Source organism: Sinohyriopsis cumingii, chromosome 14 (genome assembly GCF_028554795.1).
Source record: "Sinohyriopsis cumingii isolate HCF-2022 chromosome 14, ASM2855479v2, whole genome shotgun sequence".
NCBI lineage: Eukaryota > Metazoa > Mollusca > Bivalvia > Unionida > Unionidae > Sinohyriopsis > Sinohyriopsis cumingii.
This window is the reverse complement of record NC_142974.1, coordinates 102193935-102266023: the sequence shown is the minus strand read 5'-3', so window position 1 is coordinate 102266023 and position 72089 is coordinate 102193935. Positions and strand designations below refer to the sequence as shown.

At 35.7% G+C, this 72089-nt stretch overlaps 1 protein-coding gene across 1 annotated transcript; it reads left to right on the top strand.

Moving 5' to 3' along the window:
* The first annotated feature begins 49562 nt into the window (after nucleotides 1–49562).
* On the top strand, nucleotides 49563–66463 carry LOC149784505 (uncharacterized). The gene is made up of 8 exons (XM_089933280.1): nucleotides 49563–49605; nucleotides 54390–54607; nucleotides 60591–60707; nucleotides 61440–61484; nucleotides 62757–62870; nucleotides 63768–63884; nucleotides 64964–65013; nucleotides 66290–66463. Exons 2-7 carry the CDS (start codon nucleotides 54538–54540, stop codon nucleotides 65011–65013), a joined length of 513 nt encoding a protein of 170 aa, XP_089789406.1. The 5' UTR covers nucleotides 49563–49605; nucleotides 54390–54537; the 3' UTR covers nucleotides 66290–66463.
* The last annotated feature ends 5626 nt before the right edge of the window (nucleotides 66464–72089 follow it).

Sequence of the window (72089 nt, the reverse complement as noted above, 5' to 3'; positions counted from 1 at the left end):
GTATACTCAAATAGTTGATGCTTTAGGTTTTAGTTTTATTAGATTTGTGGATAACTAACGATCCTGTTTCATCTGTTTTCAAGTAGAGATGATAAAGTGAACAATGTGGATGAGTTTATTATGTCACAAATGAAACTTTTACAGAAGCAAACGAATGAATGTGGTATTCACAGTGTCCACAACAAAACGTGAGAGACACAGTATTGTGTGTGTGTGTGTATGATTGGGATTTTTTAGCATAGCTTTAACATTTTTCAGTCATATCGCTACGATTATAACAATGTCTAGCACTGGGGTATCATGCCACAGACATGTAGCATGATGTCCGACCCAGTCACATTATCCTGACACCAGGCCAACCAGTCCTAACACTAACCTCTTAATGCTGAATGCATAGTACCATTTTATAAGTTTTTGGTATGACTCGGCTGGGGATTAAACCCATGACCTCCCTCGTCTGAAGCAGACGCTCTGACCACTAGGCGGTCGAGATGCAGTATTGAAAATGCCATTCAGATCATTTAAACAGTTATTTGGAAGAAATGTCGATAACTTTTCGTAAATGGAATCGTTCAGACTATGACCAGTGCTCTCTGGGCTATACATAAATAGCATAGAAAAGCGTATTGAGGCCAAGGTATATCTCATATAAGTCAACGTTCTAAATTCGAGGGGAAAAAATGCAACAGAAGGCTTTGGTAGAAAAGTGTGTGTGTGTGAGTTGTTTTTTCTTTTTGTAACGTAGCTTTAACCATTTATAAGTCGTATCGCTACAATGTCTGTAGAGTGACAGTTAGTAGCGATGTCTTCCAGTCAGGCATCATGCCGCAGATGTGTGGCATCATGTCTCACCCAGTCACATTAACCTGACACCAGGTCAACCAGTCATAACAATAACCTATTAAAGCTGAGTGCCTAGCTAGGTAGCATCTAGTACCATTTTTATAAGTCGTTGATATGATATGGTTTGAACCTGCGACCTCCCTCATCCGAGGCGGACACTCTAACCACTTAGGCCATTGGAGCGAGTAAAATAATGTCTTTAGAGAGAGTGATGATGAGCTTAATGGTATTATTTAAGGAATCATAGAAAGTGATTGCTCCAAAGGTTGTGCAGTATTCATTCCCAAAACCGTACACATTTTCCTATACTAATGCTGTAACATAGACATCTGATTAAATGCCGTGTGTACAGATCTAATACCATAAGCACCATCAGTGAGAAAAAGACAAAAAAATAAAAAAAAAAAAAAAAAATGAAGATCCTCTAGGGACATCCTTATATCATACAAAAAAATAAACACTGCTGTAATAACCCCAAAAAAAACATCATACATTATTCACTTGTCTCAAAGAAACATAATATGGATTGCCTTAAGCGTTCTCTGAAACTTCTTCCACAAACAATAATAATAAAATTTCCGCATTGTCTATTACCCGAGAAGGGTCCTTTAAGCTTTAAATATTCCAACCTGAAGATTACAATAGACGTTTACTCTCAGAAAACTAAAAAAAAAAAACTCCATTGACTGAGTCCATGATACTTCATTCGGACCAAATTATATATAATTTCAACTTTGAAACATTTAGGTTATACTTCTCTCAGTGCACTAATAAACATTTTCAGTCAAATATGGGAAACCGGCGCCATACCGCCATCGTGACCAGAAGCAACGGCAATATTGGTACCCGTACATGACAAAGACAATACCGACCTTTTCTACTAACACTAACAAGCCGTATTTGAAATACCATTGGTACGAATTGTAAATGACAGACTCCTCTGGTATAATTGGTCCAACAAACTAGTATGATCCATTCAATGTGGATTCAGAAGCAAGACAAGCACAAATGAACATCTAGTTCGACTTAAACATGTACCAGAGAAGCTTTCGTAAAGAAAGAACGTATTATAGCCATCTTTCTTGGAGACAGCATAAGACACCACACGGTAGTACGGGATAATGAATAACCAGTTCGAACTAGCTGTAATGGACCGCCTACCTACTTTTCTACACAACGTTTTGAAAGAAGAAATTTCATTGTGAAGGTAGGTTCCATCCGTTGTGAAGAAGTCGTCAGGTTAAGGATGTACCTCAAGGCAATTTACAATCAGTCACCATTATCAACATTTAATTGAACAGCATAGGAAAACAGCTTAATCCAAGAATTTATACTTGATCTGATACATTTAGGCATACGAAATCTTCCCCATCCATAAGTATTAAAATTCATTTTATAGCAATACTGGAAACTTTTCTTTCCTAAATAGATCCTTGATTAGTAACGACCTCTGACAAAATTATGATTACATAACTTAATCATCATGGATGGGTGTGTTTCAGAGTGTAAATGTTTACCTAGTCACTCACAAGGTAAATAAAGTCAGAAACACCCTATGTTATCTTTAACAATTTACACTTCGATAAATATCCAGTCGGGATCATTTAATCCTTATAATTCTAATTTTCCTCCCTTCTGTGCTCATCAAGAAAGCATTCGATTTTTAGTAGCTTGTAGTTTGTTTCATCAGCCTCTTCTCACCAGAATAACTAGCTTACTTATGGCAAGCAAAGAATTATCGACTCTTATATAATACGCCACCTGAGGTCAAATCAGTCTACGCCTAGTTGAGGAAAGACAACTCACCGAAGTAGGAGCCAGCCACACAGGGTTCGTACTGATTCTGTGAATTTAATGTTGGCGTTGCTGATATTTATTGTTTGAGGTAAAGGATGTGAATGAGAAAGTCTTTGTGTTGTGATCAGAATGGCCTCAGTTTTATCATTTATCTGCAGGTTGTTACATGTAATCCAGGATTTCACATCAGAAATGCACTCTCTACACTTTGGATGGTAGCACCAACTTCAGTTGGGTGGCTAGATTTGTATATTTGGGTGTCATCAGCGTATAATTGGTGAGACACTGGATGATGATCTATGACACTTGAGAGCGGCTGAGAGTATAGAATGAAGAGAACAGGTCCACGAACAGACCCCGGTTGAACACCACAACTTAGATCAGCTGGGCTGGAGTGTCTTCCATTTGCAGACACAATTTGTGTCCTGTTGACCAAGTAGGACTTGAACCACAGTAAGGCTGTGTATCATGAATGCTAAATACGTGCTGGAGACGGTGAAGTAATATATCATCGTATATTGTGTCAAATGCTGCAGACAATTGAAGGAGGGTGAGGACTGTAATCTTTCCGCTATCCAAAGCAGAGACAATGTCATTAACTACTTTTAGAAGAGTAGTTTCATTACTGTGGCAAGGGCGATATGCAGATTGTACATTGCTAAAAATACTGTTTGAATTTAGATGAGATACAAGCTGGGATAGAACAACCTTTTCTAAGATTTTTATAAGAATGGGAGATTATAAACTGGGCGATAGTTCTTTAAATCGTTATGGTCGAGTGTTGGTTTCTTCAGCAGAGGCTTTACAATGGAAGTTTTGAAACATGATGGGAATTCCCCGGACGAGAGAGAGGTATTAATGACATCAGTTAGTGAAGGCAATACTGGATCTAAGCACTCAAGCAGGAGTTATGTTGGAATTGGATCAAGTTCACATGACTTTGGTGCACTCTTCATCAGGATTGTACGTACAAAATCCATAGAGACAGGTTCAAATGCTCCTAATGGTTGCCGCTCAAATTCTGTTTCACAACTGTATGGTGACGACGAGTCAATTGAAATTGTGGTGTAAAGCTTATCTCTAATGGTTTGTACTTTGTCACGAAAGAAATTTGCAAACATGTCTGGAAGGTCGATTGGAAAGAAGGTAGTTGGAAGTGGTGTAGATTTGTTCCTTGACATTAGCTTGTTAGTAATCTCGAAGAGCTGTTTGCAGCTGAAACTTTCCATGATCTTAGTAGTGTAGTGGGCTGATTTCGCTGCATTGACTATATTTGTGACATTCTTCTGAGCGACTTCATAGATTTGCTTATGAATAGTGAATCTGGTGGAAAGCCAGAGCCTCTCAGCTTTACGGCGGTCTCTTTTAGCAGTGCGAAGCTGGTCCCTAACACTGCTACACCATGCAGAACACTTTTGAATTGATACTCTGCACTTGGTAGCTGGGGCATGTTTGTCGAGCAATGAACACAGGCAGTTATCGAGTTGTTCTGCGGTAGGAGGTAAGCAAGTTGTTAGATTTTCTTGGATGTCATGCATTAGTTTGGTTCTATTTATCATACGGAGGTTTCTCTTAGTAGCCGGTAAAGGTGGAGGGTTAGGGACTGATGCGTCAAGATGTCATATAATGCAGAGGTGATCTGATGCAAGTTCTTGGGATACCATGGAGGACCGGATAATGTTATCATCAGGTCTTTCAAGATTCCAGTCTAAAATGTGACCAGGTTTATGGGTGGGTTGGTTAACTGACTGTTTGAGGTTGAAAACATTAATGAAATCTAGGATTTTTGATGTGTTTGGGTTTCCGGGACAGTCAAAGTGAAAGTTGAAATCTGCAAGAATAATCAGGTTGCCACCTATTGAATTTCCATACACCAGGAGATTCGGAAACTGCTCCAAAAAGAGTGATTCAGTCAGCTTGTTTTTTCTACTAGGAGGAAGGCGGTATGGGCAGAAAAAATGGACTGATCTTTGCTCCAGTGTGAGTGTGGTTAGGACTAGTTCAAACGATGTGTGGTCGAAATTGAATGTTGGGGTGTTAAGACGTTTGATCATGGAGTTCTTTGTGATTACAGCAATTCCACCTCCGCGAGAGTTACGAGTGAACGACTTGATGGAGTAACCAGTGGGTGTTAGATCCGCAGACGTTGGCTTATCGCCTGATGTTTTTAGCCATGTTTCTGTCAGGAAAAAGACGTCAATATTCTGGTCGTTGATAAAATTAGCTATTTCTGTGTGCTTTTCCGGTGGTCCTACTGATTGGGCATTGAATAATGCAATACGCAGAGGTATCTCTTGAATAGTTGACACAAAGGTTGACGAATTAATAGGGATTTGAATTAGGTTATCTAAATTAACGGTCGAATTTTTTAAATTGTTGAGCCGGAAAGGGCATAAGTGAGATGACTGGAATTCTTCTTCCTGTTCTACGCCGGCCAGCTTTGAAACAGCGTTTATTTTTTCGCTTCTGTTTAAATTTAGGTAATGATGAATGTAGTCCCAGTTCGTTTAGTCTAGAGCACTATCTAGTGTGGAGAGCCAAGAAGTGGTCATTTAAAGCAATTAATGATGGTCCATTATAGCATAAACGGGTTGACTGGTGAGTATCATGTGATGTCGGTTTGTTCAAAAACAAAGGAAGTTGTAGCAGTGGAGCAAGATTGCTGAGAAAAAGTCTAATTGTTCTCGTTTCCAAAGCAAGGAGATGAAGAAACACATACGAACTGAACAGCCAATGCATAATGAACACAATAACGTAAATGAAGACAGGCAACAAGCACAAGCATCATGAAAATGGCACAAAAAACGGAACAGCTGCTTCAAGCCGGTTAAGCGATAGCGGCCATCTTGAATCCAATATATGCTTGATTCAACGATATTATTATCGTTGGTTGTATATGAAGCAATTTTATCGTATATTTCTCATAAACAAGTTTGGTTATCGCAACAAAAGAAATATTCTGATGATGAAAATCCTGATATGACCGATTTTGAGAATGAAATCGCATAAGATCTTGGCAGAAAAATAATTGGCAAATATACCCAAGTAGGATCATATGATCATAAACGACATCGTGCAAGAATAATTTTAGATGATGCTGAACTAGATTTTATAATTGCTGATATAACGAAGAAAAATACGTTTATAAGTCGAAGTGATGTTAACTTATCGGACGGAACTAAATTAGGTACAACTGTTAGTTATATTTAGTTATATTGATGGTGAGTCACCACAGTTTACTCATTTAAGATCTTCAATGCTCACGTACGTTTCGGTAAATTTATTATGGATGGTGAACAGTTTTTCTAAATTTGCCGTTAGAGTCGCCACAGATTCATTTTATATCAGCAAGAATACAGAATTGCTAAAACAGCTACATATATGCGCTTATGCATCATGGGGCGAAATCAGAATAAAACAAGAAAATATTCTTAGTTATTATGAATACGCTGATGTTTCGATTAAAGATATTTATTATAAAAATAATAAAATATCAAAATTATCATCAGCACCATCGGTATATGATCATGTGGCTAGACACAAAACTGTTTATCTAAACGGACCAGGAAGATCAGGAAAGACAACAAGTGTGATCGAATTATTTCGTCGCAATACTTTGTATTGTGTTGATATAATTGTATCAAAACCTATACATCGACTAGCCAGAGAAATGAGCAAGCGAGGATTGAAATCTTGTACTAATCGCAGCTTTTCTCGATGGAAAGGAGACGGATGGACTACTGAACGAATGGGTGAAAAAATATGCGAAGGATTATTATTTGGGATGAGATATGTACAGTATCCTTGGATATATTAAACATATTTCTTGACTGGCTGTTATTGAAGAATACTGCTGTAATAATGTGTGGCGATCATGGTCAACCACCATCGTTTGTTGGATTGTCTGAAAAAACTTGTTGATTATTATGAAGAAATATCTGATGATCATAGAGCGCTTAATCCATAATTAAGAGAGGTTAAGAAATTCATCAGGCTACAATCAAATGAAATTCAATGTGAAATAATGCATAAAATAATTTTAGAAAATCCTATTAACAACATTTGGAATGTATGGAGACCAGATGATTCGATAGTTGCAAGTAGAAAGATAGTTCGTGATAGACTTCAACAACAATTATTTATGCTACATAAAGAAAAGATTTCAAATCTACCAGTACCGTTGTGTTATCGACCAGCAGATACGCGACTGCAAACTATTGAAGTTGAAATTCCGAGTGAATCAAGAAAACAAAATCTTGTGTTAAATGCTATCGTTTTAGTTCCTGTCAGTGTTGTTGAGAGCGCATTAACTAGTGACGGAGTCATTGACAAATCTCCATGTACACTGGGATATGCTATAACGATTCATTCATGGCAAGGATTATATTTTGAAGATACTAATATTTGGATCATTGATGACCGTATCGAATGGTCATATTTAGTTTATCTTGCAGTATCTAGAGTTAGGAGAATATCTCAGCTACGCAGGGTTATCATACATTTTACAGAAAATCTCGAAGACAACAACGAAGTTTCTGTTGATGATATAATAAGAAACAAAATAGTTATAAGCAGTGCGATGAAATATAAACGCAATTTTAATCGCGATGTTAAATTTATCATGACGTTAAAACAACAACATACTAATCATTATGTGAGCTGTAACACGGTAATGTTATGGCAGTATTTCAATAATAATCCAAGACATTTTACCGTAGATAGAATTAATACTACTCTTGGTCACAGACGCGAAAACGTAATGCTGACCTGTCTTGAATGAAATCGACATACGGGAGCTGTCACCCTAGCGCTTCTTTGCAAAAGTGAATGCGGCGGTAATTGTGTATCTTCAGGAATTACATGTAATTGTTCACGTCCAAATCCACGTTGAGGAGCAGTTGAATCTAATCTGTATATTGCAGGTCTACTCGTAGATCTTATCACGTTAGAACTTTTATGTGCCGTAATACTCCAAAAAGGATAATTCGCTCTTTTTTTACCACCTTCAAGTTCACCAGGTTCATATAAATATCGTACAGTCACATTACCTAATACTGGTTGTTTTGAAAATTCATGTCGCTCTATTGGTATATGTTTTTTTGTAATTGCATTAATAGGTTTCATATCAGTTGTTCGAGTAATTTCGTAATTACATTTGGTAATCTTGCAACCCATTCGCGATATCTTATATCTTTCTGACTTATTTCATTCGCATATTGATAACCAAATAACCGCTCAGCAAGTGTTCGATTAAATTGTTCAACAATTGCCTGATCACGATTTATTGCAGTATGTCCTCGTCTGATTTTGACATTATGTTTTTTCATCAACGACGATACTACACCAAGAAATTCATTGTCAGGATCAACCTGTAACAACTTTGGCCATCATAGACCACCACGTTGATGAATTCGTTCAAACGCAGATGCAACTTCAGTTGCTGTTTTAGTTGATAATGGATCTGCTTCTTTATACCTACCTGCAACGTCAATGACATTTAATGCGTATTTTGAAAGTATTGTGTGGTAAAAACAAAATATCTGATTTATGAACTTCGTTGGGGGTGCTGACATCAAAATGTGTGTACTGAATTCGTTTAGGTGGTGGTAGGTAATATTCCATATTGTCTGTCGTGCTAACCACGCTGCAGCAACAGAACGTATAACATTTGCTGCATCAGCGAGTTTATTAATCGCTGCTCTACCTTTCGAATATCCTGTTGGGCTATAATAAAACGAGATTAATAACGTACACGGACTATAAGGTAGGAAACCTTGATTAATGTGATGCACACGCCGAATCAACAGAATTCTGTCTAAGTTTGCCAGCTATTGACAAGATTGTATGTTGCCTTTCCGTTTATAGAAGTGGATGATGGCTGTATCTTTGCAAGATTTGTGAGCTTGCTAACTAGCTGTGAATCGATAGCAAAGCCAAGACCAGCTTACGTCGCTCTTCTTTAATTCGGCCATTTCAGAAGGTGTGACTGGCTCTTACTTCGGTGACTTGTCTTTCCTCAACTAGGCGTAGCCTGATTTGACCTACAGGTGGCGTATTATATAAGAGTCGATAATCCTTGGCTTGCCATAAGTAAGCTAGTTATTCTGGTGTAGTGTGAAGAGGCTGATGAAACAAACTACAAGATACTAAAAGTCGAATGCTTTCTTGATGAGCACAGAAGGGAGGAAAATTAGAATTATAAGGATTAAATGATCGTGACTGGATATTTATCGAAGTGTAAATTGTTAAAGATAACATAAGGTGTTTCTGACTTTATTTACCTTGTGAGTGATTAGGTGAACATTTACACTCTGAAACGCACCATCCATGATCATTAAATTATGTAATGAAAATTTTGTCAGTGGTCGATACTAATCAAGGACCTATTTAGGAAAGAAAAGTTTCCAGTATTGCTATATAATGAATTTTCATACTTATGGATGGGGAAGAATTCGTATGTCTAAATGTGATGTGACATGATATTTGATTTCGGAGCATACAACGTTTTGGAAGTGGGATGACATCATATGAGAGAGTATTTCTCAAAGGATATTTTAGCAGAATAATAAAGAGCTAAATTTGTTCATCTAAGAAAAAGTAATGGTTCATTTTGCAGAGAGGCCTTCTGAAGTGGAAGGTCTGAGTACTCCCAGCCAAAGTTTAAGTCCCTGATTGTGTATCAGATCAAGTATAAATTTTTGGATTAAGGTGTTTTCCTATGCTGTTCAATTAAATGTTGATAATGGTGACTGATTGTAAATTGCCTTGAAGTACATTCTCAACCTGACGACATCTTCAAAACGGGTGGAACCTACCTTAACAACGAAATTTCTTCGTTCAAAACTTTGTGTAGAAAGGTAGGTAGGCGGTCCATTACACCTAGTTCGAACTGGTTATTCATTATACCGTACTACCGTGTGGTGTCTTATGCTGTCTCCAAGAAAGATGGCTATAATACGTTCTTTCTTTACGAAAGCTTCACTGGTACATGTTTAAAGTCGAACTAGATGGTCATTCGTGCTTGTCTTGCTTCTGAATCCACATTGAAAGTATGATACTAGTTTGTTGGACCCATTATACCAAAGGAGTCTGTCATTTATAATTCGTTCCAATGGTATTTCAAATACGGCTTGTTAGTGTTAGTAGAAAAGGTCGGTATTGTCTTTGCCATGTACGGGTACCAATATTGCCGTTGCTTCTTGGTCACGATGACAGGAAGGCGCCGTTTCCCATATTTGACTGAAAATGTTTATTAGTGCACTGAGAGAAGTATAACCTAAATGTTTCAAAAGTTGAAATTATATATAATTTGGTCCGAATGAAGTATCATGGACTCAGTCAATGGAGTTTTTTTTTCTGAGAGTAAACGTCTCTTGTAATCTTCAATTTGGAATCTTTAAAGCTTAAAGGACCCTTATCAGGTAATAGACAATGAGGAAATTTTATTATTATTCTTTGTGGAAGAATTTTCAGAGAACGCTTAAGCCTATCCATATTATGTTTCTTTGTGACCAGTGATTTATGTACGATATTTTTGGGGTTATTACAGCAGTGTTTATTTTTGTGTATGACTTTTCTGTACTATGTGGCATACTAATTTAATATAAGGACGAGCATGTCCCTAGAGGATCTTCAATTTTTTGTCTTTTTCTCCCTGATGGTGCTTATAGTATTAGATCTGTACACACGGCATTTAATCAGATTTATATGTTACAGCATTAGTATGGGAAAATGTGTCCGTTTTTGGGGGCGGGATGAATACTGCACGACCTTTGGGAACGCAATATTCATCTGAGAAAACGAGTATATTTTTCCTACACAAATGCAGTAACCTTTATGTTATATACTCATTTTTTTATTCTACCTAAGGTTTAACTTTTAAAAATACATTACAAGAAACAAAGTAATCGAGCTTATGCTGTATTCAAAGATAAATACACAACCGTAGATTCATCAATACACATTATTAATGTGCACATAGTACCGCCCAGCGACCTCTGTACTTTATCATAAATGTAAGTATATTTATTACCATTCCTATTACCCGCTAGAAAAGACATATTTGTGCCCTGTCACTTGCATTTCGCTATGGAATGACCCCAGCTATGACCTATAATATCCAGAGCGTATCTTCTATCGCTTAGCTTAACATTGTCTCAAAGTAGCTACACGGGGAAATTGCAAAGCAGCTGTTGTGTGACAGTCTATTTAGCCAATAGAAATAATTCTTTTTCGCCGTCTTGGCTTATTGGCTCTGATGCCTTTAGTTTCCTACCAAAACCTCCAGTTTCATTTTTCTTTTTTTCTCAAAACTAGTAGTTTGACAGACTTGCACAATGGATATGCGATAACCCTTGACCTCAATACTCATTTCTATGCTATATTTTTTATAGACCCTAGAGAGTACTGGTCATAGTCTGAACCATTATATTTGCGAAATGATACGAATATTCTACTAAATAACTGTTATTTTTAATCAGAACGGTATTTTCAATTACTGCGTCTCTCACTTTTGTTGTTGACATTGAGAATATTACGTTCATTCGATTGCTTGTTTGAAAGTTTCGTTTCTGACTCACTGAATTCGTCCACATCGTTAACGTTGTGATCTATACCTTAAAATGGACGAAATAACTTGTTTAGTTCATTCGCAAACAAATCGATTCAACCGAAAACCTAGAGTATACTATATGCGTGTACGTGGTTTGTTTACAAATTAGTTCCTAATACACAATTCTATTTTTTGGCACACGTGTCGCGCACGTATGTGCAATATCAAGGTGACCAGTATCGCAAAATACTGCACTATTCTGATAATGTATAAAGTTATCGGAGATTTAAAAAAAGCATATAATAATTTCAGTTACTGGATTGGCTTTGAATTCTCTGAGAACCTTTCTACCGTCTTGATAGCGCCCTTAAAGACATTATCAAAATATGGTTTCTTTCACACGTTTTAGAACTGCAGACGTTTTAATATTGCATTCTCGGAAACGTCCTGGAGTACGGTAGGAAATCGAGCCTCGAACTGTGAAACGATGACCGGTAGGTTTTGATTCGCAGAGGGATTGATATGTTTTCAAATCTGCCATAATCAGTTTGTATCTGAAACTCTAAAATGTTGAAATGTTTAGCTTAGATTTTTCATTACAAATATACACCAGAACTTTTGTTTCAATAATACTGCATTCGTGAACTGCATGACGAACCAGGTGATGTGCTTTATATAAGTTGGAAAACATATAGACCAGCTCAAAAATGTTTCATACCAAAGTAATAAAATATGTTGAATTTAACTGCGGTGACACTATCCGTCTGGTTATAACGATTTTTATAGGTAATGGACTCTTCTTCAGTCGAATTTTGGTATAGGTAAAAAGCCATTGTGTTTTAAACTGCAAACAACACATTAGATGCAGATATATCGATATACATTCCAACATTTTAAAAACAATTGTTTTTCTCCTTTTAATATAATCTTTGGAATGTTATCTTAAGTCTAACTAAAGTTACGTCGCTATTCGTATTTTCAGTACATATGAGCGCAATGGAGAAGACTTTATATAAACAGACAGAACAAAGCAAAAAAAAACAAAAAAAAACAAAACACAACAACAACAAAAAAAACAAAAACAACAGAAACAATTGGTCAGCAAAATGTTAACTTCTTAAGGGTGTAGTGATTACATTGGGTAGTTAGATTCTGCTTTGTATGTAAAAAAGCCATTTATAGAAGTAATTCACACACGGAACTTTTCTAACCATATATGTCAAAATTTTGAATACGAATCTTTGCATATATAGTGCTTCTCAACGTATAAAAACAGAATAAAACATCTGTAATTAACACTGTTTATTCACGTCTTGCAGGTACTGCGAGAAGAAGCCGTAATGAAATAAAAACCTTGTTTTTCAAAGTTCACCTTGGTGTTTTAATAATGTACATCAAACAACTTTGAACAAAAACAAGGAATTTGTTTTAATGTGGACACGTAGCCGTGATCAAATCCTTTGTAAATTTCATTTACGGAGTGTATTTTACCTATCGTCTGGCGGTCTGTGGTGCCTCCGAAACGTACAGAATTATTCGAATGCAGAACTATTTTACCCGCAACTTATGTCGAATGTGACAGGAATATATCATTCCAATTAATTTTTTTTTCTGTTGACTTTCAGCGACAGCAGTCCTCAGAAATGCATGCATATATTGAGAAAGATTTTTTTAACAAGTATTGTCCGTATTGCAGTCTTGTTCTGAACGTCCATTGCTTAGCCTGTGCACGTTATGTAATTGATATACTTTTGAATGTTGACTTCATTTTTTCGCTTATTTTCAGGTATTTCTGAAAAGCCGCTGTAATGAAGACACTTTTAATGTTCCTGGTTCTAGGTGTTTGGATAGCCCAAACAGTGGCCGATACAAAACGGTAAGTGATTCTGATCAAAATAAACTTCAGCACAGTGATGTGCCATGAATGTCGTAACTCAAAGATGACAACGTCAACGTCATGAACACTTAATTTATTTTACAATATTAAAACAGGATAATTAAAAAACCAAGTACCTGGGGTTGTCAGTATGTTGTAATATGATTTCTTGACTTTGTAACGTCTTTGAGGTACCTGGAAATGGTGCTGCATGCAACTCGAATATAGTTTATAACTATCGATGTCAAACAGCATGTACTAGATCTTGGCGACATTTATTTGCATGCAGACATGACCAAATTAAGGTTATGAGGAATTTAAGGCTAATGAGGTTAAGTATGTAATACATAGAGGTAGAGGTTAAGTATGTAATACATAGAGGTAGAGGTTAAGTATGTAATACATATTGCAAATAAGGTACTAATGTCAATTTGTACAAAGCAATGCTAAAATGAGACACAAAATTTACCGATAGGCGCGTTACCACCACCCAGCTATTACTTCCACATGCAGTTGATGGCCTAAAGTTTGTGCTCTACAGTTTCTTATTTTACATAGGATTAGATTTTAAAAGAAAACTAATTTACCCGGTTTTCCTTAGTGCTTATATCTTAGGTATTGTCAAAGGAACTTTTAATTCCTTTTAATTTGGTGTATGACTGATGGGTGAACTTCGGGTTGTCGAGTATGCAGCTTGGCCTTACTTCAGACGTGCACTTATCAAGAAACTGCCAGCTCCATTTGGTAATTTTCACCTACTGGATTTCAAAGATAAATTGTATTTTTTTTTAAAAAAATACAACGATCCGATAAATATATTAAATTTTTATAACTTTTATAATTCTTTTCAGATGTTGGGTAATATCCTGTCTGATAAAATTCGTTTTCGCTATTTTAATAACTGTAAACATTGTGTACCTTCGACTAATTCAGCTGATAATGGTAGTTTGTGATTCGAAAGGGAATGAAAATTTAAAAGCAGCCCCAAAATATGGCAAATACTTTGACAGGCTTCTTCATTGGGTTTCCAAATATACAGATAGTTTTCACCAGTGATGATAATCTGTATTTCATCGGAACATAGTCCGTGTCTTCCAAGCTCGGTGTTTCTTGCAACTATAATCATTCAGTCGGCGCTGAACTGTCCTCATTTGTTGCTTTTTCAGACGTATATTAGTTGTAATTATCCATAATCTCTCTCAAACTCTGTATATTGCTTCATCAGTTTGTATCCCTCTCATCCGACTGATCTTAAAATGAAAAACATGAATGATATAAACTAAGCACAAAACAAGTCATTTCAGTCATTATTTTATAATTTCGATCCGATCCTTGAACTATGAGTCTGGCGTTCTACCGCGGTTCAGGAAAACTAGATATGCTAAACATGCTAAAAAACAGCCATTGACTTTTATGACTTAAATGATTAAGCAATATGCAGTGTTAATCATCAATCAATCAATCAATCAATATATATATATATATATATATATATATATATATATATATATATATATATATATATATATATATATATATATATATATATATATTCCTAATATCTATCAATTGTGTTCATACGACAATGTCAGATTTTGTTGTTTGCGTTTGTTTTAGGTGTTTTTGCAGAGTTGTTGATGCCGATAACTCCGGTACAGTTATCAAAGATCTTGGCGTCGTAGAAACCCACGATGCCTGGCTTTGGGTTAGTTGTGGGCGGCTACATGGATGTTCCAACACATGCAATACCAGGTTCAATGATTGGCTCTAAAAATAAAGATGAATGCATGGCCAAAACGAATGGTGGACAGGTCCGCCATTATTACGTTGCCAGTGTGTGTGGCGAAGGAACTGGGGGAGTACCAAGAAGTTGCGGATGTATTTAGACGAGTGCTTGTCACAGGCGATAACACAAGCTTTAATTATGTGTTTTAGAAAATACTTATCTGGCTAAATCTACTTGAAATGTTGAAAATGTAATATGCATGTGAACTATACGATTTAAGTTTGAGTATTTCTTTAATTAACGACAAGCAGTAGCAGTTTTATTCATTGCATCTGTAAGATCCGCAGAACAATATCTGTATATAAATGAACAATGTTTTATACCTACTGGTCACACGCTTTTTTTGTCTGTAGAAATGATGTTTCATTGCCATCTGAGTACGTTAGTACATGATATAATCTCATTCAGGTTGTTAATGTTTCAAAGAAAACTTGGAATGGACGTATTTCATTTCCTTTATTTGACCAGATGGAATTTAATGGCAAGCAAGATCTTACCACTCTCTTGTTTCATTAATATACATTACCTACAAATTTCCTTTTTACATATTTAATTATTCTTTATATTTAACTCTTCCATTGCAAAAAGTACACAATCCATTTCGTCTTGTTTAAGCATAGATCATTCTTATTAAATGAAATTCAATAAATTGATGCTACTTCTTGTGTGTTGTATCGTAATGTTAGTTTTGATCCGATTGTGATGAACCCACACCTTAAAAGTCATATTTTGTCTTTTTCTCAGACCAGTACAAAAATCGTGACCAAGGTTTTGTACAGGGATAGCTTCTTTATTTTTAATGGAAGCTTGTATCTCAGTTTTTTTTTATACCAGCACGCAAAAGGTCTGAGTAAGCTAAAACAACTTGTCGTTTTCACTCCACAATGACAAATCTCTCTCTCTCTCTCTCTCTCTCTCTCTCTCTCTCTCTCTGCGTTTAGGACAGTTTGATATTTAGGTACACTAATTACGACTTCTGACTTAATGTATATTATGTAATATTTTCTCCAAAAAGTAATAGCTGAGGCGATACCAGATATCAATATACATGTATGTTCTTTTAGGTCAGTACGAAATAAATCCTATTGGTTTGTTTACAACGTAAATTTGACTTGTAAAACCATGGGGAAAAGGGGGTGGGGGGTGGGAAGGATATTTACTTTTATCCCTTGCTGGCCCTCCATTTTTATATTGACAGGATTAGGCCTACAGACTTTGGGCGATAACATTAGAGCTACGAGTCTCACTTGGAAATTATTTGCATTATAGGAATGCAAACATATACCACATAGATTTGGTTCGTTTTCAGATTTGTATTTATACATTCATGCATACAGCTTCCCTGTTCCATACAAAACATCTCTACGAGTTTATATAATAATATAAGATCAATTTTTAATATATATATATATATATATATATATATATATATATATATATATATATATATATATATATATATATATATATATATATATATATATATATAACAGCTGACAAAAAATCCGATAAATTTCATATGTTGCATTTTATTTAGTAACGGTAGTCTGTGATTCATAAGGGAATGAAGATTCAAAAGAAGCCTACACACCTCATATATACAACTGAGGCCCATAATTGTCACAGAGCCCAGCTAAAGTCATGCACAGTTGAACCCAAAATTATGAGACTAGGACTTTTAAAAAAATGTTTCAAGACTTCACGTCCAAATCCAGCTCATTCACAGAACCGGTATAATCTTTGGAGTGAATGATTTTAAAAAAATACTAAATTTATAATAATTTTGGAAGAAAAGGTACGGTTTCTGAGCCTGAAGAAAATAAAGGAACAATGAAAGGAAGAAAAGAAGAGTTTGTGATAGCTTAAGCAGTTTCTTATTAGATGGACTTAGATGTCTATTTTTCGACAATACATTAGTTATAATAAATCGATTAAATAAAATAAATATTACATTTATGTGATAGTGATCAATAACATAAATTCTTTCCTGGCCAACCTCATAAAATTAGTTAGCTACCTTGTTGAAAAACACCTCAAGTGAATTAGAGCCAAATCATCTCTAATTTGTGGATCATGTGGTATTAATTAGTCAGATCTCACGTACTACTAAGTAAAACACTAGAATGTAATCATACCTTGCGTTATTATGATAGGCATTGCACATCAATTAAAAGGAAACAAGACGAATAACAAAATTTCATTATTTGAATGGCATATATCTTTTTTGCTTTTGTTTTGTGTAAAGTTGAAAAAGTTTCATGTCATGAAATTGTAAAGTTGATAAAGTTTTATTTCATGCAATTGTAAAGTTGATAAAGTTTTATTTCATGCAATTGTAAAGTTGATAAAGTTTTATTTCATGCAATTTTAAAGTTGATAAAGTTTTATTTCATGGAATAATAGGAAATTGTTTTAACATCAGACTATGCTAGTTATTAAACAGATCCAGCAAACGTTTGATGGTGCTGTTTGGTTGGTCGGTTTGGTTTTAACGACATTTTCAACACAGTACCGGCTCTAGCATGCTGAGCAAATGGGGCCCAAGTGCCTATCTATTAGATAGTTCCCGAATGGCGTATTGAGCAGCCATATTTTTGGTATGCTGGCAGACCTTTAAGCTTATATGATGTTTGGAAGTTGAAATAAATTGACTGAATCGCAACATACTGTTAAAAAAATACATACATAAACAGAACGCAAATCAGGCTTTTTGTCAGCATCTATTTTTGTAATTTATAAGCTGATTTTGCTTGAGTGTGTCTTGTTAAAACATTTGTGCATAAAAATCAACTTATTACTATGTATTCATATATCCAATATCTTCAACAAAAGAACAAGAACGATATATGTACATTTAATACAAATCATTTGACGAATAACTGTCAGTTTAAGTGCACTGGATCCAGCAAGGGATCGTGTTTCAGTGAGTGGTGAAGTTAAATACAACAAACTGACAACGAACAGTGCAAAACTATTTTTGTCTTAGCCTCGGCGCTTTCGACTCTCACTGAACCTTTGTCAAAGGCAAATATAAAATAGAGACAAGGCACACAATAAAAACAAAGAAGCGCTAAAATTATGAACATTTGCATTACTATTTCCAATGGAATTAAAGCTTAAAAATATTTTTGTTTCGCTTGTTGGTTTCAATCACTGTAATTTGATTGCTAGAGCACGTTGAGGTGCCAACAGCGCAAAATCAGGATAATTACCAGGATTGATGCGTTAAGAATAATCCATATTTTCTGATGTTGACAACAGAACAGATTTAGCAGCAAAGATCAAATTACTATTATAATTCGAGTTTTGTTATATACCCATGCATTTTCCGATAATTTCATAACATTCCTATACGATAGCAACCCCCCCTCCACATCTTTTTAACATTTCAACATTTTAATAGGAAGTTCATCTTTTTTAATGATTAATAAATCTAACACCATAGACATGCCACAAAGTTCAACAACGATTGTAACAAAACGATATTGTTCATAAATGGATATTATCAAAGCACAGATTTTCAACAAATAAGTACAAGCACTATCGCATGTAAACTAATATGATCAATGTATATCGTTATCAAGTTAATTCATTTTTGTTCCATTAAAGGGATCAATATATACATTAGTGAGGATTAATGCTATGGTGCAATTTATGGTCACTTTTACTGAAAAATGACTTACATCGGTTTACTAAATAAGCGAGAATATAAAGGGTCATATTTGCAAAATGACCATACTGATCAGTTAAGTTGCCGCATATAGTTTAGTTAGTTTTGCCCGTCACCCCTTTGTGGTATAAGCCGCCCACAAAAGATCGCCAGAGGCGTCTGTCCTGTGCCATTCCTTCAAGCTGACTCCAGGTGTTACCCATCTTAGTGATGTCCGCCTCAAGGTCGCGTCGCCAGGTGTTTATTGGTCGTCCCCTATCCGCTTGACTTGGGGGTTCCATTTCAATGCCTGTCTGGTAATGTTGGTTGGCGGCTTACGTAGAGTATATCCTATCCAACCCCGCCTTCTCTCCTTGATCTCGTCCTCTACCGGAAGCTGTGAAGTTCTCTGTCACAGGTTGGTGTTGCTGATGGTGTTTGGCCAGCGGATCTGGAGAATTCTTCTTAGGCAGCTGTTGATGAAGGTCTGAACTCTACGGTCGACTTGATGGTTCTCCAGGTCTCATCTCCATACAGTAGGACTGACTTCATGTTGGAGCTGAACAGTCTGATCTTGGTAGTTAAGGAAATTTCTTTGGAGGTCCAGATGTTCTTGAGCTGTATGAAAGCTCCTCTCGCCTTTCCGATCCTTGTCTTGACATCTGTATCTGTGCCACCCTTCTGGTTGATAATGCTGCCCAGGTACTTGGAGGACTCCACCTCTTCCATGGGACTTTCCTGCAGTGTGACTGGGTTGTTACTGGCATATATATATATATATATATCTATCTATCTATCTATCTATCTATCTATATATATATATATATATATATATATATATATATATATATATATATATATATATATATAATAAGTTATTCTTTCACACACTTGCTGCTAAATGGTGCATGATGATAAACTGAAAAAGGGGACATCACTATTACCATAATCTGTAACTATTTCTTCACAATCAGACTACAAACCCACTGTCACCTGTATTGAATTGTTCATTGCCAATAACCCTTTAACGAAAAGTAATGTGTAAAATAAAAAACAAACAACATATTTATGTCATCTTCGGTGACTCACAACATGTCATTCAACGTAACAAATTTACAGCCACAGGAGGTCAGATAATATTGGTTGTTGTTACGAGTATATGCTCTTAAAACCTAGCAGAGAAAATGTAAATGGCAGCAAAATTTGTAAAATTCAACAAATAAGTTATTTACCTAGAATACAAAGCGAAAATGAGAGAAAGAATTTATGGTATTGCGAATTAAATCCCACAATAATCCAAGAATTACAGACACAAGTCTTATAATTTAAAGTCTTATAATTTAAAGTCCTGACTAAAATTCAGTAAAGGTCCCGAGTATAAACCCCAAAAACTGAAGGCGATGATGTGTCCGTGGTAACTTCTAGAGTGTTGATGTGTCAACATTCCTTTGTTGAATCATAACAATATAATTCCAGGATTGAATTCACTATAAATTCCAATAAATTTCTTAATCCAGTATTTTTATCAGAGCACTTTTGTATTTCCAGAGAAAATAATCACTCAAATTCAATAATTTAAAGAAAATAGATTCAAGCCCCAAATTATTGGTCACAGCATATAATACAACTTGATTGTGCTAAGACGTCAAGCACGAATGCCAAAGATCACCTCAGCTACAATACTATATAATTCTCTACTTGACCTCAGGTCATAATTAGCACTTTCTTTAAAAAAAACTATTACGTAATTTAAAATAACCTTCTTGAATCATCCTGTCTGATGTTTCAAAATAAAAACCATAACCTGGATTACACTAAGAAAATTCCAAAACCTAGACCCAAATAAACATATTTACTTCTTCTATTAATATTGATTCTGATATTAATCCCATACACAGAGAAAATAATTTAGCTATGTATAAGTTGTGTACACATAATAAAATGAAATCAATAAATCAGGTCAATCAGAAATGAAATCTGTTTTGATAAAGGTCAAGTCAAACATACAATGTTACATTATAATGATATGTAATGAAACAAATACTAAAAATATAACTTGCAAACGATGTAAATTAAATATACATAAGTTGTGTAAACAAGTGTTTCTGTGTTATTGTTATTGTTTCTGACCGTTCATTATCGTGTTGTTACGTGTCCGTTATAGTGATGTCCAAAGTCCTTATTAGTGTTGTTTTTGTTGTGCAAGGGTAGAGTGAGTAGGATGTGAGCTGCTTGCGTTGCACTTGTCTAATATGCGCGTGTGATTAACCCGCCGATTCTTATTAATATGTTTCCTTTTATATCGTTCTTGGTCATTTTTCCAACGACTTTACAACAGTCGACCTCGATATTCTGGTTGGTATAATACGATATTCATTACATTGTAAACTGTATAGACGAAAATAAATATTATTATTATACACAAGAATACTATGTGGCTCTGGTATTCTCTTGTACATATTTAATGAATTACTTCCTGTGGTGACCTAGATACTAATTCCACGCGTGTGTTGTTACTTGTAAGTGTATTTGTTATTTGTTTACCTTTAGTAATTTGTATATTTTCTTCTTTTATACTTCATATTAAATCTTAAGACCCCCTCCCCCCGAGGCGTAAGAAGTTCTTCATTTCCTCCCCAAACCTCAAGCATTTTACAATGGCACCCACCAATGACGTGAAAAGATCAGCGGCCACGTACCCCTGAGGAGTATGGATACCAACCGCATGTAGACGGATTCGAGGGATGGCGCGTTTCAAGAAACCTAGGCAGCGAGGGAGAATTTTCTGCAGTGTATCTTTTTATGTGATTGTTGACACTTCATTCACTTTTAAGAGAAACCCGTGTGTTTTGGTTTTGACGAGCGGACCCAGTGACAGTTTCGCGGGAAAAACTCAAGGACAATCAAACTATTTCAGCGGAAGAATTTGTGTTGTGTAGATATGTTTCTGTGTGATATTTTTAATTTTGAAGGATATTAAGGACCTTTTATGATTCTAAGAATTTTTATTTATTATAACTACATTATTTTGGTACTTTTGCATATCGTGTCCTTGGGGCCCCGAGTGGCCGAGTGGTCTAAAGCGCCCTCAGTTACGGATCACTGCCATCCCACCTCTGTCTGCGTGGGTTCGAGTCTCGGATTCTGCCAATGTATGTATGTGGAAAGCTTGCCAGTAGCTTCTCGTGGGTCGGTGGTTCTTTCCGGGGTGTTCCCGGGTTCTTCCTCCACCATTAATACTGGCTGCTATGTATAGCCTATCGTGTGCTGAAAAATGGCTTTAAACCCTACAACAACAACAACAACAACAACAACAATATCGTGTCCGTTGCATAGTTATCTTATCTGCATAGACTATAGTTACTGTATTTTTGGTAAATTGCGTGTTCTTCACACGTGACATATTTCCTATACAGTCATAGTGGCATAGTCTAGCAACTACATAGAGAACTAAAATGATAGCTAAATATTTGGTTTGAGGCATAAACGTTTTTTTAGTGAAATATTGCTTACATTTGAAGTGTTTATTGATTTGGGTATAATCTTATGTCACGTGTCTAGGCTCGAATAAACAGTAACACAAGAAAGAGTGAAAACAACAAGCTTTGAAAAAAATACAATAGTTTATTTCCCTTTAAACATTCTGTAAAAAAAAAATATGATCTTACGGTTTTATAGAATCAAGTCCAAAAATAATCCCAGAATAATCCAAGAATAAAATTTTAGTAGTCCTAATAACAAAATGTTCTTCTGATTTCAAGTTCGAATCCCGACGAAGAATCCAAGATGGAAGACGATAACGTATGCTGTAACATGTAGTGTTTAAGTCTAGAGTTCCTTGTAGAAACAAGAAGCATCACTCCGGTTTTGGAAATCTAAATAAATTTCTTATAAGAACTGTCTTTGATTAAGAATCTCACATGATCACGTGTATTTTCCAGGAAATAAGAATTAATCCTTTTGAATCCAGTAATTTGAAATAACTCCAAGCCAGATAATTTGAAATAACTCCAAACAGCACAACATACAACTTCCAATGTAACATCCCAACTTCTACAGAGAATAATTCTCCAAAACAAAGGTTATATCATCTTCTAAAACGTAAACAGGGGGTCACGTGATCATGTTCTGGAAGCTTGTAGAAATTAGGTACTTGTTAAAGACCACGTACAACCAGTGTGACCCTGACGAAAACCAATCATTTTATTCTAATAAATAAAAATAAACAATTGTTTACATCTCAGACACGTAGTCCCATCATGACCTCGACAACAACCAATCATTTTAAAAGAAAAATAGATCTTGTTTACGTGGTTGCTACAAATTTTGAATCAAGGTCAGGATCACTATTTTCTGAAAAAAGTATCATCTCTAGTGAATCAATTTACATTACAATATCATGTAAAGAAAAATAATATTTTTAAAAACTGACAAACAATTAAAATGAAATAAATATATATTAAATCCGATATAATTAAATCAAATATACATAACAATAATTAGTAGTTGAACATGCAGTTGTCCCAATTATCTGAAGGCTTAACATTTTCTTATGCTATCGTCGTATTCTAATTGATCTAAATTAACATCACTTTGCAAGTGGGAATGAAATATATATATATATATATATATATATATATATATATATATATATATATATATATATATATAAACATAGTAGCGATAGTTTTGTTTATAAATTCTGCTATACGTTTTTTGGACATTTGTAATTTGTGTTATATTTCGCAGGTATTAAATATGGCTGCAAGGTGATACAGCTGATACGTATATCATTTTATTGATATATAAGATAAATTTGTATTTCAGGCCACGAGAGATTGACAATTATATTGCCTTTCCTATATAGTATCAAGATTTGTTTATCAGTACTGACTTTTCAATAGGCCTACAAATAATACGTTAATCTAAAATACCTTCAAAGATAACTTCACGGTGAAGTTCTTGTCATCTGGCGTTTCTTTGAGAGGATGGACTGTAAACAAAGCAATGTGCAACGGAACACAGATTTCACTTCCGGTTCATCACCAAGGCATTATTACTCACTGTGTATTGTCGCAGAAAAACACACATACAATCACAACATAAGCTCATATTCTAAAGAATAAACAATTACTTTTAAATCCATACCAAGAACGCCTAAATCTAACACGTACATCACCACCAAAAGGAGACAGCAAAAAATGCTCTGAAATAAACGGGGATTTCATTCGTGAGTACTGAACTGGAAGTACTAATTGTGATCTGATTTACTTTAGCTAGTTTCGGAAATAGACCATATCATAGGTGTGCACTATTAATGCTGCAGGAACGTACTGGATGTACTGGATGCAGCGAGAAGCAATAGTCGAGTCAGGAATTCTGCGTTTTGTTTGCAGCATATATTCGTTATCCAACAAAATCAAATACACAAGATATTCCCATGGTCAAGCAACATTTTGATAAGTGCAAATAATAATTAGGAAAAGTACAAATAACAAGTTGAATATTCCGCTTCCTTATTAAAAAAACATAATATTGAATGTGTATTGAAAACGTTGCCATTACATTTTTTCAATCTTTGAATCATATTGAAATGTGATCAGCAACTCCTTTATGATCAGTCATCATATCTTAATCTTTAGCAACATAAACAATGCTGGAGCCATGCTTTTATGATTCAGCTGGGTAGGGATGGTCTGTTGTTTACGTAGCGCGATATTTCCTTTGACGTATGATATAAAATGATATTATACTCAAGCGTGTTGAATAAAGGTTCAAATAACCCCAACATTAAAATCAAGGGGCAAAGTTGTCATTAGCAGGCCACCATGCTCGTACCGAGAAACATAGTTTATGTTTTGTTTGGATTAGAAGTTCCTGACTAATCCCGGCTATTACGACCTGGAATTCTAGACATTTTATAATCTATGAACCAACATGATAAGTAAACTACACGTTGATCTCGCTAGGAACAATATTTTCATGACAAAATAAGCGCAGATCGTAAATCTGAGATATATATCTAAAGTTATGCACAAACATCATGCCTTCTCTTAACTTATCATGCAGAATTACACACAATGAGTAACATAATTCCATGATATATTGCAGAGATCATGCGTACGCCAAAAATTGTATCTCTACCTTTTCTTTCATCCCAGTCTCAAATGAAGTGAACCTACCGTGAAGCACAGATGCGTGTGTCTAAACGCACAGTCATGATTCCTTTATGCAGTTACACATAAATAACTGTTGTAAATTACAAATTCTATATTTTTTGTAAAAAAAAACATGTAAAGCCTATATATTCATGAATCCAATACGAGGAAACTTCATTACTGATATCAAACATCTTAAAGAGTTTTCATGTATCGTCCACCGCAGATGGAACCACGAACCCGAGTCCAAAGTTGTGATACTCACACCTTCTCTTATATTTACCAACCTCTTATGACATTTCTTGTGATTAGTTTCGAGATCTTTATATTACAGGTAATGTGCAGAATCTAGCATCTTAATATACAAGTCTTTCCAGCTATTACAACCTTTGTCACAACGTTGCTGTAAGGTTGTGATTTGGCTGTAAGGTTGTGATTTGGCTAAATGCGGAAATAACGTCGAGGCAACGTTGATGTAACATTGCATAAACACACAGTCTAAATTGTTCTCCACGATAGCATAGATGCAAAAAATTATAAGTAACACGTGATGAACACATTAAATGATGTAATTTATCAGTGAATAATGTTACAGTTTTAAAACATTATACTAGTAGTGTGTGGGACGTAAAAGTCTGAGGAAGAACCCTACTTTTTTTCGTACTTTGTTAGTATAATGTGCAAACGAAATGGCTGTTTGAAGCTTACACCTTTTGTTGGAAACTATTTTATTCGTCAAATAAATTGGAGGAGGGGTTTCCACAGAAAAATGCCTTCACTGAATGAGTTTGGTAATGCACGTGCGTTTAGTTCGCGGGCGTAAGATCCACCGTTCTTGACCAGTATGAACGAAAATTTACTGTGATAACATAAAATGAAATAAAATAAAAGAGAAATAGAAAGGAAAATATAATCAGTTATGTTTTAGACATGAATATATGCTGTTAAGTATACGTGTTAAAAAGAAAATGCACATGCTAAACGATATTTTAAATGTCTTAATTACAACTATTAATAATAAAACATGATGTACAAATTTAAAAATGGGTCTAAACAATGAATATGATATCATAAATCAATCATGCTGGATATAATGTTATAATCAGGACTGAAATAAATCAAATTATAACTCAATGATTAGTAAATATTTATAGAATAAAATTAATAAGCTATTTGTATGCATGGTAATTAAAGAAACGGATGCTTTCAATGATAATAGATTAAGTTATTAGCTTAAAGTAAGTCATAAACAGATGATTAAACGAGCCCCTTAAAAAAGGTTTATCAAGCAAGAAGTTACGGAGAAAGACAATAATTATATACTTGAACTAAAATTAGTTTTATCCATCAGATGATGCTACAGTATTTACAATTTCACAAATCTACTTGCATCACGACGTCATTTGCACGCATTATATTTTGCTACAGTATTTACAATTTCACAAATCTGCTTGCATCACGACATCATTTGCACACGCCATATTTTGCTACAGTATTTACAATTTCACAAATCTACTTGAATCACATCATTTGCACACGTCATATTTTGCTACAGTATTTAAAATTTCACAAATCTACTTGCGTCACGACATCATTTGCACAAGTCATATTTTCAGGCATTATGCTAAAAATGTCTTGCGGCAGAAGTGTATTTGATCTTCTTTCCTTTTATTTTCTTTTTCGTTTCTTTGAAATGATAGCAAGAAGAATGCTACATGCATTGTTGCAGGTACCAAAGTATTGCTTATACCATTAATTAATTTAATTATTTACAGATTAACGCTTACCACATCATACAAATGTACATACGATTAGGTAATAGCTTTTTAAATATCGTCATACAGATCGTTAAAAAAATATGCGTGTATCCAAATTAATATTTTTAATTATTGTTTTCTAACAAGCTTTGCAAATGGTTATTACTACAGTCTTATTTTTCATCGTTAGCCCAACATGTACTATTAAAATTGGTATCAAAACTGAAACTTCCATGGCACAGCGAAACATTAAAGGATCTCAGCTAGAGGGAGGAGAATACAGAAAGATAGTAGTTTATACGAAAAGATGGTAATTTATACGAAAAGATGGTAATTTATACGAAACGATGGTAATTTAAGGTCATTATTCAGGATAAGAATAACTCAGCTGTTTGCAAACATTGTTTACGGTTTTGAACTATAATATAACCATACAGGTGCCTTACAATATACTCGGTATAAAATGCATTTTGTCACTCCAGTTAAATATCATGTGAATGCTGTTCATGGCTACACATTTTGTCCAGCCACTTGTCCTGGACAAGGGACTTTGGAAAAGGGCCTTGTCCTTTACTTATGGTGTTTTTTAGTTCCTATTTACTTCACTTTCCAGTGTCTAATATCTATAATATTATCTAAGGGCAACTTAAGTAGTTATATAGGTATAAATGGATTGTATTTTTCAATTAGTAGGCATTTAATTATGAACTGCAATGTAACCGCTGACCATTTGAATATTGGAAGGCGGTAAATCATGGGCTGGAGATTTTCTTTCGAGCCATCAGAGCAAGAATATTATGGTTTTTCAAGCTATTTGAAGGTCGGATATCTTTTAAACCCAGGCCTTTTCCGTGTCTTACCCGCCCCACCCCGAAAATTGCATGGAAGGTCACTAATGTTGCAATGTTTTAATTAGCAACTTGCAGTCGAATATACATGCAGTGTTTTTTTTTTAAGGTGACTAACCAGTCCACTATATTCTTTCAGTTGCCTATTTTTGTAAAAATGAGTTATTTTTTTTACTGTTCAAGTTGTAAAATGTAATATAGTTTTTCATATTTAGTGCTCGTCCCCTATACCCCTCCCCTACACACGAGCGCGTGTGATTCCACGTCACTGAAGCAACCGTTGGTAAGCCAACGGAACAAATGCTACTTATTTGTTAAAAGAGGCCGACAGGAATAAAATTCAGGTTTGGTATGTTCAGGTCTACTGGGATATATCACATTTTGCTAGATCTGATACGATTCAAGAACGAACTGAACAAAATATCTTCGATCGGTATGCCAACGGGAAAAACGAGTACTGACATTATGCCTGCGTCACTAAAATAACAATAAATATGTTCCTGTCGGTATACTGATCGAAGACATTTTGTCTAGTGCATTCTCAAATGTCATCAGATGCTCATAAAGGAAATGTGATATATTTAGTAGATTAGATCCTGTTGAATCAAAGTTATTTTTTACTGTCAGCATGAGTTTGCTGTATTCATTATTGTATGTTTCCCAATGTCTTGAACTTCTTAAAGGATACCTAATTTAGGTTCAGTATATAGGAGAAAATACATATAAAGTTATAAATAATTATCAGTTTTATTATAGCAAATCAAGTTGATTTCGTTTTATTTCATTCTCATGATCTGTCTATAGTGAACTGATTATTGAAGGCCTACGGCTTCTATATCAGTCTAAAATCTAGGTATTTTTGTTAAAAGCACGGTAACATGACTAAGCAAGAACTCACGAACTGTCCGGACTTTAATCTCTTTAGAAAATCCTGCAATTGGTCAGATAAAAGAATCACTGAGATAAAATAATTATTCTTCGATCTGTTGCAAAATTGTATATATAAAAAACCAGAATAGAGGAGACTAAATGTAGAGATTTTTAGGATCGGGTTTCCCGCAAAAGAAACAAACTGATTACCGATTTTGATTTCTTTATTGTATTCCGATCACGATAGCATTATTCGCCTCTGAGCGATTGTGCTTTGCATTTGTTTATTGAAGTGACATTTTGGCGTTCCTTATTGTTGCTTATTCTTACCATCAACAAAAAAGTGTTTGCGCACCATTGTTGGACGAGGTGTATGAATGTGGCCGTAAACATGTATCCGTATCGGATTTCACGCGCCATTGATGACTTTATATGTTGCTATACTTATCCTTTTATTAGGCCGTACCCAAAAATAAAATGACACTGTACTTCCGGGTCACATTTGCATTGACCTTGAGAAGATGTAAACTATTTGCACAGAAGAGATTAATTTTCCGAGTATAAAAATATAAGACATGCTCTCTAGCTCAAACACATAGTATTTTATAATTACGTGTAAAATTTAGAAACTTATTTGCGAAAGAATTTCATATTTGTTCATTCCTATATTTTCACATATGAAAATATAACATTTTACATCATAATAGAAATAATAATAATAATAATAATAATAATAATAATAATAATAATAATAATGAGGAATTTGTATAGGGCCTAATCTTTAAAAGCTCTAAGCGCTTTACAACATTAGACAACAACTATAAGATTAAAAACATATATATAATGATTTTGATTACAAAAACAAACACCATGAAATTAGAAAACATAAAAAACATGCTGAAAATATTTAAGGTAGGAAATATTATTAGGTCTTTAAGTTTGTTCTTGCAGTCGAAATAAGTGAGTTTTAAGAGCACTCTTGAATGGGGTCATTGTGTCTTTGTGTCTAAGTTCAGTGGGCAATTCATTCCACGTTGCTGGGCCCTGGTATGCAAAAGAACGCTGTCCATATGACTTTGTTTTCATAGTGGGAATAATGAGTATACAATGGTCTGAAGAGGACCGTAAGTATCTTACTGGTGTGTACACATGGGTGAGGTCGGATAGGTATGTTGGACTGGAGTCCGTCAGTGAAACGTAGCACAGAGAACAAATTTTGTGTTTGATTCTGGATCGAATGGATAGCCAGTGTAGGATACAGAGCAGTGGGGAGGTGTGTTCTGATCGTGGTACTCTAAGTATGATCCGAGCAGCTGTGTTTTGAAATTTTGAAGTTTGTGGAGTAAACATTGAGATGAACCAGACATAACTGAGTGACAATAGTCCAGTCTTGAAAGTACTAATGAACACACAAGTGTTTTAGTGCCATCAACTGAAATATATTTGCGAATGGAGCTGATGCGTCTCAGCTCAAGATATGCAGCCTTACATATGTTCATGACATGTTGGTGCATTGTGAGAGTACTGTTCAGAGTAACACATAGGTTTCGTACTGATTGCGTGAATTTATTGTTGGTGTTGCTGATATTTATTGTTTGAGGTAAAGGATGTGAATGAGAAAGTCTTTGTGTTGTAATCAGAATGGCCTCAGTTTTATCATCATTCATCTGCGGCTTGTTACATGTCATCCATGATTTCACATCAGAAATGCACCTCTCTACACCTTGGATGGTAGCATCAACTTCAGTTGGGTGGCTAGATTTGTATATTTGGGTGTCGTCAGCGTACAATTGGTGAAACTCTGGATGATGATCTATGACTCTTGAGAGCGGCTGAGTGTATAGAATGAAGAGAACAGGTCCAAGAACAGACCCTTGTGGAACACCACAACAATGATCAACTGGGCTGGAGTGTATTCCATTTGCAGACACAATATGTTTCCTGTTGACCAAGTAGGACTTGAACTACAGTAAGGCTGTATCATGAATGCTAAATACATGCTGGAGTGGGTGAAGTAATATATCATGGTCTATTGTGTCAAATGCTGCAGACATATCAAGGAGGGCGAGGAATAATCTTTCCGCAATCCAAAGCAGATAGAATGTCATTAACTACTTTTAGAAGAGTAGTTTTAGTACTGTGACAAGGGCGATATGCAGATTGTACATTGCTAAAAAGACTGAATTCAGATGAGATACAAGCTGGGATAGAACAACCTTTTCTAAGATTTTTGATATGAATGGGAGATTAGAAACTGGGCGGTAGTTCTTTAAATCGTTATGGTCTAGTGTTGGTTTCTTCAGCAGAGGATTTACAATGGCAGTTTTGAAACATGATGAGAATTCCCCTGATGTGAGAGAGGTATTAATAACATAAGCTAGTGAAGGCAATACTGGATATAAGCACTCAAGCATCAGTGATGTTGGAACTGGATCAAGTTCACATGACTTTGGTGCACTCTTCATCAGGATTGTAAGTACGAAATCCATTTAGACAGGTTCAAATGCTGCTAATGGTTGCCGCTCAAATTCTGTATCACAACTGTATGGTGACGATGAGTCAATTGAAATTGTGGTGTAAAGCTTATCTCTCATGGTTTTTACTTTGTCAAGGAAGAAATTTGCAAACATGTCCGGAAGGTTGACTGGAGAGAAGGTAGTTGGAAGTGGTGTAGATTTGTTCCTTGACATTAGCTTGTTAGTATCTCGAAGAGCTCTTTGCAGCTGGAACTGTCCATGATCTTTGTAGTGTAGTGGGGTGATTTCGCTGCATGGACTATATTTGTGACATTCTTCTTAGCGACTTCATAGATTTGCTTATGAATAGTGAGTCTGGTGGAAAGCCAAAGCCTCTCCGCTTTACGGCGGTCTCTTTTGCCAGTGCGAAGCTGGTCCCTAATACTGCTATACCATGGAGAACACTTTTGAATTGATACTCTGCACTTGGTGGCTGGTGCATGTTTGTCGAGTAATGAACGCAGCAGTTATCGAGTTGTTCTGCTGTAGGAGGTAAGCAGGTTGTTAGGTTTGCTTGGTTGTCATGCATTAGTTTGGTTCTATTTATCATACGGAGGTTTCTCTTAGTAGCAGATAAAGGTGAAGGGTTGGTGACTGATACGTCAAGATGGCATATAATGCATATAATGCAGAGGTGATCTGATGCTAGTTCATGGGATACCAGGGAGGACCGTAGAATTTTATCATCAGGTCTATGCGACGATTGGTCGTGTGTTCCTACTAAAGTTATACATTCAGCAACAAGAAACGAATATTTTGTGAGCCAGAAATATATATATATATATATGTGTGTGTGTGTGTGTGTGTGTGTATATATAACTGCATTAGATTTCAGACATGGAAATTAAAATTTTCTGAAGAATCTGACTCGATGCCGTTTGCGTCTCTCAGACGTTATTTCACCTAACATGTACTTCCTTGACAACAAGGATGCACCCGCTGGGATGCATTGCTGAATCCGACTTTTCAGATAAGTTCCAATAGTTTACAAAATTACAAAAAACTTTAATTTACTGCGACAGGTTAGTTAAACCAAATTGTATCACTCTCTTACATCAATGATATAGATCATCAGCCATTGAAAGTAAGGTGAATTTACGCAAATGGGTGTGTGGTGTTGTGCTGAGGAGTGAGCTTAATTTTCTAAGCTTCGGTTCTGCAGCATAGTAAAAAAAATTCTTTTCCTACGTAAATACTGGATATATTTCATCTTGTACCAAAAAACGATATATTTCAACTCTTGTCTTCGCTTCTCTTAAAAATATCATGTTCTTTGTACCACACTCTGAAATACATAATGTATTTACATTGGAAAAGAAAATATGCTCTATTTATTTATTTAGAGCGATAAAAATAATGACACTCAATGAGGATTTTTCAACACGTCTGCTTCACAGCAAACCGTCTATATTTTCATGTGCGTATGAATCAAAATATGGTTCAAAAATCGAAATAATGTACCTGGCAAGGACCCGGTAAGGAACTCGTAGTTGCTATATTTCTCATAAATGACAACTATTATACTGAACAATTTGCTAAAACCGTTATTTATAAATAGATTTTAGCAGCTGGTTCTTTTGCATGATGCTCATTCGTTTTACATAGCTAACAGGAAGCGCGCTGCTGCCCCAGTAACGGATGAAGTACAACTGGTATACCGGATCGGTGACTTTACTAGGGAAACTTTAAATTGCTTGAGCAAAGGTTAAAGTTGTAGTGCGATTTTGTGTGAGAACGGCAATATTACACCTTTTTCTTTTCTTTCCTTTGGTCAAGGAATGCCGCATCTGGGAAGTGCTGAAATCAACTCCCTTTTGGTTCTGGCTTCAAAGACACCCACCACCACCACCACCATCTCGGGATTAGGCGAGCGTTGATACCAGAAAAAGTAGTATGATCCTTATATTAAATGTTTAATTCCTGACTTCGTTTTATTTATAGCACAATTTAGAACAAAAACAATGATCTGGAAGAGGAAGGTACCGGAAAAGGCGGTGCATAAATTTTGCCAATGAAATTGAGACTTTTCATTTCTGAAAAATTGCACTTGCCCGGGACTAAGCTCTTGCTACTAGGCACTTGTATGAAAACAATGGACTATTGTTGGGCATCGGCTATCTAATTGGTACAGCACTGATATTTATAATGTTTAATGACTATCCGTGTATTTGTTTAATTTATAAGTGTGATTTCTGTATTGAGTAACATACTCAGTGGAAGTATATAGGTCCATTCTACGACTAGTGATTGCAGGAAACATGTGTTTCAAAACTAACTGCACTGAAAAATAAACGGAATGCGCAAAACTCGCTCACTAGATGACTCACGGTACTTGCATAGTAAACCCATGCAAACAGCAAGATATGGAAATTAAATGACTTTAAATTTTTGAATGTTCAGGATCAAACCTTTATTTATCAGTATAGACATATTCTCGATGACAGCTTATGTGTAAAGAAATATATCTGAGCCGCGACATTTGCTGGATCTACATGTGTTTTAAACATGTGTTTTAATTTCCGCACGAAAGAATCAGGTTGCTAATTTCAATAATCAGTTTTCCAGATTCAAGTCTCTTAAAGGATTGAAATTCATCAATAGAACATTGTATCTAATATCTCTAATTTTTCTGTGACAGCTAGGATAAACTCTCAAAGGATTTTTTTCAGTACATTTTTACTTTCTATATTAATCAATCCTTTTCAGTACATTTTTACTTTCTATATTAATCAGTCCTGGTCAACCAACCCATGTATATATATATATATATATATATATATATATATATATATATATATATATATATATATATATATATATATATATATATATATATATATATATATAATTGAATGTTCATCCATTTCTGGACTGGTTCCCGTTTTTCCATATCATTAGTACCGTGAGTATTCTATGTTCACGCTCAACCTATATTTCTTCATTAATCCCTCCTGTAATCCCTCCTGTATTCGGTAAATTCCTTTTTTATCAATTCGAGGGTTGATGGGATATTTTCTCTGTACATTTTCAGTTTTAGAATAGAATCTGGTACGTTTACTTACCAATTTAATAGTGTTCACCTTAAAAACGTTTGTGCAAGTATATTTGCCTCAGAAACATGGATAAAAACAATTGTAAACTTTTGCTGTCAACATGGAAAAAGAAAGGATGTTATTATTACTATTATTATTTAATAGGGCTGATCTGCACAAAATACGACCCGCATGCGCATCGCAGACACATTTTGTGCGACCCGTGTCCAAATTGGTGATTCATTCCTTCTCCGTCTTTTATCTCTCTGTGAAATAACCTTTTCAGATTTCTGTAACTTGAGGGGATAATATTCGTAGAATAAAAAGCTGGTCGGAAGAGTTCTTGATCACCGTAATGGGAATGGTTATTTTCTTGAGATTTTGATCTGTAGGACTCTGATATGTATGATATAATTTACAGTTCATATGTTTAATGAAAAAGGTATAACATTTTTGTTCACATATATACTTCAGAAATATACAATAATTCAAGCGTTTTACAAATACTCCCCTAATTAGAGATGAAAGTTAGAAAAAATTATTCATTGTTGTGATACGTATTTGTTACTCTTGCAAGAGCCTACCTGTTAATTTACGTTGTCTTTATATGCATTATATTTATAATAAAGTTTTTACCTTTCTAAATTGCAGATAATATCATAGGTTGTCATATTGCTCTGGACAACGAAAACGTGAGTTCGGACATGTTTACTTTCAATATGTCCGATCAGACAAGCATTTCTATATGGATTTTTAATGACAGTAAATTATTCGGACATGTAGATTGTATTTTCGGGCAAGTCACTTTCAGCATCGACTTGACTGAATGAATAAATGAGTCCCAAACGTAATGTCCAAACCTGAGTAAAGATATTAAATGAAGCACAAATTCAGCGAATACACGTCCATTATAATTGTTGACTATACTTTTAGAAATGTTAGCAGTGCTATGATATATATAATTGTGCTCAAGCATTAAAGTAAGTTTTCAATTGAAGGACCTGATCAGAACAGGAAGTAGACTCAGACAGACCTTGCTGTCCAGGCTGCATGTTCTGACACAGAATCTTATCAAGTTTCAGAAAGTTAACAGAAGAAAATAAAGTCAGTTTGAAAATATGCTGTTCTTTTTTCATAATCCCGTCTCATCCTGGATGAAAATTTATATACCTTGAACCTGTAAAGTCTGTAAAACGTTATGAAAAAATATGGCAAAATTATATTTTATAAGTAATTTCGTTTGCTTTATGTAGGGTACCTGAACAGGTTTCATGATGCCACCAACAGTAAGTAGTGCGTGCAAACAATGTGCTATGAATGTTTGATTTAGTTATATCTCATTTGATATATATTTATTTTAATTCAATTGTTTGTCAGTTTTAATTTTTTTTTCGCTTTTCATTACATGCTATTGTAATGTCAATTTATTCACTGGAGATGATCTTTGTTTTCAGAAAAGCAGTTGACCTGAATTATTGTGTCGTAAACAGTATTTTAAAATTCTTGGTTGTTGTCGAGGTCAAGATGGGACTACGTGATTGAGAAGGGAACATTTTTTTTTTAATTCTTAGAGTAAAATGATTGGTTTTCGTCAGGGTCATGTTAGGCGTACGTAATATAAACACGATCACGTGACCACCACCTTTTCGATTTCGCAACTTGGGGATTTTTGGAAACTGCGTTTTAGAATACGATATAACTTTATTTTTAGAGAACTAATCTCAGTTGGTCTTTTTTATTTACACTGGAAAGTGTTGCTTCGTTTGGAGTTATTTCAAGTTACTTGGATTCAAAAGGATTAATTCTTTTTTTCCCTGGAAAATACGCATGTTCATATGAATTCTTGAACAAAGACAGCTCTTATAAAAATTTATTCGGATTTCCAAAACCGAAGTGATATTTCTTGCTTCTACAAGGAACTGTAGACTTCAACACACTACAGGTTACATCATACGTCATAGTCTTTCATCTTGGATTCTTCGTCGGGACTTGAACTTGAAATCATTAGGACATTTTATTATTAGGACTTCAAAAATTTTATTCGTTGATTATCCTTGGATTATTTTTAAATTTGATTCTTAAAATCGTAAGTTCATATATTTTCATTTTTACAGTATTTTTCTAGGGAAAAAATAATTATACTTTTAAAAGCTTGTTATTTTCACTCTTTTATGTGTTACTGTTTCTTCGAGCCTAAACACGCAACATAAGCATTGGGTAGCTCGTCCGAAATTTCGAATTTTGTCTAGAATATTTCAGAAACTTTTCTTAAATTTGAATTCCACTTAGTTTTTTTTTTTACAAAATAAAATTGAAATCGGCAAGCTTTTTCTAAAGTATAATCAAAAGTAGAGTAAATAATTGTTTTGAATTTTTTCCAGGAGTGGTTGGAATATTTTCTTCGTTTTTGAAAAAGTTGCTGAAAATTTGAACTGGCCAAGGGAGAACTGGACTCTATTATTGCAATGTGTACTCACCGGTAAAGCTATTGATATTTACAATTCATTGTCACTAGAGCAGAGCGCTGACTATGATGTAGTTAAGGATTATATCTTGATGTCTTATGAGTCCCTGAGGATTATCGGCAAAAGTGCAAATACTATAAACAAGAAACCGACCAGACCTGTGTCGAATTTGCATGGGAAAAATGTGACAATTTGATAGGTGGTGCTCTTCTAAAAAGCTTAATAAAGATTATGAAAGTCTAGACAACTCATATTGGTTGACGTGTTTAAGAACTGTGTTCATAGTGACATTGGAGTCTATCTTGACGAGCATAAGATCGAAACCTTGGGAAATGCTGCTCGTGCCGCTGACAGTTATGCTTTAGCTCATGAAGTTTCTTTTGTAAACAAGACTTCTACTCAACAGTCTTCTGGCAGAAAAGCATTTCAGGCTAATACAAACCCTTCTAAAACTTAAACTGGCACAACTTCTAAACATCAAACTTCAGCGAAGATTGACATACAGTTCTGCAACCATGCAGCGATCTGTTGCCACCTCTGACTCTTGAAACGTTTCAAACTCCTGGTGCACAAGGTAACACTGGAAAATGTATATACCTTTAAAAATATCTTGGCCTATTCCTATTACATTACCTAGGGTGATGCATATGGTACAAGGTCAGTTATCAGGACAGTCCATCCTTCCTTCCTATGACTGACATGAATCCAAGTGACCTGTAGGGATCGTCCACTAATTCATTTCCTATAGGACTTAATTTTAATATACTGTCATATTAAACTATGTAATAAAAAGATAAGAAACCATCCGGCTTACTAAATTAAAAAATAATTTATTTCTCTAAGTTACAAAGTGAAAATATAAGAGACGCTTACAGTATTGTAAATCAAATCCCCAATAATCCTAAATATCCTAAAAATTCCAAACGCATAGAATATTCCAAATGAATGATGCAATACAGAATGACTTGAATGAGTTATCAATAATTCCATAATAACGTGTTAATCGAAAGTCAATGAGCACTTAGTATTTCCAATGAGTAATTTAAATAAATAATGCATCTCGAATTATATTTGAAAACTGTGAAATCTGATAAGAGATTGATTCCACGGACTGATCTTAAAAGAGGAATTAATGCTTTCTTTATGAACGTCCTACTTATATACATTCCCACTTGAGCTACGACGCAATAGAATGTTCTAGAAAAGTAATTATTCCAATGGAATATTACTATAACACATAAGCAAGGTTAAGCCTTGAACTAAAATTCTTGTAAACATTATGTTTACAGTTTACAATTATAGACAAAAGAAGTCAGGTATGCAAAACTTCCATCCACACTCCCCAATCACGGACAAACGTCAAGCTCACAATATAAATTAAATATACATAACAATATTAAATTATTGACACAAATTCTTTATATTTAATCGGAATACAAATCACACAAGCTTCGGTTCATTAGAATTGGATAAATTTTATACAGCCTGGAAAATAAGTCTTTCGCAGCAAGTTTCTCAATCTCGCGCTGTTAAACAGAGGGACTTCCTTGTATGCACCTGATAACATAAACTCGCACCAATAGTCCATACGCTATTTTATCTCTCGGAATTAAATGCAGGATATCAAATTGAACCTACATACTCTGCTGTCAACTATAATATATCAACTTAAGTTATAGAATGTATAATGGAAGAAAATAAATTCCGTTTACTAGCCAGGGGGTGCATATCAAAATATTGAGTACTCAGTTATGCAATCCTCCACCATTAGACTGAATCTGGGGCTGTAAAACAATTACTGTTCCGATACCGATACCAAACATCAGTTTTGTATATATTTTCATATTGACAACCTTCGACGCTAAGTGTGCACTACTCCAGGCATGTGCAACATATGGCCCGCGACCAGGTATCAACCACTTATTTACATCAGAGTGTGTAGCTATAAAAAAAGCTTGTCTGTCCCGCGTCCTGTAAGATATTGTACATGCCTGCACTATACTGATTTGGTCGGTATTCAAACCACATACAAGGATAATGAGCGTTACTAATGTAATGCCAACAGATCAGAACGAGTGCTGCATTGCAAGAAATGTTTACCATATTCAAACATTAAATATATAGACTAGTGAATAAATCCATTGATTTTAATAGTTAGTTTCATGTTTTTCTTAATTTCCTGTGTGTGCAATACTCTTGAGCATGTGTCAAATAAGTACTAATGTGCGTTATGTAATAAAGCATGTCAAACTACCACCACATCACTCTCTTTTGCATCAGTTTCTTTTGCAAACATGATATTTTAAATGCATATTAAAATGTTATTAATTAGAGCTTTTGTTGTCTTGAATCTTATATTAAGTGTTATGATAGCTACCAGATTCAGTTTGCTTTGCATCGCTTGTCACGTGAATTGTTTGTAAGTATAGGGGTCTGCAGTCAAAGACCAAGCGAACCTCTAGCCAGACTGTTAGGTGATACTAACTCACCTTGATTCAGAGAAATAACATAAAACTGCAGACTATAATTCTATCAGCACACAACAGATACTCCGGTCACACTTTGAAACTCAAATCATAAATTACAGTTATATTACAGTGTCAAAAAAAGGCAAAAGTAAAGAGGAGAATCAAATATTATTTTAATTGGAGACACTTTTATATCAAACCAGGAATTATTTCTCGAAACAAGGGTGTACCAAGTCAGAAAAAATGTGGAAATTTATATCACAAAAGCACAATATAAAACATATTGAGGGAAGATACAATCTTGTTGCAAACTGAATAAAAGGTTCAGATACTGGTGCTGAGAAACATAATACAAGTTCCTAAGGCTGACCAACACCAAAGATTTCTGGATTGATCTTCATGTCGAGCCCTAAACGACGGAGGCAAATATAAATTCATCCCTCTTCAAGCGTAGCAATCATTGTGATCATTACTTTTGCATGCAATGATTCACGAAACAAAATAGTGTCAGATAATACTAAAGATATCTTCCGTAATACAGCTGACAAGCGATTGCACAAAATATCACTTATTATGAGAGAAAGGACATATCTTACAGTTCCTAAATGTAATTTTAAAACAACATAATACATCTAAGTGTAGTGTTCAAATTTCTGTCATGGTCTAGGGGAGGTAACCTATCCACTCCAACAATACCTTGGTACAGAGTTGTATATTGGATAGATTTCGTTTGGTGCTTTACGGCACATCAATACAAGTAGATTATTTAGTGTTGTTGTAAGGTTTAACGCCATTTTTCAGCACACGATACATGGCGACCAGAATTAATGAGAAAGAACCCCGGAAAACACCGGGAAGAACCACCGACCCACGAGAAGCTACTGGCAAGCTTTTTCACATACCCACATTGGCCGAATCCGAGACTCGAACCCACGCAAACAGAGGTGAGATGGCAGTGATCCGTATTATTTAGTGTAAAGGTAATTGGAGTAAAGTGATGTGCCCATGGACACACCACGGAGCTGATCCAGGCTGTTCCTGTGGTTAGGATTCAAACCTGCACCGTTTCGGTTGTGAGCCCAACACGCTAAATACTGAAATAAAGACATTTAAAAGGCAAATTTCAATATAACATATGATAAATTTTATAGATAATATAATTTTTAAAAAAAAAATTAGGAAAATATCATTCCACCCTGCAACTCAGTGATGCTACATTCAGATAGAAAATATAACTAAAAATAGCAAGGCGATTACTATGGTGACGAAAACCAAACTCTGCCCTTTTGTCAATTTCATACATATCAGAAAGTTGTTACTGTGCATGCTGTGCAAAGATATAACTGATAAAAAGGACATTGGTGATGAAAAATCATGGTCAGCAGAGAATCTTTTAAACTTTAACTTGAATCTCACAAGTATGTACAACTGTAACATTTTTTTTTTCTTCCAGATAGTAATATTTACTGGGCAGCAGTAAAGTTTCGTGCGGCTTATTCTCTATAATTATTTTGACTTTTACTTGTGTACGCTCTAAATTTCTCCACAAATGATTCATTGTATTGATTGTATTGTTATTTGTTTTAAATCAACTAATGGTTCTGAAACGAATGCAGTTCGCACATAGTGGTCATGGATCCACACACAACCCACACCCATATAGGACAAGGGGAAAGAGGCAACCCGCGCTTTCAGGAAATCAACTTCGCAATGCAATTTTTTTGCTTGGGGCCCCGCTCATCGCTTGCTGCATTGGGCCCCGTTCTTCCTAGGGCCTGGCCTGGATGTATTCGTTAAGTTGGGACACACATTATTCTATATATCAGATTTAGATAATGTTTTGCACCCTTGAAAAACAGGTCTTTCGCAGCACTGCCGTTACCCTCGTGCTGTTGAACTGGAGGGGGGTGGGGCTACCTACATTATGCTAGTAGGAATTAATTACAGTATATCAAAATAAAACATGTTTTCTTATCAGCGATAGTTCATCGACTAAAGTTTATGAAACGTATAATGGAAGAAAATTAAAATCATTTACTAGCCAGTGGATGCATCTCAAAATATGTTATACTCTATTGTGTATTCCCTACCATTAGACCGGTTCTCTGACTGCAAAATAAATAAGGGTCAGATACCTATAATGTGAATTCTCAACAATGAGATTTGAGTGTGCAGAAGATTGACGTCAAGGGGCAAAGTCGGTTCTTACTTTCGATCAGATTCGTTACTCGAAAGCCCATGGATCGCGAAAAACGAACCACTCAGCAGGGACTAGCTCGGTTGTACTCAGATTGGGAGGATTCAACTTCAGAATCGGTTTTCATGGATGGTTTTGATGTCTTCTTGGCGGTACAGGTCGTCCGGAACTCATCTCGGCTGTTTATGCCTCATACGACGTTGACAACATGATGAGCTGAAAAGCAGATGCAGGATCGATTAGAGGTAATTTTCTGGTCGGCAATGCTAAAAATGTTAGTCAGTTGAATATGTCCAGTCAGAGTCTGCTTATAGCAGACGACATATCAAGCAGAGAAACTTCTTATCCATCAGATGAAACTCGCTCTGAGTATGCCTTCAACATTGACACTGATATTCCATTAGAAGGAGCTCCCTTCTATACCAGTCAACATTCGTAATACGTAAAATAAATGGCCGACAATGTGAAAGTTGGACAATCTTCCAGAACTGCGAATAACCAAAGCACTTCTGAAGAAAACGTAGCAATGGCAACTGAGATTTATGATCAATTCATGCATGGTAAAATGTCACCAGAGCCTGTCTGTACATGTTGGGTCTTCCTTAATATACAGAGCAAACTCGAAGCATAGAAGCACTACATCGCACATCTTTGACTTTGTACGGCATCATTTTGGACGCAGTAGATGGGAATGATTTATATACTCCGTAGCTTCTTCAAAGCAAAGCGAACGACAGCCGGCATCTTGTCTGCAGTCCATAGAAGAAACGGTACCTGACTTCACTGCTGCAAGACAGATCTTGTAAGCTAAATCAGACAACATTTGCCCTCAAATAATGCTAGAGTTGGATAAATCAGCTTCATCGACAACAGATGCCACTGTAAACATTGATGGAGCCAAAGAAGTTGGAATGAAATTTCGAGTGTTTATGACATGTCAGAAAGTTATGAGCTATTCAGTCGAAAGATATCAGAAGGCAGTGACCCTTAGTACAAAGGCTATGGTAAGTGTAGACAAAGAAGCGATTCAACATTTTTCGTCTGATACTTTTTCAGGTCGCCGCAGAGAAAAGATTATTTGATGATCTGTCAGAAGTAGTCTCGGTTGAATTGTGTTGCATTTGTTGTTGTATCCTCTCTTTTTGCCATCTGAGAGGCGCAAAGGTCCAACTTTCCTGATGTTATATAGTGACTTGGGGAGCATGGTATGCTGGAGCAACCACGTGATCCGTGCGACGCGTTCATTAATGAAGTTTACTTTTGCTCTACTATTTTTCAAATCTATTTTGACTATATCATAAGAACGTATTCCCATGTAGACATAGTATTTGATGTATAATTGTTGGGTTCAAAGTATATTTGTCGGGTTCAATTACAAAAGACACGGCCCGACTACAGCGCACTAGGCCCAAACGTGATGTTCATTGAAGATACGACCTTCAAGTAAAATAAAAGAACACTTTTAGCCAACAATGACAACAAACAAACTTTCAGAAGTATATTGAGTCAGAAACTGGAGAGCAAGTTTTATAACAAAGTCATGCCACATGAGATGCAGATCTGTTTATAATGCAGACTGCAGGCTGCAATATCATGTGCTGTTTCACCTTATATATGTTGAAAAAGAAGAGTAGTATACTTCCTTCATTTCGCGACAGAAATAAAATCTTATCCGTACATGAGATTAAACAGGGAAGCCGAAAAGAATTACATGAGACGTGGGTGGGAGTAAATACCAATCACCCCATTTTCTATGTTCTGCCGATCGTGACTCTCCCCGTGTCAAATAGAGTTATTTTGTTGGAAAGGAAAATGCATGTTCAAAAATTTCATAATACAGTGTGTAGAAATAATGCTTATTTAGGCCGATAAATTAAGACCCACACCTGTAATGATGTAGACTGGCATTTAAGGGGCTGATTTTGCCTTTTTAATTAAAACCTGCAAATTTCTGCAGACAGTCTTGTCTGCACACATCGGTGTACATTTTGTACATTTACCGGTAGTTCTTGAAGCCTTTGAGCTAGCGTCAGCTGAGGGTTCTTTTGGCGACGGTACATAATATTTCCGGAACAAATCCTATGTTTGGCGACTTGTAAATCTAAGTGGAATAGCACAACCATTTGTCATGTGAGCAGTTTGAATTTCGCATTATATATGGCTATTACCAAATAAGGGTAAGTGTCTAAACTGTATGCATGTGTATTCCGGTAAGATGTGCATGCATTAAAATTGCACATTGAAATAAGCAGGTGCCATCAGACACACATATCGTCCATCAGTATCAACACGTATTTGGGGTGTTAATGTATCGAACTAATGCTTATTATACGGCAACATCTGCCCTTATCCTCGGAAAATACTCGAATCGATTTAATTCACGTCTTTTCTTAAAAGCTATGACATTCTTCTAATACATGTATATTTGTTTATGTTTCATACTATTTAGGCTTTATAAATAAGCTCCCCTTTAAGATGGATCAAAGACCATCGTTTCACATATTTTCTCTTGTGAAGAAAAGAAAGACTCTCAAACTGAGTATTTGATCATATAAAATGACTTAAAATCCCTGATGTATTGTGTCATACGGTTCGATATGAATACAATGGTATGCGATGATCATATTTAGCAAGCAAAACCACCTCTACAGAGTATTGGTATGGGCAAATCATTTTCTCAAAGTCACTTGTGCTTGAAAGGTGACTTGGAAAAATGTTACACAGCCCTTGATTATCAAGTTTTAGAGAAATATCAGAACCCTATCCTTGTAGACTGCGACCCTTCTACTAAATAATGAAAAAAAAAAAAAATAGCCTGTGGAGTGCTTCATTACCATTTCCTGTTTTGTCAGGAAAACGGAGGTGCTTTCAAGCTCATCATTTACGTAACAAAAAAAATTAACGAAGAAATGAATTTTTCATGTATACCTGAAAATTCTTCAGGACCATTAGAGCGTAGGTCTCATCGAAGTATTGTTTTTCAGATGAAAAAGTGTCCAGAGTGATTTTCAACCAGAGTGGTTTTCAATAGATTGAAATAACTCTCTTCATTGCGGTCAACTTATATGTACTAACGTTCGTATCATAAACTGTGAGTGTTAAAACACGTAGCTATATTAAACAACTATTCCGGACTGGTCGATAACTTTATGGTATACATGCAGTCACTTCAATTAAATGATCAACTTTCGAATGTTTCATTTGTCTAGTATTTCCAAACAGTTTTTATATTGTTGTAAGATTTTGTGAGCAGGATTTCTGAATGCGATCAGTAAAGGATATGAATGTACTGAACAACACGAAACTATATAAGTTAGAGTTTCCATCGCGTTGCAATTTTATAACAGTCAGCAAAACTCTTTTTGAATTCTAAGGGTGGTGGTTATATGTGAAAGTTTAGAAGCACAGACAAATATAAAATTTTCCTAAAATTTCAAAACAGTTATTCACCACTAATTATTTTATTGATAATATACTTTTCTTGAGTCGCTCCCTTGCCCCATAACTTTGGAATTAATCAAGTGTTTTCTCAGTATCTATCATATGATAATAATAATAATAATAATAATAATAATAATAATAAAGGTCTAATCGTAAAATAAATGTAGAAACGGCGAAAATACATCTGTATTCAATACTATATATAGTAAAACCTCTCATCACGACCACTCCGGAACTGCACTCACCCACCCAACCCCACTTCCAACAAGTTCCATCTTCACTTGAACGTAATCAACAAAAACATTATTTGCAATACACGTTCTAAAGGGAGCAGTAATTGAAGTTAAGTATCCCACGAGCAGACCGTTTCGCACTAATCAACCCCGAGTGGCCGAGTGGTCTAATGCTCTCTCCGTTACTGATCACTGCCATCTCACCTCTGTCTGCTTGGGTTCGAGTTTCGGATTCAGCCAGTGTGGGTACGTGAGAAATCTTGCCAGTAGCTTCTCCTGGGTCGGTGTTTCTTCTTTGGTTTTTCACGGGTTCTTCCTCCACCATTAGCTGAAAATGGCGTTAAACCCTACAGTAACAACAACTAATCGACCTTTCCCCATGTACGGCCTCTTAGTTCCAAATGGAGCTGATTTAATATTGTGTAAGCTATATTCAGTAAACAGTCCAGATACTGTGCGTTACTATTACCAGAGCCATCTCAACCAATGTTTTAAAGTTTACACGAAATATTTTCGTTTAAACCTACATTTTACGCTCTGTCTTAAGTTTAGGAAATTGGTTCTGTTAGTTTGAGCGATACATCAGTATTCTCAATACGCCATTTTGACTTTCTTCTCTCAATTTTTAGTTAGGAATACGAGATAAAGATTCATTATGTTTCATTGTATGATAGGAAAATTCCATCCGTAGGCTCAGAATTCGCGTGCAAAATTCTGACTCTAGGGTGAATTTTCCTATCGTACACCGATGCATAAGAAGGATTGATTCTGTTAATCTTACACCACACGTGAGCTTTATCATTCTTAAAGGGATATATTGCACTTCTACTGGGAGATTAGTGCACACGAAGTAAAAAAATCCTGATTTACATCACATTTGAGCATCCTTTCACAATAATCAAGAAGAATTGCAAAACACTGATACACAACAACGGGGATGTGCTCAGCTTAAGTGTCGTAAACAAGACGTTTCATGAACTGTTTCTGTAGTATGATTTCAAGAAGAAAAGATCGTTGGGTAATTGTTATTTATTTCAAATTTATATTCCCCATTATTATTTATGAATGTTAAATCAATTCTTGACCAATGTTGAATCTAAAACTATATCATTACTTTTTGCCTGTCTCAAATAATTTTGTGGATAAGAGTTGATTTATCTTTTCGAGTTGTTTACATTTGTTTAAATGCCCAAGAGATATGCATTATGCAATTTAGATGTTGTGCCGCTACCTTTGCCACCTCTACCACTGTTTCTTGAACACCAAAATGTGTTCAAACAACATTTTAATTCATTGTAATCCAAACTTATTTACACCGATTGGTGTATTGCTATTTCAAAGTTTCATCAGTATTACTTATATGACACTATGACTTCGACTATCATATTTCACTCAGAACTGTCAGAAAAATAATTCATTATGTACTGGTGTTAGACAAGGAATGTCCTCCATCAGCATTACGAATTTGGGTCAGATACTTGGCAAAGCCTCGTGCCTGGTGCAATATTCTGACATAAAGGTGGAATTGCTCTATCCCACTCTGATTCATATGAATGATTCTTTTGCATTCCCGCTTTTGTATATCCCACTGATATTTGGCCCCGCTTTGCAACCATGCCACTATCTAAAGTGATCCTTTGAAAGCGATGATTAACGCCTCTCAGTATATGCAGGCCCCATGCTGAAAAGCAAGTTAATTAAATCTTAAATTACGAAACGAATCTAGGTAATTATTTGCTATCCTTGAGCAACAAAATGTTAAATATTGGGGGCCCTGGGTGACCGACTGGTCTAAAGGGCTCGCCTTTACCGATCACTGCCATCTCACCCCTGTCCGCATGAGTTCGAGTATCTGGCGTTGTCAAAATTAGGTATGTGAGAAAGTTTGCCAGTAGCTTGCCTGTGGGTTAATGGTTCTTCCTGTGGTTTTCCCGGGTTCCTGCTCTACCAGTTATACTGGTCGCCATGCTAGTTTATCATATGCTGAAAAATGTCATTAAACTCACAACAACAACGATATATCATTACAACTATGTGTACATCTTTGTATCCGATGTAATTATTTATTAATATATCTATAGATGTACACATGCATGCATAACCACTGACTGATTCCGCACCTAGAATCCCGATATTTAGACCACCCGCCTGACGCAGGTATTTTCTTTTAGTACCGGTAATGATCGTAATAGCGAATATTCACTATATATGTTACCTCTTGGTGATACATATTTATTACGTTTGAACGACATATAGATAAAAGAACACGTTTGGGCGGCACATACAAATTAACCATCAGGCTACGTCGCCCAATGGTAAGTCAAATACATGAACCCAGATCGATTAAGCTGCTGGCAGCAGTATATATGCAAAATAAAATGTATAAGTGTTTTAGTTTTGTTTTACGCCCTTTTCATCGTTCCATTCAGTATTTCCAAAAGAATTTACAATTCTGCTAAGATAATGACTCGTACATATTCGCTGTACAAAGATGTATCAAATGATCATTGTTGTTTATTTATGGAAGTGTACATTTTATCTGATCACTCGAAAAGTAAATAAAGTCCTCTTCTTTAAATATCCAACCGTGATCATTTAATCCTTTTATTTATAATTTATTTTCTTCACACGAAAGAAACCTTAACTCCATTGTCACTAGTCAAGTATTATAGATAGGGTCGAGTGTCTGATCAGTGCTCGGACGACATTTTGTCACCATATATGAATTTTGTTTTCTTTTCTTACTGTGCTATTGCATTTTTTCAGTATTAATCTTGAGTCCGGTATCTGCTGTGTTAGCGTTAGTTGTTTGGGGTTTCTACACATTTCGAAATTTCGAAACAAAAAGTGTGTCCATTCTTAGCGAGATCTCTTATGACCATGACATTCAATAATAACAGATGATAAAATATCGTTGAAGCAAAAATGCAATAATTTAGGACAATATAGTGACTCGTAAAGCCTGCCAGATGATTTGTTTGGCTACATAGGTGAGGTTTGGAGTATAAGAAGGATTGTGCGATTAGATTGCTTAAATTTCTAATCGGGTAGTATAGCCGTGTTTCCAAATTTTAATCTGAAATCACGAGAGAAGTTATTTTCTAATCGGGTATTATAGCCGTGTTTCCAAATTTTAATCTGAAATCACGAGAGAAGTTTGGATACCAGGCTGATTAGCGGACACATTAAACATCTGCCTTTGTCTTCTTTTCATCGAGCACGAGACTTTCAGGTTGGATCTGAATATCAGGTGAACTGTTCCAATCGACAAAAACGAGGTTCTTGAAGACGAAGAAAAAAAAGGGAGGAGGGTATTTTTGTGTTGTAAGGAGTTTGGTATTAACAAAATTTGGCCTAAAGTGCACTGAAAACTGATTGGTAACCAAATGTAGTCCCCTGAACTTAATAATGTGTACAAAATTAAAGACAGTATTATGTGACCGTTCATATCCAATCACACACACACACACACACACACACACACACACACACACACACACATATATATATATGAGTAGTCGCACAGCATGATACAATTATTTAGCAGTAAAGCTTTCCAAAGATGTGACGTGGAGACAACGGTAACGCGAGGTATCTTTTTTCCACATTATAAGCGGTGCATGGAAACAGCTAAATTAATGCATACGTGTGGTTTTAAAAACACCCATAGGATATAAGGACACATTTCGGTGATGGACATTATTGGGAATTCTTGACAACAAATGTCTGATGTGATTGTTGGTTCCTGTCTACCGTAGACAGCTGACCCTTACATGCGTTCCGAATACTCAGTGACACTGAGCAGTACTGAACATTTTTTTTTTACCTTATTATGATAGCTCATTCATGTCAACCTTGGCTTTAAACATATTCTGAAAATTAACTTGATGCACAGCTTGCTTTTGTAATATATACTACATTTCCATTTCAGAATCCTATGGTTTTGGGAAGTGAACTCTTCATGTTTATAAGTATGCAGATAGTAGTCTTTGATAATCCTTACAGAGACTGGACACATGGCCATACATTTACAAGTATCTTACAAGTATCTTGACCTCTAACTGTCCATTACACCTTTATGGACAGCTTTCACTGTAAACATGATAGCAAAATGACTGGCTTATTTTGTCCAAAAAGATGTTTAGATTGAAAAGAGGCGCATGTGACCTGTTATGTTTGTCCCTATATTGTTAATTTTACTTACAACTTATGTATAGTTTTTGACATCATAAGTATTTTGAAACTTCCTTCAAACTGTTTGCAACTAAGATTCATCTATAACGGAAACATATTATCCACTGTTCCTAATAATTCGCTAAACATATGCAAACACCAGATCAGTTTGAAAAGCATACTATCTTTTTGAAGTTTTACCGATTTTTGTTAGACATTTCGAGTATAAGCCGATAAGAGAACAAGAAATAATGAGAAACGATGCAGGAACGACAAATTAAATTTTGGACAACCCTTTTCCGGGCGAAATAACAATTGGATGAGATTGGTCAATGTCTGGAGGAGAAATTACGTGCCTCTGCAGATTTGATTACCAGTTAATGACCAGACGAAAGACACATCAGGAATAAAGGGTAAACGTTACTCATTGAAGGATCCATTATCCAAAGGAAAAGAAAGCTAAAATTTCAAACGCTTCTAAATGCTTAATAGGGGTCCAGTTGATAAATGTAAGAGTCTTGTTAAAGGTTTTTGAGTGATTCACAGCAAAATACATAAAGAAAAATAGCATAGCTGCTGAAGAAACTCGCTGAATGCACCCAACGACAGACGCCATAACATAATAGAAACACTTGTACCTGACAAGATTGAAAAGTATGACGTCATCTAGGGTCACGTGGTAAGTTATCGTCTGCTGTCTAATCAAAAGATGCTGCCAATGTTCAATAGTTGTCTCACTGCATATGAAAGTTAGAAGAAATGTTTAAAGTATTAATAAAGTGTTTATTACAATATTTGACACTGACATAAAATGAAAAAAAAATTTAAAAAATTAATGACTGCTTAAAACCAGTTGTATAAATGAGATAGAACGAGCCAAACCAGGCTAGATTTGTACTGGCGGGACGATATCGAAGAAGACTGGCTTAAAAACTAAACGTTTTGGTAAGCAATTTTATGCATCCTAGTATCATTTTGCATATGTAGAGAATTCTGTTTTGATTGTGGCGGTGTGAGTGGAGGGATAAAGAAGAAATTTTTTGAAGAACATAAATCTTCTTTAGTTTAAATGAATTTCAAATTGGACCTTCAAAGAAATGTAGCGATATGTTTCATTTACCTTTCAAATCTACCAATAAAATAAGGAAAATATGCTTACATAAGTTGGTGGGAATTCTTGAGGAAACTGAAAACTCATATACAAACAGAAAATCAAATAAATTAAATTATCCGGAATTCAATGTTGAACCCACTCTTTGATGAGTTTGTTTCACATATTTTTGGACTATCTATGTAAATAATGAATTACTTATATCACTCGTGCGGAATTAAGCCACTCATCATCATTTGTAGCTCTACTGGTATCTAATTCTACGAAGATCAGATTATTTTGCAATTATTTTACTTACAACATATTTTTGTCCGAACTGACATTGTCTGAGAGACTTATGTGTATGGGACAGATTAAATGTCTGTTTCCAGCAAAACATCAGCACTCGAATTTTAAACTTTTTCATTCGAGGCATGTCAATGCATTTATCTCACTTTATTTACCAGGATATTGACGATTGATTGAGTGTTAAAAATAAGCTCATATGTGCCTATCATCGCAAAGAATCAAGGGTTGTCTCTTAGTCGACCGGTGCTTCCCGTTCGATAAAATGGGACATAATTCCGTGTGCATCTGTCCAGACTGATGCATAATTTTTCTCTAATAGTTAATAGCTGTCCTTACAGTCTCTAGGCTCTTTCGGTCAACATCAATAATTGAATTTTGTCCCCAGTATTTATACACGTTAACTGCAAATTTCGTCAAGACTAATGTCACCAAATTTACAAAATTCTCAGGAACGATACCTCTTCCTCTAACTAGCCCCCTTTCGCACAACAAATATATGTGCAACCCATAGCTATCCTGAAACCTGGGAAAAACACAAAACAGTGAGAGGAATTTCATGTTGTTTACTTGTTTTGACCAAGTGTTGCAATGCTGATGTCACATTCACAATAGCACATTAAATTTTTAATTGCTATACAAAAGCATAGAACTGAAAGTTTATGTAACATTCATTTATAAATCTATCCTTATTCTCCTCAAATCTAAGGCTGTCAATGTAAATTCTTATTTTTAACTAAATTTTCTAGCGAGAAGTAATTTTGAAACAGTAATGTGACACTCGTTAGGCCTTTATTTGCAAATAGATTCGATTACTTCCTACAAATAACGTTCTAAATGTAAAAAATACTGGATATTCGAAAAGCTTGCTTCTACTTCAATGCTTGTTTCATGTGGCTAGATACATTCCACATTTTCTAACAGACATGTAAAATGTATACCTATTACCTGGAATTTCGTGCAATTTTGAGTTGCGCTGATTTTCAGATTTGTAAAGACCAGAAGATACATTAATTCAATCTTTTCTTTCTTTTCTTTTTTGGAAAGTGTTTCGAGTGTTTCTGGTCGTATAAATTGTGTCTGTAGAATTCACAAATTATATGTAAGGATGTATTGCAGTTAGTTCATAATATAGATATTTCATCATTCGTTCGCCTGATAATGCTTAATCATGGTACTCACTTTAGGGTAGACTGATTTAACAATGTTTTAAAGAAAAGTAATGACAGAAAGAAATTTGCTATGGCAAGGGATGATGATGATGATGATGATGATGATGACGAGGACGACAGCGACTATGTTGATAAACAGAATACTCTGAAAGATAAAATGGTGCATGTCTATCATCACCAAAACTAATAACGTCACATGGAATGAACCGAAACAAGGGCACACTCGTCCTCTGGAACAACTATATATCCTGTTTGGTCTTTTTAAAATCTCTTTATAACTTTTGACGAAAATATAATATGATACTTTTCTGAAAAGACTGAAGAAAAAAAAAACTGGTGTAAGTTTATATATTCACACACAAGGATAAAAATGCAAGGGATAACTAACCTTGTTTGCGCACAATTACGTTTTAGTACGACGAGCTTTGACCATATATGAAACCTCCGGATCCTTATTTGCATATGTATGGTTGATCCAGTCCACTTTATGGGCATCAGATGATGAACAGTGTGGTCCTGTGTACCATATCTTCTAATTCCTTGCCAACTCAACAAAATCTAACAGAGCATGCAGTCATATTTAGAACTGGGATCGAGTTGTGGGCGAATTTGGTATACCAATCTATCAAACATTCATGTGGATGCTACTCTCGAACAGACAGACATACAGACGGATGGGCAAGCGTACAGCGATGTACTAAGAAAAACAAGAATTAGAGATGCAGGGAGAAGCAGTGGTAGAAAGCAGCTCCATAATATTCTGTTACAAGTAATTTTGTACTTACATGCTAGTAAATAGTTCATATCTCCTGTTTGGGATAGGTTAAAATAACACATGTTTAAAAATGTTTGCTTATTTGTTTGGGGACTGCTTGATAATAACGTCATGGCCGTTAATCTCGCATGTCTATCATAAGATGTGCCTAAAAATCATGGTGGTCATGTCCGTCCTATTAGTGTAAGATATGTCTAAATATAATGATGATCATGTCCGTCCTATTAGTGTAAGATATGTCTAAACATCATGGTGGTCATGTCCGTCTTATTAGTATAAGATATGTCTAAATATAATGATGGTCATGTCCGTCCTATTAGTGTAAGATATGTCTAAACATCATGGTGGTCATGTCCGTCTTATTAGTATAAGATATGTCTAAATATAATGATGGTCATGTCCGTCTTATTAGCATAAGATATGTCTAAACATCATGGGGGTCATGTCCGTCTTATTAGTATAAGATATGTCTAAACATCATGGGGGTCATGTCCGTCTTATTAGTATAAGATATGTCTAAATATAATGATGGTCATGTCCGTCCTATTAGTGTAAGATATGTCTAAACATCATGGTGGTCATGTCCGTCTTATTAGTATAAGATATGTCTAAATATAATGATGGTCATGTCCGTCTTATTAGTATAAGATATGTCTAAACATCATGGGGGTCATGTCCGTCTTATTAGTATAAGATATGTCTAAACATCATGGGGGTCATGTCCGTCTTATTAGTATAAGATATGTCTAAACATCATGGTGGTCATGTCCGTCCTATTAGTGTAAGATATGTCTAAACATCATGGGGGTCATGTCCGTCTTATTAGTATAAGATATGTCTAAACATCATGGTGGTCATGTCCGTCCTATTAGTGTAAGATATGTCTAAACATCATGGGGGTCATGTCCGTCTTATTAGTATAAGATATGTCTAAACATCATGGTGGTCATGTCCGTCTTATTAGTATAAGATATGTCTAAACATCATGGTGGTCAGGTGGTCACGTCCGTCTTACTATCACAAGAAATGCCAAATCGGTTTTGTCGTTATCGAAAAACTCTCATAAAACAAGATTCATTTTGAAACCTCAATCAATGTTTTTTTTAAAAAAAATAATTTTAAAATAATTTATTATGAGGTTTCTAAATTCTCCGCTGTTCGATATTTTTTGTTTGCAAAATCTACATTCAATACATTACGCATGATTTCCATAAAAATTAAGATAAGAAATGGCAGGTACATTTGATCGCCGATCAAGCAAAGGATAAAGAAAGATTACTTTTTTTTTTTAAAATCCGAAATCAATAGGAATTTTGGTGAATCTATTCGGTATATGATGATCGTGAAAAGAAAACGTTTCGTAAGGGAAACTTTAACATACATGGTATGGCATTGTCTATTTGACAGCTGACTAACAAAACTCATTTGAAAACCATTTTAAAAACGGAAACTCTTTCCATGTTGTGAACAAAGATTAAATGAATGTCAGAAAAAAGTCAGAAATAAAGAGAAATGTTGAAGTATGTCTTACGTATTTTTGATCGTGAAGCATACATTCCAAAATCATGTTTGAATACCCGAACACTGGAATTCATTACGTAAATAGCATGAGGTTGTGTACTTAAAAGTCAAGTTAAAATAATACACACGCCCGTTGTAAAACTAAGCAAACCTGGAAAATATCCCCATGTTGTTAACAACGAACCAAGGAACTTGTCACGTTATTGTCTACAATGATAAAACATAATCCCAACAGAAACAAATGTGACAGTTTCGATTGAAGCCCTTAATAACTTCGTAATATAGTGATGTTAACTTCAGTTTAAGGAAATCGTATACCTCTCAATTAAGTAATTAATTGTATAACTTTCTATCTTACATTGTTTGGTTACGTGGCGACATTAAGGTCTAGATTGTTTTGACTAGTTAAAATTTTCTGTTTAATATATATTCTGAAACTCGATTGTAAGACTGCTGTCACGTGACTGCCTTTGTATAAGTATATTTTGGTTCTGTTTTGGTTTTCAAAAGAGCCAAGACGATTTTGTATGGTGGGACGGCTTTTTTGGAAGGGTGGTGAATTTCTTCAAATTAGCGTGGCGGCCAATAACAAGCAAAAATTCATTATTTCTGGACAATTATGGCTACCCCAATACTCCAGTAACTAATCAATGTGCTTGAAATGTTCCGCATTTCGAAACTAATACGGTAGTGTGCCTACGTGATTTTGTTATCTTGATTTGTTTGTAATTTTGAAATGTTAATCCTTTGTCTTCTTAAAAGAGATATTAATTGATGTATGTTATACGAATCTGTACAAAATTGTTGACAAATATTGTACCTTTTGTTCCCCATGCGCCAAACGATGTAAATTTCTTTATCTCAGACAGGTATTTGCTGGTATCACGAGGTCAGATACATTCCAGTGCGTCTTGGTTTAACAGTCGACACCCGGGAAAATATATAAGGATCTCCGGTCAGAGGAAGGGTTTATTAATCACGTTAACCTCGTAGGAATTAAGAAAATAAACAGAATGGATAGAGGGATACTTGTGTTTCTGTCAGGCGTCTGTGCTCTTACCTTCGGCCAGCAAAGAGGATTGAGTATGTATGGTTTAATTTCCTTCTGGCACAAAATAACATCAGCTGCCAGATTAATTAAAATCCCAAGTTTGTCTTTTTAAAAAAGATAACCTTTGTTTGGCAATTTGTTTTACGTATCTGTCTCTAACGGCACTATCTCTTTATTTGCCATTAGTTATATTTTACATTGAAGGTCTACACTGAATCTCATTTTCATGCCTCGTAAATTTAGACTCAATAGTTAGTTGTCTTTTTTAAATGTAGAATATTAGAATAAGTCTTGTGCCTTTGATGATGTCTGTTGGATGTTGCCAGCTAGAGATGCCTTTTCATTCATGCGCAGTGTTTGAAATGCATATGTCAAAGTCCTATGCAAGGTTCCGTTACCATCTTCTAAACTACAATAAGTAATATAAATATGGTGATTGCGTCAATCCATTTTTGTGAAGTTCTGCAATACTATATCAGATGATATTCCTATTTAAATTAATGGGGCATTTTCGTACGAATGATGCAAGTGATCTTAATAAATATATTTTATATAGCAAAGAAAGTGAAGGTATATTTCTCAATCGTCGATTACAAAACGAAGCATCTTTTTACTTGTGAAATATATGGTTCGAATAATTTAAATAAGCGAAGTACAAACGTAGCTATTAGATTTATAGATACAATTGTTTCCATATTTTTGCTAAGTTAAATAATGGGTGGTAACTTAAATTTCGACTAAAACATGGGGTTACAAGTAAGGTCTAATGCGTTCTACCTCTTAACCGCTGTCTCACAGCTGTTTTGAAAAACACAAAGAGACCACGCAACATTGTCTTCAGCGCTTTCATTTAGCACATACCATGTGCACATAAACTATATTTGTTGTGTTACTGAGGACAGGTGGGACTAGATTTCTAGTCCCAGATGTGGGACTTAAACAACAGCCCCTGTTTACGAATGCCATTTAAAAAGTTTTGAATATTTTGTCATAACGTTTTTGTTTTCTTTGAATATGAAAATCAATTTAATGCCGATAGATAGGTAAAATACTGCTATATAAATAATCTGCAGCCGCACGTGCAACACGCATGATACTTGTAGCTGTATGCGTGTAATGTAACATAGGTAAATGAGAGTTGACGTAACTACGTCGGAAAATGGGAGTAATTTTGTCATTGTCCAGATAATATATTGTTAAATTCGGGCGCTCTTATGGTTTTCAAAATTCGACTTGGATAAAGTGCGTGGATATAATTCCGTGTTAAAATATTTTGAGATGGTTTCATTATTTTAAAGATCGTCGCGAATTTATGGAAGATGACGCACGTTTAGGAAGGACATCGCCTGCGATTGGTGACGGATAGTGGCTGTTATGAAGGGAGTAACCGATGAAGATGCCCACTACACAGTGAAAAATATTTCTATTATCACGAGCATTAATGTGTCAGCTGTTTTTAATATATTTAAGAATTATTTTGAAACTCAGAAAGCTGTGTGTAAGATGGATCCCACATTCATTGACGAGTTATCAAAAACAGGCTAGGGTTGAATAGCCAAAAAAGTTACAAGCCAAATCTGAGACGTTTGAATGAGATTCTCACATGTCATGATAAACTTCAGAAATTCCATTGTTTTGTTGTTGTTGTTTTTTTTTTTTTTTGTTTTTTTTGGGGGGGTGTTGGGGTGTAAACCGATCACGTTTATTTAGGCATATAGGATTGCTAACTACAAGCAAGATTTACTTACCTTTAAAATTGAAGAGCTCTACAGCGTGAAAAACTTTCCAGCCCACGAAATTGAAGATTTTACAACAGAAGTGCTCCAATAAGCATCGGCAATTTACGCTTTGCAAATACACATATTAAACCAATTTTTTAAAAGAACAGTTTCAAAATGACTTCCAAGAGATGTATTATATTTACTTCAGTAATTTATGACAATGAAACAGTAATGGGGCCACATGTTTGGAATTAATTTGTTGCTCTTAAGATGCATACGTGACCTCAGAGTCGATTGGCCAAAGAATAATATAAACAAATTGATAGTCGACCTTGGCGCAGAATGAGGTGATGAAACTCGAGAGAAAATCATATAGTTTGGATAGAGAAAACGAGCAGGGACCACAAACTGCTCGACGTAGTTGGACTGTCAAGAGACGCATTTCTTTTTCAATGCGAAAGGCCCGATCGTCCAGGTACCTGTACCTGACATTGCTACTATCATCGGACATATCTGTGCCTCCAAAGTGTTGACAAAAGTTGTGGAATGCTACCGAACCACCCGTTTACGCACCGCTACCCGAGGTTTCCATTTCCTCCACGACAGCGCGTTGGTGCATACTCTGTCGTCGCGGCAGACTTCGTGAAGGAGCAAAGCTTAAAAACTTTGCTGCACCTCCCTTACAGCCCATATAATTTTTTGTCTGAATCCGGTTATTAAAGATTCACTGAGAGGCAGACTATTGAAAGCATCCATGCGGTTGGAAGAAGAGTCTTTCAGCGTAAACAACATACCAAAACGTGAACACGAAATGGCATTTAATAACTGGACGATTCGACTGATAACGTGTACAGAGAATGCACTGGTGTACTGTTCACTAAAACAGAAACTTTTTAAATACCCCTCGCGCGAGTGGCAGTCGGAAATGACTTCGATGAGTCATTCCTAGTATTTGTTTTATGTGTACCATGTCTATCACAACGTTTGCTATAAGAAATGAATATACTGAACTATACTTGTGCTATTATTTATGGTTGATTACAGAGGTTTCTCTGTAACCCATAGGTAAATCACGCTCAAATGTTTACAAACCCTGACATGGTAATGCGTAGGTGTATGATGGTCGAATGTTTACAAACCAGCCACCAGCACAAGTCCCATTTAACCCATATATGCAAAAGACACACTGTTTCTCATGCCTATACGTTCAAACTAAGTTATCATTGTTTAACCTCGTTTAATGTCTATAGGAATTATATCTTACTTCCTGAGGCAAATTTTATTATAGTCAGTACTTCAAGACAGCATAGACTGGGGAAGTGTTTTTTTTTAGTCAATATACTGTGTGTACCTCTGTAGGTTCTCGTGCATTCATATTTTACAACTATATATATATATCAGACAGAACGGAAAGTGCTATCCCTGGAAAGGAAACCGGAATGACTGAGTAGATACATGATAATTAATTACTAGGTCGTCATGCGAATGTGTCTGCTACACACGAGTGCATACAGCACCGATTTATGTATGCTTAATCGTGGTTGATTATGGGCTCGTGTGTGCAGGCAAGGCGATGGATGTCATTTAGCCGCGGACCTAGGTTCGAATCTCCGTAGAGTACGATTTTAAAATTCTCTAACCTGTTTGATAGTATTATTGATTATATATATATATATATATATATATAAATAGATATATATATATTGGTCCATTTTTGTTTGTTTTTTACCTTTCTGTGTATTATGACGTCATCATTGGCATTCAACAGTCGAAAACCGCTATCTACTCATGCGAATAGTTGATTGGCTCTGTCTTGCTGTTATTATCTATTAAGGCCTTTTACATTGAAAATAATCCTTTTATCATGTAATTTAGGTTTTAGAACTAGTATTTACTAGTAACATAACATGGTGAAATTTATTCCTACGATTTTCCGACTCTAATTTTGAGAAATCATCGATTACAGAATTTGAGAATTTTAAGGCCAGTCAAAGGTTGTCACATAAGTTAACCAAATGTTTTCAACTACAGAAACAGGTGTCGTGCGGGTCTTGCTGGTATGTTAAAAATAAGGATTCTATTACACGTTTCACAAATCTGGACTAAAAACATAAATGTTACCAAAATTGCTTAAAATACAATTTCTCCTACTATAGGAGTTCTCCTGCACACGACATTATTGAAAAATATTTTGAATTTGTGGAACTGATTGCATTGTGTCAGAAATGTATAACATTCAAATGTAAGTAACTATTTTCAAATTTAAGTTACCTACTCGTTCTAAAAGATTGCTTGCTTAAAATAACCCTGAAACATATAACAAAGACAAAAATGACATATTTAATTCTTAGAATTTTTTGTGGTTTATGTCCACGCGAGTAATACTAAGAATGATTAAGAACAAATGAAATTAAATTGCAGATTCTATGAAAAACATGTCGATATTAACAAATTTTCATCCGTCTCTTTGGTGAGATATAAGAGATCGTTAATATACACTGGTAATTATTTTGGGACACAAAATAAATATTTGTCTTGGCAGATAGCTTCTCTTTTATTTTGGATATATAAATAATAATTAAAACAAAACTAAATGCAACATTCATTTCTACCAATGTGAGCAGATATAAATCGATGGTCTTCAACAAACAAGACAAATAGCGGGAAGAGACAAAAAATATTCAATAAAAGCTCGCAAGATAGAAAAGCAAAAACTTTGCCCGTCTGTAAGGAGAATGTCCATTCGAATTGTTGTGACCAAATCACATTCATCGTGTTACTTTTTATTGCATATTTCTTCTTAGGGTCCGAATGTTTAATTTTCGGAGTGGGGATGGGGCTGGAAAGTTTTTTTAAACAATTTGCTGCCCCTAGAAAAATGAAAATTATTCTTGCTCTAATTAGATCCGACATATTAAATGACAAAATAAATTATGTTGAGGAATCAAAAATATACTGGTTCAGAGGAAAATCAGAGCCAAACTCCCCTTCACTTTGCGAAAATTAAATGATGATTGGTTTTAAAGAAGATTCATTGTCACGTTAGTCCGATACACGTGTTTCTTTGAAGTGCACCCAAATAAATAGAAGGGTTTTCAGAACTAGACCTTGACCCAGATACTCGTCCTTTGTCGGTCTAATGACTAATTGGCTGGTCCTGATTTGGATGGTCGAAGAATGTTATCAGCCTCGTGGCAAATGCAATCATGTTCCAAATAATTTGAATCTGGAAATAATTTATCAGATTGTTAGAAGTAAACACGTGTCAAATGAAGGGTAATTCTTTACAGATGTCAGGGTATTTAAGAGTGACATATTCTACTGAAATGAAATATAGTCTAACTTGCAAGTCTGTGGCGAGTCCATTGAGATTAACATTCAAAAGCGACTGTAAACTGGCTGCCAGCTTTGTCACATTCTGGCTAAATCACTCCATTTTTAAATTTAAAAAAAAATTCTCCTTGGAATATTTTCTCATCAGCCTATAGAAAGATTTGGAAATGTGTAAAATATATAAAAATATAATATAGAGGGAAATATACGATTATACCTGCCCAGAAATATCAAAGGGTTTGTTGCAATAGATAAAAATAGTTAGAAATAATGAGAGAAAAAAAATAATCCAACGTATTCACGACGCATTTGTTGTTTACATGGGACACCTTGTTGCTGTCACCATACACCGATGCTTAAGGCTATTTTTAAAAATATCGATAGTTTCAATGTCTTATTTACGATAGTGGTTTTCATGAAGGGACCAACAGCTAAAGTAATAACAGTAGTTGTGTTGTAATTGTAGTTACTGTCGTTCGTTTTGTTACCGTTGTTGCTGTAATAGTAGATAGAGAGATGGTCCGAAGTGGTGGTGGTGATGGTGGTAGCGATAACCTGCTAAATTTTGCGAGTCGAAATTCAACTTATTTTCCCTTGAAGATTAAAAAAGTGTCAGACAGGTAATATCATACTCAAGAGCTCTGAAATCTGATACTTAAAAAATAGAAATGTCCGATTTAATTGCAAAGCAAAATGTTTCGTCTGCGTTCTAGATACCGCTCACACATTGCTAGAAGGTCTGGTTTACAGTTCTTGTTATGATGTTGTTCAATCGTATAATTTTACAGTGAAATCGGAGAGGCTGGTGTGTTTATAATAAGGTTATACTATATACAAATGTATTACTCATTGGTCTGTGTTGTTGTTCGTGTAAATAAAACTATTTGTTGTTGATGTGTTTACAAAACAAACTGATTTAATTGAATGAATTCCATTGAATAAAACTTATTTGCTTTTTTAGATCCATGTCAAGATAGTATTAATAACTGCAAGGATTATGGGAAATCTGTTTGTGACGATCCGCAGTACTATACATGGGCAACACACAATTGCCCAAAATATTGCGAATTCTGCACAGGTATGTTGATATGCCTATCCATTCATGTGTACGTGTATGTTTAATAATCAACATTACTATCTCTGTCGGTCTGTCTGTCTGTCTGTCTCTCTCTCTCTCTCTCTCTCTGTCTCTCTCTCTCTAGTCTTTATTCTAATAAATAAGTCAATAAATTAATCGTTTTACGATCAGATTGAATCTTAATGGTATACAATACGGATTTCTTGCAAATGAGAATTGTTTTAAATAAATAAATACATAAATAAATAAATAAATAAATAAATAAATTCCGTCAATTGAGAAGATCTTCGCCCGGATCATCCACTGCAAACTGGTGTACTCTTAAATCGTTGTCGAACGTCACGACTTGTAACACTTCTTAGATTGGGTATTATTCGCAAGACCTGATATATAAAGACAAGTATCTCACAACGTCGACCAAACACTACATTATATTCTACACGTTATTTTGGTTCATCATCCTAGAAACTTGATAACCGTCATCGTGATTTCCAAAAGGTTTGAACAGCGTGCAGATACTTCTTACAGCGATTAATTTTATGCGTATCCCAAACCCTTCTGGTTTTCACACGCAAGATAAACATGGTGGAAAAGAAAGAAAATCAAAACAGAGTACTTAGGCTTCGTGTTAGCTTTACAAGAAATTCGATGATTTTCTACAACAGCCATATTTTACTCTTTCTCACATACTGTAGAAAACTGGGATAATTCTAAGCATTTTTCTTTATTCAGGTTTACAGTCTGGAGTGGGCAAAATAATGGATGGCTCAGCGACAGGTACTTACCATCAGTGATTTATGAAAGAGACCATATTTCTCCAGAGCTGCTTATTATCAATTTGAATTTCTGTTTGTTTTGTTTGTGTGGGGGATGGGGTGAGGGTGGGGGTTATTATGGGGGGGGGGCGGGTGCTAAACAAATTGAAATTGGCTGAGGCTATAGATATTAGGATCATCTGAACACATCAAGAGGAAGGGCGTTCATGGATCGTTTTTGTCCCGGAAGTTAAACTGCACATGTCAACCCGCGTGATAAAACCGATTTGCGTAGACTTTAGTCGCGTCAAAATCGCGGAGTCGTGTAACTGTCGTTCTTAAATAAATAAGACCCCCTCCCCTCCCCTTTTTGAGAGAAAGAAGTACAAAATGTTTTGAGAAAAAAAAATTCATAAGACATTTGGTTTGCTTTAACGATATAATTTGATCATCGGACAATGTCTACTTCTGGAAGCTAAACTGCGCATGTCTGGTGGAGTCGTATGATCGAAGTGGTATATGTGGTCTTTAGAAGATTCAGGTTGACAGATTTGTGTCAAATGTTTGAGAAAATAAAGTACTTTCTCTTTTCTTAAGACCATAGTCTAGTCTTGGAAGTTAAACTGCGTATGTCCGGTGTACACGTGCTCAAACCGATATATGTTGTCTGTAGTCGCTTCAAAGCTGTGTCAATTTCGTTTAAAAACTAATCTTTATTTCTTTCAAGAGGAAATGCATTACAAAATTTTGAAACAAAATTAATTCACATAACAAGAGGTCTGCACTAACGTTTACAATTTTGATTGTCAGAATTATTTGTTCCGCGGAAACATAATACTGTGCAAACTTCCTGTATAAGACAGAAAAATTGGAATTTATTTCATGCGAAATAAATGTTCATATAGTCCCGAGAACGTTCAGTAGAAAAAGTACAATGTTTTCTTAAATTTCCTTTTGTTTTATAATATCTGGTTTTAATTTAAATAGTGAAAGAATAGCAAAATACACTTTTCTGCTATGCGCCACAGGAAAAGAACAAAGGAAAGTGGAGGGGAGTACGTGATGGGGGGGGGGGAGGATGTTTTAATGAAAAGGCATATAACAACAAAATCGACTGAATATTGTAACATAAATTGAACCTTGATAATTTTATTCTCAGGCTTATTTAAATATGATTCGACTATGCTCAGTATTTATTGACCTCCTCGTCCCTGAATTATATTTTTATCGGATTGACTTCTTACGTCGAATGTAGTTAAATTGTTATCCTCATATTAAATGCTTTATTCCGCAGCCACCTGCACGGATGCAATCAACAACTGTCAAGAATACGGAACAAAAATATGTGATAACATCATCTTTTACAGCTGGGTTGAGGACAATTGCCGTCAGTACTGCAACAGATGTAGTAAGCTGTTTGACCTTTCAACTTTGTCTTGTATCTCAGACTCGAAATCGTTGCATACGCACTTTTAATCACTACAATACAAAGGTTTCAGTCTCAATATGTCTACTTCTTACAAGTGCCAGCATCGTGACTTAAGCAGTTTGGTTTGCTGCTGTTTCAGTGTAACACTATAAGCACAATACAAATCGATACCAGGGGGTCAATGAGACGGGGGTAATGGGAAGAGTTAATTTAAAAAGATAGAAACAAAGCTAAAAGTACTGAAAAATAAGCTTTGATGCGTGAAGATTGATTTTTGACATATTGCGTGTGGTGTCTCAAGCATTGACCATTCTACCTATATCCGTGTATTCCGTTATATACAATAAATCAGTAAATTTCATCCAAGAATCTAAATTATACTTTTCCCAGATAAAACGCCACGTGATATATCACAATTTGGCATTGATCCGGACATTTTCGCCCTTGATTGGCCATATCGGTATTAATGACTAAGTATTATTAATTTGAATAAATGCAGCAATTTATTAACTTTGACAACAGTAAACATGTTTGTATTTAGATGCAAGGCGATAAGAGCATTCTGCAAGCTGTATGGTTAATTACAAGAGACGTTTGGTTCATTATATTTTGATAAATATGATCTAATTACTGAAAGAATGCCTTTGTATACTCATGTGATTAATTTATGTTCATCCTTAAGAACCGTTTCGTTATACTTGTATAGATGCATATCATTTTGGTCTCACCTGATGCAGCAGCGCCGTATTATAAGTTTAACCGCCTTACCAACTCTAGAAAACCTAATTCGTCATTAGGAGGGAAAAAAAATGCAGAACCAAAAAGCCAACGTTTACCGTGAATTTTTAAAGCATATTTATACGCTTGTTTTTTCAGCCCAGACTTGTGAGGACACGTTGCCAAACTGTGACGCATATGGAGCCGACCTGTGTACGAACTTCCAGTATAATAACTGGGTAGAACTCCACTGTCGGAAATATTGTGGACGATGTCGTGAGTTATCCCTCTTTTCTCTTTTACGTAAAATCGTAAGACGCAGTGTATTTGACTATAATCTAAAACTCCACCCTTCATGAAAGAATCCTCTGATACTAAAATCCAGCGAGACCTTCAGAAGTGCGCATGGCCCCTTTCAGAAGATAATGTACATAAAAATAATTAATATAGTTAATAAAATTACATAAGCTGCGTGATAAATTAATGAAGTTACGGATCATATCTTCTAAATAAGTTTCTTTAATGGCTGTATGCTTCAAAACTGGTGATTCATTTAAAACTGCATTAATTTTGCACTATACGTTTTTCAAGAATTTAAAATTTTTGATGTATGTAGCAAACAGGTTCGCAATTTAGTATAACCGGTATTTAAGGAGGGATTAAGCGCGATTTAAGTCTGTCAACACTTGCTAGAATTATCTTATATATAAGCACCCAGATATGTCTTTCTTTATTTCTGTGTTCTGGTTGGCAAACAAGAGGTTACAAGTTCGAAATTCGCTGCGGCATCCCAAATGTTTAAAAACTTTATATATGTTTTAATGTCCATACTTTCCTCGAAACTATCATCCGAATTGTATTTATTTTTGTTTAACATTTTTATTTTTATTTCCGTCCTAGACCGGGCAATTAAACTAGTCTTATACATAAAAACCCATTTTTGTCTTTCTTTCTTTCGTTCTTTCGTTTTTTCTTTCTTTCTTTCTTTCTTTCTTTCTTTCTTTCTTTCTTTCTGTGTATTCCGGCTGCTAAACAAAAGATCGCGAGTTCGCAACTCGCGGTGGCATCCCAAAGTTTTATAAACTTTTGTATCTTTATGTTAAAAATTTCTTTTAAACTCATCCGAATTTTATTTTTTTATCTTTAAAAAAAAATACCCGTTCTAGCACGGGCAATTAACCTATTATACAATAATCTGTTTCTGCCCCACAGGCCACTCACTTGTGTAGGCCTCTCCACTACCACACATGCCATAATATTTCTGGATCCGCCAGTGATATGAGAGAACCTAATAAAGTAATCATGTCCATTGTTCCTCGTTTTAATAAATTTATTTATTTATTTATTTATTTCAGATGGAACAGAAAGTCACACAACCAGTGCTCCAGTGTGGCAGATCTCTTAGGTTAATCTCTCTCTCTCTCTTATCACACACACACACACACGCACACACAAAGAAAATGTAATACATTGCTTTTTTAATCATTCTGCCTCTGCCCCTGTTTTCGATGATTTTTTTATGTGTCATTGACATTGCTTCGAATAATTGTTAAGGTAACAGTGACGGGATATTGTTATTATTATTATCACTATTATTATTATTATTGCAGTTGTTGTTGCTGCTGCTGTTCTAATTTCTGTTACCATGGTAACGATTTCCTTGTTGGTTTGGACTAAGGGCAAATTATGTAAACTTATTTTTTTTATTAATGACTCATAGAAAGCTGAAAAAAGAAAAAAGTTATTAGTAGCAGTTTAAAACATGTCCATCCCTTCACATACACTATATCTACAATTGTTACTTAGACTATATCTACACCTATTACTTAAACTATATCTACAATTGATTCATACACAATTTCTACAATTGTTACGTACACTATATTTACGACTGTTACATACGCTATATTTACAGTTATTATCTATACCATATTTACAATATTTACCTGCACGATATTTTGTTTTAAAAAGTTTTACATACACTATGTTTACCATTGTTACATACACCATATTTACAATTGATACATACACTTTTTATCAATTGTTACTTACTCTATATTTACAACTATTACTTACGCTATGTTTACAATTGTTATCTATACCATATTTACAATTTCTTACATGCACTCAGTGGCGTCACTAGGGTTGATGTAACTCATGGTGTCACCCCCATGGACCCCTTCCTGCACAAAAAATCAAAATTTTTATAGAGTCATTTTGGTGTCACCCCTCTGATGGTGTCACCCGGTGCGATCCGCACTCCCGCATCTCCTAGTGACGCCACTGCATGCACTTTATTTACGGTAGTTACATACACTATATTTACAATTGTTCCTTACACTATATTTGCAATTGTTACCCACACTATATTTACAATGTTACCTACACTATATTTACAATTTTTACCTGCGCTATATTTATCATCACTATAGTTACAGCAGTTATATACATTATATTTACAGTTGTTACGTACACTATATTTACTATTGTTACCTTAACTAGATTTACTATTGTTAGCCACATTATATTTACTATTGTTACCTTCACTATATTTACTATTGTTAGCCACACTGTATTTACAGTTGTTACATACACTTTGTTCACAATTGTTAAAATTCTAGATTTACAATTGTTCAAGTAGCGTGACCTTGAATAACCTTTCGAGTTTCTAAATATTTCAGGGTCAGAACTTGTCACATGACGTGGTGAAACGGAGAGTAACCTGTTCCACTGAAGCCATTTTCAGACGCAGAGAGCTGCAGAGCATTCAAAGTTGACTCAAGTTGTACTCATAAAAACAGTACATCTATTCATACTTATTTCATGATATAAATGGAGGATTCATTAAAATTCAAATAAAGGGATTCATTAAAATTCAAATAAAGTATAAATGAAATCGCACGCTTTATTATATTAATTCTAATCTTTGACAGGAAATCACTCATTTGCACAATTAGTTAATTTGCATCTAAAATGCATGCATTCTGCTATAGAAACAAAGGATAAACAAAACACTCGCGAGACGAAAGGTGAAATGATTCGCATTTTCGCACCAAAGACCAGTACTGATTACAGATAATTGCCCTCTCAGATCGTGACATTTTGAAGATAAGGCCATAGTGTGCCATATGTCACTTTTGTGTTTTTGTTGTCACTGAAGTACATTTCAAGTAGATGGTTCTTAAGTCAAACAAAGTAATAAACTACTATCACGTGACGCGATATTTAAATTGTACATGCATTGCAGACGTCAACAAAACGACCTACGGATTACAGTTTTGTTGACTATGTAGACATGACAAATGTGCATACTTCGGTGCCATATTGTAGGAACATGTTATTATGACAACACATAACCGTTCCGGTGGCCGAGTGGCTAGAGCGTCCGCCTCGGATACGGGAAGTCGTGGGTTCGATCCCAGGCCGAGTCATACCAAAGACTTACAAAAATGGTACTAACAGCTGCCTCGCTTGGTGCTCAGCATTAAGAAGTTATTGTTAGGACTGGTCGGACTGGTATCAGGAAAATGTGACTGGGTGGGACATCATGCTACATCACTATAAACTGTCACTCTGCAGACATCGTAGCGATATGACTGAACAATTATTAAAGCTGCGTTAAAAATCCAAATCACACACACACACACACACACACACACACACACACACACACATACACACACACACACACATACCAATTTGTTATCATATCTAAATACTCATGTTTTGATGACGTAAATTACGTACTTTTGATGACAAATGCAATACACATAAATTGTTAGACCGATAGTGGCCTAATACTTCCATTCAAGTCTATATTATTTCTATAATCCTTGGTCAGCTTATTATGTATGTATGTAATTATGTATACATGTAGGTAGGTAGGTATGGGCTTGAACGTCATGCTAGCGCAATAATTGGTATATCTAGGTCAATATTAAGAAACGTACAAATCGGTAATTCTTCAAAGACCCACAATTAAAAATAGATGATTCATTTGTTTGCAGTATGAAATACCACATAAAATGAAAGGGTGCTTGTTTTAATGTAATTTTTGTTGTTGTTGTTGCGCATTGTACCAGTATAGTGAGTGGTGTCGTTGTATATTTCAGACTTCCCCTACAAATGCTGCCAAAGCAAAAAAGCGTTAGTTACTGCACATTAGTTACTGCGATAGTATAGGCTTGGGGTTGGCCAAACACATTAGTTACTGTACGATAATATAGGCATGGGGTTGGCCAAACACATCAGTATAGTATAGGCGTGGGGCTGGCCAAACAGCAGCAGGGGGGGCGAATCGGACATTTTGTCCAATCGTTATTTTGCTTAATTATTACTTTCTGCACTCAACGATCTAGTGTCGTCAGCGCCTGGTAAAAAAAAAAACGACGACGTCGTTGGGGGGTCGTCGCGTCGTCATTTGGTTTAATTAACACCTTCTGCGCGCCGATCCCCAGCGTCGTCAGCGTCCGGTAAGCACATCGACGACCGCGTCGATGTCATCGCCCCCTCTGCTGCTATGATCTTACAAACAGAGTGATCACTAACTCCTCCTCCTGTAGATCAATTAGGTTATTTGACTGATCGGTAATTCTAAAATTAATTCTCGTTAAAAACCGATTATGGCATCTCATATAGACCGGATTAATCGGACTCTCAACGATTAAAAATCCGGGAGGGGCTGTTGGTGAAAACGAATAAAGGATATACCCCTGTTGAGCTTGATTTGATTGCTTGGTATTTACCTGGTAACTCCCTTCGATAACATCACACACTAGATTAATCGCTATCACCGATGCGATATTTACGTTGTACGGGGCGATATGCCTACCACCATCTCCGTTATCGTGTTTGAGGATATAAGTTGATGGACCGAGAAAATCATTAAGAGATTTTCTTAGTTCTGGTGCGTTGTATCCTGAAAACTTTAAATCGGGTAAATCGGCTTCTGTGATATTATACTCGGTTAGGAGTTTTTGTTTATTACCATCGCTGTTATCGGATATTGTTTTAACGATTCGTTCATTGATATATTCCATGTCTGATATAAGTTGATTTAACACCTCAACGTGTTTTCGTGCTTTTGTTTGCCGTAGCTGTTCTAGTTGTGAATGGTAAATATAATTAATCTCGGCAAACGCATTAGTGATATCATCTAAATTAACTGTTAATACGACGATCGATTCAGGGGTTTTGTCATACTGAAAATACCATTGCATGGTATTCCTGTCTTGAAATATAAACCTGCTGGGTAATGACGTGTTTTTCATAATAGACAAATTATCTCGATACCCGGGATTAATCTCATGATACGATTGCACATTTGTGTGCAAATCCGCGGGTGGATTCTTAGGCCAACCTAGTATGGTTCTTATTGAACTGTTATAAATATCAACCATATACCCCGGTGTGTTTATTTCAATCGTTGACGATAACGTCGGTTCATAAACCGTAATAGCGATTTTTGATTCTTTTCCTGTGATCGATTTTATCCTGCGTTGAAATTCTTTATTGATTTGTTCTATTTGGTATGACCCAGTTGGTATTGTAACCTCATTCCAGTCTGGGGTCCCATCGGGCTTATTTGTCCATGCAAAAACCAGCGAGTTATTAGGTTGTTGTCCGTTAAATGCGTCCGCCCGGATATTAGGCCAACTGTGATATACTCGCAATTTTGCCAGCGCTATTTCCTTCACTGGAACCGGCGATGGGAAGTTCACACTGAATTCGGGTTTCGTTGATGTTATCGATATCATACTTGTTTGTACCGGAGTGGTGTTCTCCGCGATCCGCTGAAGTAATTGAGACCCTTCGGGGTTCAGCGACATTATTATTATTCGTTGTTTTTAGTGTCTAATTTTAACAACCAGGTGGTTTCGGCTTCCAGTTGAAAATCCTCGATTTTTGACATCGCGGAGCTATATAACTGGACCATCGTGGAGAATTCAACATCGGATACGAACAAATTATCAATCGATAACGAGATCAACCCGGATAATTTCGAGTATGCGTCGGATACTATTTGATGTTTTACTGTATACTCGTTGAGTTTTTTCTGAAAACACGATGATATCTTCCTAGTGATTGCGTTGGCAACTCCAGCAACTGTTGTCATTGCGGAGACAGCGATTGGAACAGCGATCGGGGTTATCGTGGTCACCGTGGATAAAATAACACCGGCGCCAGCTACTATACCCGACACCGAGTACACGACCGCGTCGATGGCGGTTATTTTACGACGGTATTTTTTTATTTTTGCACGGTATTGTTCGGAAAGCGTTTTCAAATTCGCGGAAAATTCTTTTGCGGTATCGAATCGATATTGATGTGACGTCGGTGATACCTCTGATTCAATTTCCTTGGTGGTCATTTTTATTTTAAAAGAGCTAGTGTTTTTAATTACTTAGATTCGCTACAAATTCCACATACCATGTGATGTCTGCCCTAAATATACTGCTATCAACGGTCTTAATCACAAACCGTTCAGTTGCGTCCTTGTCTATAATTGTTGATATTGTATTGTTAAACCCGGATGAACTCGACGATGATATACTAAACTGCATCGCCGAAATCAATGTCAATCGATAAATACCCTTAACAGTTGCGGTGATATCTACTGTATTCTGTGTAGAAGTCCAATCGAATGATCCATGCTGAATTGTGTATACTGTGTTGATGATATTCTCATGAGGGATTTTTATTTTTTCGTGTTGATCTGTTTTCAATAGTGATTGTCTAAACGCTTCAACAATAATTTTGATTGTTTCTATTTCCTGTCTATACGCAGTGATATCATTTATAGTTATTGTGATTTCATCCGGTTTGATATTTTTTTTACCAAAGAATTTATCAACGGCGCTATCAATCTTGTTAACATTTTTTCGTAACGAGGATAAATTAGCCGACATCGCCGTAAACTCCAAAATAGCATCTTTTATTGTTTTAAGATTTGGTTCGGCTATCGTCGTGGTTCCAAAAAAACTATTGATAATGAATTTCATACCGGCGACAGATACTTGTACCCCCTCGAACTGAATTGCTTGTATGTTAAATTTATTATACAAATTTTTTAACGAATCCGACATGGTTATATAATTGTCGCCAAGTGTACTTATTTTTCCATTTATCGTCAAGATGGATTCACCCGGTTTGATTCGTCCGTCGCTGGTATACAGCGCGATAGTGTCCTCGGCGGCATCACGCTGTCGTATTAAAACGTCATTCAGTGACACATTACTGGATTTCAATTTACCCTGGCGGTCTTGAAATACAACTATTTCATCTGGGTCAACACTGGTTAAATTCAACGTATCAGCGATTTCATCCTCAATTAGTTTTTTTATGTCATCGGTGGCGGCTGTTTCCGTGGATTCTTTCAGCGCCGAAACCGATCGTCCCCAAATATCAATCATTATTATTGTAAATGTTATTCTCTAAAATCCGTTGAGCTTCTACGACCCCACTAGTGTATTCGTTTACAACCACATGAGGTGGTTTCCGCGATGATGAAATCGCCGCAAGTACGTTCAATACCTCGCGGCCACATATCGGTGGGTCACTTAATTGCTGTGTTGGCAGCGTGGAATAAAAAACCCGGGCTGAACACGCCGGGGCTGAACACGCCCGGATATACCGCATGAACTCTTTCGGCGGGGCTAACCCGTATGAATCAAAATAGACGATCGCGCGCGGATCAATCGCGTACGCAACCCAATGAGTTCCCGCTCCGGAGGACCCATCGAGGTTAATTATACCGGTTTCAATATTCCTTGGGGCCGCCGGTAATTGATCCCTCATAAAAACACCTCTGAAGTTTTTTATCGCTAGCGCGTTTGCGGCGTCTATTAAATCAAAATTAGACATAGGAGTCATTAAACGGTTCCCGGTAGTCTTAGACCCTTTCCCGAATACCATGAATACGGGGTTCCCGGTAGTCTTAGACCCTTTCCGGCTACGGGTCGTTTTTTTTTGTAGCCTTTCCCGGTTGCCTTCTTCAATGCCATCCCCGCCGCGGTACCAACGGCTCCTAACGCCGCCGCCTTAGCCACTGCTGGTGCGGCCGCGGCAATCAATGCCGGAATCGCAGCTAACAGCGGAAATATCCCACCGGTCTTTTCCATGTTTTTAATTGCTGCGGCTGAAAAATCTATTTGAACACCCTTTTTATTCTTCATCGCATCATTGAAATGTTTTATTTGACGCGCCGTCAACGATATCTTATGATTACCACCTGCCATCTGTGACGGCTTCAGCGTTATTCTGGTTCCGCATTGCTTAGCCGACTTTGATCGTAATTTCTTGACTTGACCATCAGTCAACTCTACACTGACGACACTATACGACATTTTATTGTAAACGCGTTTTGTGCTTTCAATTACATGTTTTCCACTGGCGCATCAACGATTCTCATTCGTCCACCAACACCTTCTAGCAGCATTGATTTATCGCTGAGAATGACAGCAACCGCTCTATAATTAACAC

Excerpts from the sequence above, each read along its gene's own strand:
- LOC149784505 (XM_089933280.1), top strand. The coding sequence starts at position 54,538 with ATGGATAGAGGGATACTTGTGTTTCTGTCAGGCGTCTGTGCTCTTACC. Across the intron at positions 54,608-60,590 it reads CGGCCAGCAAAGAGGATTGA|ATCCATGTCAAGATAGTATT; the intron begins GTATGTATGGTT and ends TTGCTTTTTTAG. Across the intron at positions 60,708-61,439 it reads ATATTGCGAATTCTGCACAG|GTTTACAGTCTGGAGTGGGC; the intron begins GTATGTTGATAT and ends TTCTTTATTCAG.